This window comes from Tuber melanosporum, assembly GCF_000151645.1.
Source record: "Tuber melanosporum whole genome shotgun sequence assembly, scaffold_148, strain Mel28".
NCBI lineage: Eukaryota > Fungi > Ascomycota > Pezizomycetes > Pezizales > Tuberaceae > Tuber > Tuber melanosporum.
The window spans coordinates 83,991-147,466 of record NW_003298806.1 but is presented as its reverse complement, the minus strand read 5'-3'; the positions used below and the strand labels follow the sequence as shown (position 1 = coordinate 147,466).

At 44.3% G+C, this 63,476-nt stretch overlaps 4 protein-coding genes; 2 read left to right on the top strand and 2 right to left on the bottom strand.

Annotated features, from left to right (window-relative positions):
• The first annotated feature begins 3,614 nt into the window (after positions 1-3,614).
• GSTUM_00002842001 (uncharacterized protein) lies at positions 3,615-8,502 on the top strand. XM_002836464.2 has 3 exons: positions 3,615-5,172; positions 5,230-5,894; positions 6,206-8,502. Exons 1-3 carry the CDS (start codon positions 3,825-3,827, stop codon positions 8,039-8,041), a joined length of 3,849 nt encoding a protein of 1,282 aa, XP_002836510.1. The 5' UTR covers positions 3,615-3,824; the 3' UTR covers positions 8,042-8,502.
• Positions 8,503-13,359: 4,857 nt separating this feature from the next.
• Positions 13,360-16,296, bottom strand: GSTUM_00002841001 (uncharacterized protein). XM_002836463.2 has 5 exons: positions 16,252-16,296; positions 15,220-16,128; positions 14,714-15,158; positions 14,036-14,665; positions 13,360-13,982 (listed from the first exon to the last, which is right to left on the bottom strand). The coding sequence occupies exons 2-5, from the start codon at positions 15,537-15,539 to the stop codon at positions 13,914-13,916; spliced, it is 1,464 nt and encodes a 487-aa protein (XP_002836509.1). The 5' UTR covers positions 15,540-16,128; positions 16,252-16,296; the 3' UTR covers positions 13,360-13,913.
• Positions 16,297-16,565: 269 nt separating this feature from the next.
• Positions 16,566-21,151, top strand: GSTUM_00002840001 (uncharacterized protein). XM_002836462.2 has 9 exons: positions 16,566-17,166; positions 17,338-17,839; positions 17,910-18,948; positions 19,027-19,266; positions 19,335-19,354; positions 19,431-19,537; positions 19,608-20,105; positions 20,144-20,572; positions 20,627-21,151. The coding sequence occupies exons 3-9, from the start codon at positions 18,911-18,913 to the stop codon at positions 20,885-20,887; spliced, it is 1,593 nt and encodes a 530-aa protein (XP_002836508.1). The 5' UTR covers positions 16,566-17,166; positions 17,338-17,839; positions 17,910-18,910; the 3' UTR covers positions 20,888-21,151.
• A 4,134-nt stretch (positions 21,152-25,285) lies between these two features.
• On the bottom strand, positions 25,286-26,404 carry GSTUM_00002838001 (uncharacterized protein). XM_002836461.2 has 2 exons: positions 26,243-26,404; positions 25,286-26,155 (listed from the first exon to the last, which is right to left on the bottom strand). Exons 1-2 carry the CDS (start codon positions 26,315-26,317, stop codon positions 25,463-25,465), a joined length of 768 nt encoding a protein of 255 aa, XP_002836507.1. The 5' UTR covers positions 26,318-26,404; the 3' UTR covers positions 25,286-25,462.
• Positions 26,405-63,476: the final 37,072 nt, after the last annotated feature.

Sequence of the window (63,476 nt, the reverse complement as noted above, 5' to 3'; positions counted from 1 at the left end):
TTTACGGGTATTCATCCGCAAGCAACTCCGCGTCAAACACATATTCCCCCGACATCTCCTAGAGTCTACACTAGACGTTAGCTATCGACGCTGTTAAATAATGCCTCCGGATAACGCCGTATTCCGGGGAAATAAGGATTTCGTGGTTGGGTTGTTTTGAATTTGGGTCTTGTGGTGATTGAAGAGAAGGTGTGCTCTGCCCTGTGATGTGTCACTGATAGCTCGCCGTATTAGACATTTTTCTCTCCGCAGATCCTTGTCTTCACTTTCACCTCGAACTCGAGATCTCTGTCCTGGGCGAGGAGTTCAGCGCCAGCTAAACTCTACTTGGTCGGATTTTCTGCCCTTCAAGCTGGGAAGCAAGGATCTACTGAAAGTCTCAATCGAGAAGCGCAATCGTATTGGGCATCTTTGGAAAGGGCTGTTTTGGCCTTGAATTCCAATTTGTTTGATTCGCGGAAGACTAGTCATGGTGGTCAGTTTTGCGTAGGCAGTTAGTAAAAATAGTGCACTCAGCGGGGGTGCGACATGGTACTGTACATCGAAGGATACGAACCGCCGTCACCGGCTGTGCACGTTGGAAGGTTGATGGGATATCTGCACTGGCGGGTCCCAATTCGAGGCTCCACGGACGGCTTGGTTTGTGGCGCCGCGAGGTTCACTGGAGAGAATGCATGGTCAATGCCCACGAGAAAGTGTTGTTTTTGCTCCCACATCACTATGATCGATCAGATTTGGTAGAAGCTTGGTATTCCATATTCATGGAACGCTCTTGAGTCTGATAAACCTTCTCTACCAATTGCGAGACTCCGCGGATAGTGTCTTCCCGTAAAAGAATTCGGGGGGTCCGGTGGGTCAGCATACACCACCAACTATTTTTCCTCCGACTTCATGATGTGTTCCTCGTGCCTGGCGTTAGGTAAAGGGAATCAACAGGTGACAGGTACTAGTGCACCTATCTAAACGCGCTATTCTCTCCACTGCTCAGCTGAACACCAGGTGGCCTTCCACCACACGTACTTTCTACCAGGCACCATTCCACGCAGCACGGGACACAGCTGAATGACCCCCGAACCTGTGACGATAGCGGATTTACATCTTGAATGCCAAAGAAGTAGTCGCGCTCGGACTATTCCATTATCCAGCCCAGAAGACACATCTTCTACTGTAGCTAGCGAGTCCACAAGGCACTCGAGACTCCGATTAAAGCAAACACAGTACTATAGCATGTAGCACCCCGAGTATTACCAGTACCGTGGGCCTAATCACCCATCTTGTAGCCTACCATGACCTCGTAACGCTAGGTTTAGCTATTCAGGCTCATAAATGGTCACTCGAGAGAAATGCCAAATCTCAACGATAATGCTCGGCATTGAAGGATAAAGTGTCAAGAGATGTGTTGCCGTATCGCAGCCGATCTGCCGACCATCTGCCGCCCTTCCTAATCGATCAGGGTCCGACATATTTACGACGCAATCGCACCGCAAATTTCTGCAACATCGCCTCGGATGCGCTCGACTGCTAAAGGGTGGATTTTCCGGGCTTGCAAGCGAAAAGGCGCTACAATACACACACCAAAGCTCTTCCGCTGGAGGGGGGGTTGCATCAAGTGTCCTCCAAAGCCAGGGCTGAGCACCTCTGTGGAGCGTGCAGTGGGGGACGGTATCATAGGACAGCATCAGATAGCTCATAGGTTACAGGTTCATGGTGCGACGTTGCACAGGAGGAAATCCATATTTAGCCAACACAGCCCCAGAGCGAAAGGACCGTTCCGTGAGCTCCCCCACACGGGATCTGTGGCCACGGACATCCTGCTAGCAGGGGAGGTGGGCTATTATTGGAAGGGAAAGTTAAAGGTGAATCACGGTTTAGACTAACGGCGCCTGTACGAGTTATTGAATGATACGAGCGGGCAACGCGGTACCGCGTGCGCAAAGAGCATGAGATAGTCTAAGACAGGTCCGACGGGAGGAGTTTTGAGATGGGGCTTCCATCATGGATGGGCCATGTGCATATAGTAGCCGGTATCGGAGGAGAGACTGGATCTGGGTGGGTGTTGAAGGGCCTTGTCGTGGGATTATGGTTGCTCGTAGCTCTACCAATACCGGTACCCTATCCGTTGTATCAGTCAGGATGGACAATGAGTGGGTTTGAGTTTTGATAGGAGCAGCTGGTGGAGGTGTCTTTGCTTTTTTGGTCTTGTCGTAGGAGTACCGGTACCGGTACGGTGGTCTTACAAGCGCTCGAGCAGCACTGTAGCCAACAGCTCATCCCGCGATCATTTCACCTGACTGGCGGAGGTTCGAAGTTTCCCCGTCAGTCCACCTGTATGGTGCACAATCTTCCTGACCTACAGTACCGGTACCAGTACCGCACCCCGGAGTTCAGGTTGGCTGTTTGATTTTTTCTTGTGACTTTTTATTCTTTCCTTGGGGGCTTCTTTCGTCCTACCATCGTCCCGGCGAGCGGGAATCAGAACGGCTCTAGGGCTACGATAGTCTCCGTCATCACTTTTTCTCTTGAGAGCGAACACTGGAAGAAGTTTGGAAGACAAGAAAGGAGGAGACCTCTACAGTACTGCTCGTATCTACAGTTTTCACAGGCATCCATTTGGTTCATCTCCTGCTTCTTCGGTCACTGCATATTTATCCTCCTTTCTTTTCTCTTCTCCGTGTCGGGGCTCGGAGCGGTTGAGCGGGTAAAAAAAAAAAAAAGAGAGCGGGAAAGGGAAAGAAAGGAAAGAGTACGATAGGATTTTCTTTCTTTCTTTTCCTTTTTCCCCCCTCTTCTCCTCTTCCTGCCTAGCTTATTGCTTGCTTCTCATCCTTCACTTGTTCACTTCGAAACTGTTACCCATACCGGTACTTTACACTGCAGCGGCTCGCGACACGCGACGACTCAAGAAATTGGCCGTCGACCAATCACTACCTTTCGAAGTCGCTTCCAACGGTTTCTCTCTTGTTTTGTTTTCTTCTTCTCTTCCGCGAAGGGTGTTTTGTTCTCGTGTTGATTGAAGAGGGTGCGTTCGAACTGACTGAACGGGCGACTTGTGACTGCATTTCTATCGATGAGCAGAAAAGCTTACAGTACTGTACTTGTACCAGGAATCGGCAGCACCAATTCGCTGAACCCATCGATCGAGAATTTGAGACAACCAGCCAAGCGACACCAGCACAGCCCCGGTCACTGCGCTTCCTTCCTGCAGAGTACTGGCAAAGAAGGAATTAAACCCCATCGACAATCACGACCTTGTCCGACATCACGTCTATCTTATTTTTTTCTCTTCCCTTGGACCGGGCGTTACCACCGAAAATACTAGGCCTGCAATCCGTCGCTACTGCTTTTGCTGATTGTCCTGGTTGATCCAATTCTCGCTTGTTCCTCTGGGGGGTAACCCCGATCGCCAGGGCTGAAGTGAAGGAGGGAAGGAAGTGAAGGGACTATTTTTAGTGGGGGGAAAGGTGAGCTAGCTTGCAAAAGGCCCTACCGAACCCGTTCCTTTCCATGGCGCTATACTCGAGTGCCATTCACTCGATCGAAGGAGATCTCTCGGGAATAGGCTGACGACCTTTGTCCTTATCCTTTTTTACACTTCAGGTACAGAGCAGGGAAACGTTGTCACAATGCCGACAGAATCACTGTTGTCGTCGCCATCGCCATCGCCATCGCCGTCTGATGCCCCCGCTACAAGATCGATAGAAATTTCACTTTCCTCTCCATCCACTCTTGTTCTGCGTAAACGACGGCCAAAGCACACTTGCCCGCCTTATCCATTACCCTTATACTGCGCCTTTTCTCGTTCACCCTCCACCTCCCACTCGCTCATGTTACTGCTCCTGGTCGTCCTTGCCCTGTTTGCGGGCTCGGCACGTTCAGTGTTGATCAGTACATTTGATAATTGCTTAAGTGATGACGTAGTACGCTCACCGACCGATATACAATTCCACCCGTTGGTGGTTGCAGCTGCGTTTGGTACGAAAGATAAGGACCTTTTACAGATTACCGTTTGGGGCAACGTTACAGGGGATAACTCTTCGAATCCTAGGGGGAGGCATCGGAGGGATTTGCGTGGGAGTGATGGGCATTTCCAACCCAGGGCGGGGGATTGGCCTTGGCTGGAGGCACGCCAGGAGGTCGCGAATTCTCAAAACTTGAACGGAAGCGCCGTTACCGGTCAGCCGGGGACTTTGAATTGGGGACTGGCCAACTTTCAAAATCCTACGTTTGACAGCGATGTTCAGTATCGGAATTCGGGTCTGATTGTGCATTCGGATCAATCTTGGCCGAAGGCTACAACTCTCCAGCCCAAGATTCAGATAGCATCCTTTGACACGTCTGCTGGTGCAATCTTCTTATGTACAGTTACTGGGTTTCCCAATGCCCGAGCGCCGTGTCCCTTGAAAACAACCAAGAATATGTCCAAGAGTGACGCGCATAATTTGACTGTCTTGATGAAGGAGCTCCCCTCGTTTACATGGGAATACAATTTCACGTCTGGGTACAGCTTTGCTAGCATTGACACGACATTCACTATTATTTCGGGCAACAGCGACAAGACCCTATTTGGCTGCATTCATGTTGAAACTACTCCGATGCTGGGAAAGTCTAATGACGCAGCCCTGACATGGGTTCCCGCAGGAGTACTAGCTTTGGTTGCTCTTGGGACCATTCTTGCGGCTATGTTGAATCCCTGGGTTGGGACTACTGATATCTTCAGGTGGAGCAGCAACTATGGAATGGATGAGGATATGATACGATTGGTTACACCTGGGTTTGCCGATTGTCTCCAGTGGTTACAATTCTTCGTTCTTACTGGGAGTTTAACGCTCAGCTATCCTGGCTTTTACCAGCCCGTTGTTTCCAGAGTCGCTTGGAGTGCTTTGCTCTTCAATACTAGTTTCTTTTCTCATGACCCGATTAGTCAGCGGAGATGGGCTGGTGATGGCCTTTACGCCCTAGATGCCACCGCATATGGATTTGAGAGAGTAGCTCAAGCTGTTGGACTGCAGACGATTGATGATATATGGGTGTGCGTTATGGCATTCTTTGGTGTTGTGGCGATAGGGACAGTTGTCATGCCACAGCTATGGTTTGCTGGCAAGTGGATTGTAAGGAAGGCTATGGGACACGAGGAAGGCGATTTGACGAACAAGAACTTGCCGTTCACCTTTGGTACGCAATATGTGGTGGAAGTTGTGGGGAGTGGGATGCTAATTTCTCCTTGTTTAGGGATGCTGAACCGTATCACATATACTTATTTCCTCACCCCGATTTTGGCTGCTTCCATCTTTGTACTTACTACCCCTGGCCGTGGCAGCAATACTATCGTTGCCCTTGCTGCGGCCTTGGTACTTGTCATCATCGCGGTCGCTGTCTTGCTCACCATTCGCATCTGGAGCCACAAGCCTCGGTCTACGTTGTTTGATAATCTTCCTACTCTGCTCACGTTCGGGACATTCTACAATACTTATCGCGAAAAGAACCTCAAGTTCTTCATTGTTCAACTGTTTGTCAACATTAGCCGTGCAATTGCTTTTGGTGCACTTCAACCCAGCGGGATTGCCCAGATTACCATCCTGGCTATTTGTGAGATTGTACTAATTCTTACAGTATGCGGAATCAAACCCTATGCGCCAGCAACATCAATGAACGCTTGGCAAGCAATCTTTGCTGTCATTAGACTACTGACCATCTTGCTTATGATGGCGTTTGTGCCTAGTATGGACGCCCAAGACGCGGCAAAGAGTTGGATCGGATATGTCATTCTCGTGATACACGCCTTGGTGCTTATATTCGGCTTTTTTTTCATGGCCGTGCAAACATTGTTGGAGTTATTTATTCGGGGGTGTGGTGGTACTGATGAGGGAGAGGCGGCTAGAGGAGGACTTGCTAAAGTAAGTGCCATTAAATTTTGCACGCATTCTCCCAACGTGTCTGGTTGTGACAAATTGATTACAAATTTGGTAATGCCCGACCCAGCCCAGTCGTGTCCACAGCGGCCACGATTGGATTTGTAGGTATGATGGTTCTGAAAGGTGGGCGGTGGATTCATCTGATATTATTTACTGCGCAGAGGATATGAGTGACTTGGAAGATTGGACAGTTCCTAACCTCCATGTTTATAGCCATTGTCACAAACTACTTACACCTTTTGTGATTGCGTTTTGTTGGAGATATATATACTAAGAGTACTGTCTGCATCAAGGTATTCGGAATGCGTCAACTTTCTCGTCGTAAGCATAAGCAACATCGCGGTTCAGTCGACCCTAGCATCATCAATGTATCAACACACGATGAACATAAAATGTCGTCAACCCCCGATAATAGGCCAGCCGGAGTAGGCCCCCGCTCCCATTCTGGAAGCTCAGCTGTATTGCTTGGAGGACCGGGTGTGCCTACAGGAGCACCTGGAATGATGGACGTTGGCAATCAGACCAACCATCACCACTCTGGAAGCGGAAGCACTGGATTTACAACTACAACACCCGGAACTGCTAGTAACTTTTCCTATATGGGTGTTGCTGCGGGACCTCCACTAGCGGTGGACACTGGTGCCACCACCGTAGCTAGTCCGTATTATCGGCCGCCAAGAGCGACAGGGGGAACGTACGGACTGAGGAACTCGGGCGGGGGCAGTGGGAGTGATAATTATTCACCTGGGACAAGGAGTAAAGGGAGTTGGGGCAGTGGGATGTGGGGGACGACAGATGCGTCAGGCGGGATGCAAAGGAGTTCACAGGGGAGTTTACCAAACGGACCCGACGATTTGTGGAACCACGGACCAGGACCTTCCTCCGGGACTGGAACGCCACAGGGCGGCGCAGCGGACATTTCTAGAGGAGAGCTGCAACCATTGGCTCACAGACATACAGATAATTCACTCACGGCCGGGAGCGTCAGAAACACCGCACAAACAGATTACACGATACGAGAGATGGACTATTACTATGGAGTACGCGGACCAGCCCTCAATGACCAACCCGGTCGGCGATTAGGCACTGGCCCAGCAGATCCTACCGGGCCGGTCGCTGTGACAAAGGGTTGGCTCTGGAAACGTCTAGGCTGGGGATTTGGGGGAAAGAAAGAAACTGGTTTCATTGTCGACCGCAGTAGCCGTGCGCCAGAAGCACTTCTAGATGCCGAGCGAGCGGCCAAAGGTATAGGTATGGCTGTTACAAGTCAAACCCCACCGGTCCCCGACCAAAGCGACAGCAGTGACAGCGATGACGACACCGGCGACGAGGAGGAGGCCGGCAAGAGCTCTAAGCGGCATAGGCGAAGAAGAAAGACTCCATCACCAATGAGCCACTTGACCGGGCGTTCTAACGGCCGCCGGAAAAGCTTATCCTTGATCAGCCAAAACACGGACTCTGATTCAGAAGGCGAAGACGGGGGTGAAGCTGCAGGACCTAGCTCAAGAATGTTGGAGAAGAAACCGGCGGCGGCCTACGACGGGTCTAATAACATTGAGCTCCAACGCCAAGACAGCATCAAACCTGAGGTTCCGAGAAAGTCTTCTAAGAGAAAATCGGTAACTTATTTGACAGCCTTTAACTCGAATCCGCCGGTCAGTACCTCACCGCAACCACATCAGCCACCTCTACAGCAGCAGCCATTGCAACCAACTGGTTCCCCCGGAGGTCCGGTTCAGGCGCGCCTTCCCCACCATCCGTACGACCCTCCACCGCTGCGTCCGTCACTGCATCCTCGCCATCCGCAATACGATACAAGAAACTTGACCCCCACACATTACAACGGTAACCCTTCCGGTCGCCTCCCGTTCACTACTACCTCCTCTACACAAGAAGGCCAGGAGAGCACACACACGAGAAGTATAAGTACAAGTAGTAGTCTACTCCCACCTCCACCGGAGATTACAGCTGATGATAACGCGTTAAGTCGCCCGCCATCGGTGGGCACTGTACATCGGTACAGGATGGAGGATTCGTTGAGGAACTCGGACGTGGTTGAGGGGGGGCGGAGCGGGAGTTTGGTCTATGAGGGGGGTGGGGGGTGGAGAGGCGAGGGTGGGTGGAGGTGATTGATTATCCACTTCTCTTGGGTTTTTTTTTTTGTTCTTGCTTTTCCCGCCTTCTCGTGTTACGGGTTCGGCAGGGAATGGTAAGGATTGTATGAATATATTGTTTAGTACTCCTTTAACTATTCTTTTCTCTTCCTTACCTATTTACTTGCTACAAGTTTTTGGTCCTGTCCGTTGTTTCTCTACATTTTTGGATTTTCCCTTTTCCTCTTTACCATTCTAACAAACTTGCCACACACATTTCGGCGGCGGGGGTTTATTTTTTATTTTTATTTTCTCTTTCAAACTGATACTTTACCTAGCAAAAGTGGGAGTATGGGTGTCTTTACCTTAACGTGGCTTGTTTATTAGCTAGCTGTGGACGGGTTGATGGGTGGGTGTATTATCTGGACGTAGGTGCTGCGAGGGAGTAGAACAATTGGTGTATATAAGTGTAGGGAATACATGCGATCCGGTTCCAATATTTTTTGTTCATTATCACGAGTATCACATGCATCAGAGCATAGTCATAGATTCTCACCCGCTGCCGATACGGCAAACACGGAGGGAGCCATGGGCCGCTGGACACTACTGGTATTATCTTGAATTCTAGACAGTAAAAGACAGTGGTATATTGTAGGTCTTATGCAAACAAAGTCATCTCATCCTATTTTCATTTAATAGAGATGTACTGTACAATGATAGTTGAATAGTACTATTCTACTTCTGGAAATACCTCTTTCGGGTGGATATGGTACCTTTACATAGATCCACAATATTCTGCAATCTCTATACTAGCATACAGTAACATGTGTTCTGTTAATTCTAATTCTTATAAGTATGAGAAAATAGTACCACGGAGAATTTGAATTTATAGGAGAGATATAAATACCAATAATGTGCTTTGCATCTTATAATAAATAACATGCAAAAAGGTAAATAACATGAGACAATATACAATATATATCAGGATAGTATATAATGGAATTGAGAAGAAAAGTAGAAACTTGAAGAACATTGTGTATTTAATTTGTTTAACTAAATCTTATAGTTGAAGTAATCCCTTTATACTAGTAATACTGGTAGGAAAAGATTATATAATTGATTGAATCTTTGAATAAAGTGGTCTAATTAAACCAGTTGAGAATTTTTCATTAATACATCTCTAGTAATTGAAATTTATTTCTCATTTGAGATAGACTTAGTAACAAGTTCAATAGATACTACTTTTTATCTCTTATTAGAAACCAGCCAGAACTCATAAGTTATTACTTTTCATCTTCCTCATGTTTCAGAACTCTTTTCTATTCTTTCTCCTTGAGATCTATTCTCTATAACTTCACTGTTCTCAGGCTATTCTTTGTATATCCCATAATACTAATTATAATACTTAACTTATAACGCTTCTGCTATAGTATTACTTAGTACTAGTACAGTTGAGGTTATCTTTTTTTATTATACCAAATGGTAGAGAATATAGTATGTAGTATGTGTTTATGATAATTTCTAGAATTAATAAGTTTCTACTAGAAGCTTTACTGATTTATCATAATATTTCCCTATTAGTGAGTTTTTAGTAATTATAACTAAAAAGAGCTTTATCAAAACTGCCTAGACAAATCTCCATCTATAGTAAAGATTCAGTCTCAAGCATCTCCATATTTATTATGAGTTGACATCAACCTAACAGAAGGAGTCTACTGTGAAAACTGTATGATTTATTATAAAATACTTGATAGAAAGAAGTAAAGCCCAATAAAGATTAATTGAGCAATAATAGAACCTAATGATGAAATGCATATAGGTTGAGATTATATTGGTCAGGCATCCTAATAAACAGGCTAGTTTATCAAGTATTTATATGATAATTACTATGAAATTTAAGTCTACTTAGGTATAAGTTAATTGTTAGTCGGAGACAACTTGATAGACTTCAAGATTGTCTAGGCCAATCGAGATTCGTTTTTGTAGACGGAGATTGTCTAGGAAGGCTCGGACTTGGCTCGTTTTGTTTATGACTACTAGGAGCAAAGTAAAGTAGGTAAAGTAGGGTAGAATCATAAAAACAATATTATATTGTTAAGGTCTCTTCTCTGTTGCTTGATGATGTCTAAAGCTTGGGAGGCACTTTGATATTTATATTCCGTGTCTGAGTGTTCATGGACTACATCTATTTATCATACAACTATGTACTTCTTTAATCGTAATTCACAACGTCGAGTTTTCTTCCAAGGTGCGAACACCTGTGGACCCTGAAAACCATCACACCCTCTTCGGTAATTACGATATTTCTTCTTAGGAAACGACTGTCTCCAATAGTAATATCCCAATTAGCAGAGTCTTTGGACTTATGGCCTAGTTCTTAAGGCGAACTGAGTTGGCTCCAATTGTCTTCACCATTGATAAAATGATCAGTTTTATTCATGGCTATATCTGCAAAGGTGGTCGTCATTACAACTATCATAGGTCGTCTGACTCCGATCCTTTGTAACTCCAGACCCAACTGATAGATTTTCTCTGGATAACTTCCTATCAACTCGTAGGAAGCTATTCTACCAGATTGGTAATTAATCCCTCGGTCAGCAACCATTGGTTGCTCTCTGGGTAATAGGTTTCAGTAACCATTGTAGCATTGAAGATCATCCCATGATTACGACGTGTTCTGAAACCCAGTTGCAACACTCTGTGAAGTTTGTTGGCTTCTTTGGTAGTGTCTTTTGGAGTTCTAGACTCTTCTGGTGTATGTAAATGTATTGGTCTCTAGTAGAGATCCTTTACCATTTGATACCATCTCTTTGTGCGAAATCGTCCTGTTACTTACAGCCCATGCCAAAGGTGTCATGTCTTTGAAGCCAAGTAACTCTCTGAGTAGTTGACAGAATTACTCCATTCTACTTCCCAGGCCTAGCCGAAGGTCTCCTCTCATATAACCTGTGAACAGGATCCGGTCGGACAGATGGCGACGACGTATACGGTGTTATTCTAACACCTTCAATTCTGTGGTAATATAGTCACAGGACGCAACTGAGATTGATATATATGATAACGTGTGGGCCCCGTAAGGGAGCCGGAGGGGGGTGTTGGAGACCAGAAATTCCAATTTCGAGTGGGGTTACCCTACTTAGGGTGGTTCCTAGGTATCGGGTTCTGGTATTCCTAACATTAATTCACATTTACTTTAATTATTATCTACTTTTCATAATCGGAAACTTATTAATTCCAACTTTAAGCTTATTAATATTAAGTTTTACTACTGTTTTTTTTTTCGAATTCTGCTATTAAGACTTTAAGACTTTTATCTTTATTTCTATCTTTAAGTAATACTTTAGTACAACCAGATTCTCAGGATTTATTTTCTTATAGGAGTCTCTTATTCTGACAGAAATTATGAGACTACCGAGTTTAAGTAAATATACATGTTATATGTCCTCATATATCAGGCCTGAAATCCTTATCCTATATAAGCCGAATTACATACTACTCTATTCTATCTAATTACAACAGCTTTTAATATTTGTAATCTTAGTTAATCCTCAAATTTTCAGCTGTTAAATCTCCATGGTAGAATCTATTTGTATCTCGTAATATATTGGTGACCGTTTCTCTAGGTCTCGAGGAGGCACCTTCTTGTAAGAAATATCCTAACCATATTGGTCTACGACTTGGAATCATCTGAAATTACTCGCATCTGAATCACGGTGTTGGATTCGCACTTGCCTACTTCAAAGCACAGCCTTTCCTATCAACCCACCCAGTAAACAACTGCAATTCCGGTACCCCGTTATGCACCATATGATACTGGTTTAAAATATCTCACAGTGGGGCTTTTCTCCTCCCCGCCATCCCGCAATACCATGCCTACAAAAAAACAAAATCCCGATCACGGTTGGACAATTCCAACTGACTGTGCTCCTGCCCTTTAAACGTGCGGGGTACCTAGTTTCTCACACAGAGTATTCCGGCCTTGGGGGCCTGAGCCAGACGACGAAGGTAGGAAGAAACAAGAAACCAGCCAGGCACAACAGTATACTCAAGGCACCGACTGTTCCTCTTCTTGGTGGACGGTATTCAGGTGCATTTTTATCTCGTAGTCTGCTAGTTAGTTTCTTTCACAGTGTAATGGGGGGGCTACCTTTTGAAACCGGGAAAAGTTCTTTAACAGGCAGGGCACAAAGAGAGGGCAGCTTGATCGCTGGTTCCAAACTCTTTAAAGATCCTGCATCCCGGTGGCTTCTAAGACGGAATCCATGGTGTTTACTATTCCGTCTTCCAGCGAATCAACTGATACCATCCACTTCCCTAAAAAATATCCATAACCTTACCATTCTCTATACCAAAACATCCTAATTACTACTACTCGGCAGCACATCCTACCACCGGGCAGACCTAAACCGCAGACCGCGGCCAAGCCACCAGAATACCAAACCGTGAAAACAACCGAAATTGATGATACCGCTCGGGCGAGAAACTACTTCCCCGGTCCACAGTCCATATTTCAATCACTCCATGCGCGCCAGCACCACTACTCCCTTCCAATTGGGGTCCAAGAAGCCGGTAGAACAGCTCGATACAGACGTGGATGTATACTATCCTACCGACTCTCCTAAGAGCAAGGAGCGAGGAAGCTCGTACCGACCCCCCCCCCACACAAAGGAAAAAGTAGTAAAATCCTCCCAATGTCATTACCTCTTGTACAAATTCACCCTGTGGTTAGTCCGGCTGCGCAATCCCGTTGGAAGTCAGATACTCCAATTAGTAATGTTATGGAACACAATTACTACCGGTACCTGCATCTGTTCCAGTAGAACTGCATGTGAATCATTCCTGTCTACCATACTTTGTGGCTTCCAGGTCTTCCCTGTCCGCTGGCTTCCAGAAGAGCTCAATTCTGGATTTGTGCTTTTGGTGGGGGCGTTGGAGTTGGGTGGGCTGCACGGGTATGAATTGGAGGGGTTAGATGGGTGGTGCTCGAGCTGTGGATATCAGTGGCGGACAGAGGTAGTTGGGGGAGCGGAGTATTGCCGTTTGGTTAGGGGATGGATGTTAAGTTAGTGGGGAGAGAAGAGAGATGGGGAAGAGATATGATTGAGGGTAATGTCGGGAGGAACTCCATTGAACATACGTCCGTAAAAACATAGAATTATGTATGCTGGAAAACAGGTTTTTTTGTAGGTAAGCATCACCACTGAATGATAGAGGCAAGTCTTTGGCTGTGGCCCTCATCACACCACGACGCGGTCTCCAAAACCGATCTTTCACCTATCATTATTACCATCCCTCCACCTACCAATTTACAGGTCCGCTGAGTGCTCTTTAGAATTCCGTATTCAACTACCGAGCTAATACATACTCCATACTTCAATTTATAACAAATGCGGAAATTTCAACAATAAGTAGCCCATCCTGTCTTATCCAACCCTAGCCCACCCATCTCATTCTCATTTACATGCCAAACCCCACCTCTGGTTCCCCGGCCCAACCTCTAGCAAACACTACTCACACAAGCTAATGTACTGTACGTTACATCCAATAGGTGAACCGCCACACATATCTTAACACCCACATACACACCCCTCCCATCCCATCGGAGCAACAAGCAAAGCAAAGCAATAAAAGACCAAAACACGCTATGCAACCGCCCGCCCGTCCGCAAAATCACCCCACGAGCGAACAAACGTATAAGTAAAAAAGCACAAATCCCACCGAAACAGTTAGTGTAAGCACACAGAGGTGCAATAAGAGAGCCAAAAAAAAAAAAAAAGGAGATGGGAAATAATGTTAGCAATAATGTAATCACAACAATCCTACGCCTAGGTTTAGCTAGCCATCAGCGAGCGAGCCAGCAGTGAAGCAATTAATGAATGAACAACTGAAGCAAGAATGAAGAAATCTATTACTCATGAACAGCGTGCACAGGGCACTCGCCGTTTCCTTTCTTGTCAAACCACATTCGAATGCATTTCTATTATCTCTAGTTAGTTTATTCAGGTAAAGAGAGCGGGAAGACGAAGTCACCTTGTGATACCGACACAAACACTCCAACCTGGCAATCATGTCACCAACTTCGAACTCTTCAAAGCAGATTACACATTCTGCCTTCTCCCGATCAGCATAACCTTCGCTTTCGCCTCTCTTCTCGTCAGCTCCCCCCCCAGATGCCCAGGTGTCCTTTTCACTGGCTTTCCACACAACCATGCGTCCACCTCCGGTATATCTTCGTGCGCGCACTGTTCCAGGGGGATTAGGGGTGCCGGCAGGGGTTCCAGCAGATGGAGTACCAGCGGGAGATGCCGAGGACTCGGCAGCACGAATGCAGGATTGGATGTGTCCCTCTCTTGCATCCTCGTTTCCGTTTGGGTCTACGGGAGGAAGTGGATGCGTGCAGATCGGACAATAGTCTGTTTCCTTAAGGTGTGGGCGAGGTGGCACATTTTGGCTACTACTTCGGGAGCGTTGTGAAGGGTGGTAGGGCGCAGGGGAGTAATATGGTTGCTGGCCACGACGGGGCGGGGGGGAATTGGAGGAGGATGCGGAAGAGTAGTAGTGATGTGCTTGGGGAGGAGCTTGGTAGTTCATGTACGCTGGTCGAGAGCCAGGGGACATGGCGGAGTGGTGTATGTGTGGAAGGGACCGCCCACCTTGGAACTGTGGAAATGTCAGCATAGTTCACTACAGTTCCAAAGGGTCTTTTACACTCTGCCTTCGCCGTCGATTTACATCTCTGCTACCCGGGGGTGGAGTCGGAACGCCCATCCCTCCGCTATCCCCACCAAGAAAACCGCTCACCCACCCACCTCCCCCATTGTTCCCGGAGTTCGGCCCGGAAGCGCCTCTCCCCGGACTGTGATGCGAGTCCGATGGCCTCCTGCCAAGACACTGCTCACAGATCCGCACTTGCATCCCTTCATCTTCATCCCCGGAGTTCGAATTCCAAATGAACGACTGAGACGCTGGCTCAGCTGTGATCCTCCCTTGTCTTACCTGGTTGTCCTCGTAATCGGCATCCCCGGGACTACCCGGCAAACGTGAGGGCGGAGGCTCGTAGCATGAAGTCTGTGCAGCCGGGCGGACAACGAAAGCTTTCGGGATGGTGATTCGGTGAGGTGAACAGGGATTACACACTACTCGTCCACATTTCCTAAACAACAGCTGAGCCGACAGAACAACTACACCAAGAAGAGTTACACGAACACCCATACCTGCAATGGTGTCTTCGGTTGAAGAATGTGAACCCATTATGACATATGGGGCACCGATTCACGCTTTCGTCCGGTTGCCATTGGGGAAGGATTAACTCGCTCGTTTGCCGTCTTGATGTTCTCCGATGAGGAGATGGGGATGAGGAGCTTTGCGAGGATGTTGAGCCGTGGTTACTATTCCGCCGTGAGAGGTGTGGAGGCGGGGGCTGAATTAGGTTATTACTTGGACGCCGTGGACGGTGTACTGGGGCTAGGGGAGGTAAGGGCGGTAGAGGCGGGAGTGGAGGTTGAGTTTGTGATTGTGTTTGTGATGATTCCATACTCGAAGCTAAGGACCTCACCGTGGAGGTGGGGATCAAGAGGTTGGTCGGCGGCTCCCAGTTTCGAAAGGTGTTGACGGTAAGTGTGCTGCTTGTTGGGGGGGCACTCGTGTAGCGCAGGGACGTTGCAGGCGATGAGGGGATGAGGTGGGGGACCCGCTACCAAGAGGGCAGGGGGGGGGTGTGACAGTTTGTTTTAACTTTTTATCCTTTTGCAATCTTGAGGGGGGATTAACACAGAACTTCTTTGTCCGAAACACCACTCACATTCAATGGGTGGTTTCCAGTAGCGAGAAAATAAGCGTAATAAGCGATGAGCTGTGAAGGTTTCGGAACTCGAAAGTCACTTCCTCTTGCGCTGTACGGGTACTATGGTGTGTCTGGTCACGAATCGAATTACGAGCTTGAGAAAATAATTCCCGCCCCGTGCCGATGCATCTGAGAGAGGGGAAGCTAATCCTGACGAGTCCGTAGCGGGCGGAGGGCTCGGGTTTAAGGAATATTCCAACCGACAGATCCAGAAGGAGAAAGATGTAAAGGAGTGAGTTATGATCAAAAGGACAAGGCAGAGTGCGTTTGTATCTTATACCTGAGGCAAGATCAACAAGAGGAGTTCAGGATTAGGGGGAGGGAAGAGGAGGAAGGTGAGAGTCAGGGGTCAAGACAAGGGGGCAGGGGGGGGATACAGTATTTTTTTTTGGGCGTAACTTACCGAATTACTTAAGACTATGGCCTCTGAGGGAGAGAGTCATTCTTGACATACCATCAGCGTGAAGCAACCTACAGGTACCGGTGTCGGTACGAGTACTGCAGGTCATGGCCGCCATCATCAGGCGGAGAGTTATCGAATTGCCACTCCACCGGTTTTGGGACGCGGCAAAGACAATCCCATTGTTAGCCTAGATCTCTAGAGCTTTGACGATGTGCACTAATAGGAATTCTCCCTCAACCTCTCAAGCGAGCTAAACTTGTAATGGCTTTCCTACTAAGGATCTACTCGAGTACAGTAAATTTAAACCTCCCTCTGCACATCACACTGCACAAAATTCGAGTACTGCACTTACTCTCTCAAATCAATATGATAACGTTACTTGCACTTCACCATCCGCAAAGCCACATGGCCGAGCTTTAACATCGAGACCCAATGTGCGACGATCACCCGTTTCACACCCCAGCAACATTCCCTCAGACAACCGCCACCTACTCCCCATCAATGCTCAACGAATCCGCCTCCCCGCCCTGTTAGACTCCACCCATGGATCTAGGAAACTGTGCAGTACTGGTACTCGAGTATCACCACTGATGAAAAGTACCAGAATAACGGTGCGGTACCATAGCCCTTTTGCAGTCTACACATCCCACCTCGGAATCCCATCTCAATGCAATCATAGTTCGTTCAGATATTATCCTGGAGCCAGATTCTCGGTACACCGAGAAATATAGAAATATAGACCTGATATCGGATTGCCTTGAGTTACCACTTCCATTGCACACTTCTAACACCAACTGACCCTGCTCACCAAGTATGAGATCTGCGGGGTTTCAAGTGGGATTGTAGGTGGCATTGGTGTCGCAGCCGCCACTCTGTAAGGTCCGCAACATAAGGAGGACTCCACCGCTATATTTGGTTAGTGAGATCTCTATCTTTCTCTTATTCCCTTCCCTTGTTCTTCTTTCTGTCCTTGGTTTCACCCTTCTCTTCCTCCCCACTTGTCCCTTACCATTCCATCTCTTCTCCTTAGGTTCGTGAGAGTCCCTTTTGCTGGTGTGACTTGAGTTCATGCGTTGACTCGGCTAGACTATTTATTTCATAGTGCTCTATTGCTCTTTTACTCCCCCTCTGTACGAGTACACCGCTCCATCCTTGCCTCTACCATTCCCAGCATTCATAACGCTGGCCGTTGCCGAACAAACACTTAGCGATGCACGCAATTTACCATCCGTCACGTCGAAAATGCACGATACTGTACCATCTACTTGCTATTGGGATTTTCCTCTTTCCTCAGGCGACATGCCAGTTCATGTTTCCGCCCCTGCCGGCTCCTGCCGACATCTTTACCACCCAAACTCGCTGCGGGGCGTTTTATAACGAATGTATGGAGACATTCAGGACCTGTATAAGGATTGCGGGCCCGAATGATAAGTCGACTTGCGAGGATTGGAGGAGTAGGGTTTGCGAGGATATGATCAGGATGGGATGCGATCGGTTACCAAACGAGAGGCAAACGGGTGATGGGGGAACTGTGGGTGGTGGGACTGTAGGAATGGGAGTGACAAGCTCTAATCGAACCTCCAGTGTGGTTTGTTTCCAAACGTGTTACCTTAGAGTGAGGGAGAGGCAGGTTGGCTGATGCTGGTATTATATGATAGCCCACGGGTTCGAATGCCCGCACACTCAAGCCGACGTCCATAGACTCACCACTTTCTACACAGCCAATCTCATCCCAACCCACGCAAGTAAACGATCCCTCGTCACCAACTCTGACCCTCCCAATGCCAACCCAAGTCTTCCCCTTGCCAACAACCCCACCAATCATCCCACCGACACCGTTTTCCTCTATTGCAACATTATTAATAACTTCAACCATAACGACCACCCAAACCTTCACGGCAGGAACCTCAACCTGGACCGCAACAATGACACGGACAATGACAACTACCGAGCGCCGCGGGCTCAACTTTACGGCGATATCAAATGACTCGGCGAGGCCATGGTGTCGGACGGGGGTAGACGTCGGTCTCTTGTTCTTCTGGAGCATTGTTGGGTGGACGGGCTGTTTGATTTAATATAATTCGATGATTACGCTCGCTCACTCGCTCGTGCTGGTAACAGTTGGTTGCATAATCGGCTCAAGAGCTGGAGACTCTTTTTGATTAATTCTATGTAGCATAGAAGGGGGGGGGGTTAGTATATAGTTCTAGTCATTAATATTGTTGCTATCTTTAGGGCTTGGTGTATATCTGAGTCTCAAATTGTAGCCAGAAGTCGCCTGTTAGTTTTTATATTCCGCTTGCTCTCTTTGCACTCTTTGCACTCACACAGCACAATTTCCTGAGTATATATACGAGTGATCTATTAAACCAATGCCAAGTTCGTTCAGTGTGGCGGGGCCTCATGAAGCTCCCCACATGATTCTACCCACTACTGTATCGTTACTGGAACCCTAGCTCTTTCCGTCCTTATCTGATCATCAGCACTGGGATTATCTACAATCGATGTGAACCGCCAACTAATATCATACTTCGCGTCTAGCCGTTAATTTATCCCGTGCTAAATAGCACCTTCCCCTCCTCTTCTACCATTCTCTGATTATAACCATCCATCTACTTTAATCAATTTTCTATCACTTTTATCGTGCGAATTGGCCCAAATGACTTTAATAACATATCTTGCCCACTGCCGCACTTGGTGAGAACAACTTGCCTTCATAATACCACCACCCCTTATGCTATACAACTCACTAACCTCGTTAACACTAAACGATAGTCAAAACAAGCAAACGGCGCGCGATGCCGCAATCGCAAACCTCCTACCGGTTTACCACTCCCCGCTCGAGCAGTACGACTGCGAAATACTCAACACACCGGTTGAAGATGCTGCGAGGTTCGTGCGCAAGGGGGAATGGAAACCGGTCGACATCCTCAGGGCCTACGGGAAGCAAGTTATAAAAGCCCACAAACAGACAAATTGCTTAACAGAGGTTATGATCTCGGACGTGGAGAAGTGGTTAGGACATCCCCCATCGAGCAGTAGTGATGTGGGTAGTGATGTGGGTGGCGGGGTAAATCTGAAAGGACCGCTGTCTGGGATTCCGGTTAGCTTGAAGGACACGGTGAATTTTAAGGGGTATGATTCGTGTATTGGGTATTCCAAACTCGCAAATAACCCAGCACAGTACGATGCGCCAATTGTTCAATTATTGAAAGATGCGGGGGCTATGCCATTCGTAAAGACCAATGTCCCGGTTACGTTGATGAGTTTTGAGAGCGCTAATGATGTGAGCACCTACCTTTTTTTTCTTCTTTTCTTTCTCACTGAAGTGGTGCGCGGAAACTGATTAAGCGTAGGTATGGGGAGCTACAGAAAACCCACATGTCAAAGGGTACTCGCCTGGCGGGTCCTCCGGCGGGGAGGCAGCACTGATAGCGTTAGGCGGCAGCAGAATCGGCGTGGGCACGGATGTCGCAGGAAGCGTACGGGTGCCCGCGCATTACTCCGGGATCTGCGCTATTCGTTGCTCTGTCGGAAGGTTCCCAAGGTCTGGGAATGCGACATCAATGGCTGGACAGGAGGGCGTTATGGCGGTCTACTCTCCCATGGCAAAGACAGTGGAGGACTTGGGCTTCTTTTTGAAGACGGTTATCGATATGAGGCCCTGGACCTATGACCATCACGTCATCCCCCTTCCATGGCGAGACGTGCGGGATGAGATGGAGAACAAGACCGTTCGCTGGGGAATACTCCGGGACGACGGGATTGTCACTCCAAGCCCTGCTTGTAATCGTGCATTGGACAACGTTATCATGGCACTAAAGTCTCAAGCACACGAAGTTGTTGAACTGTGTGTCCCTCTCTTCGCACGGTGTTTGCTCTTGTTAACAAGACCAGCAACAATAACCCCTCGGTCCTCGAATCCCTTTGCGCCGCCTCCCGCCTCCTAAACTCCGACGGCGGCGCCACCCTCTCCAGCCACTTTCAATCCTTCTTCGAATCCAACGATCCGGGAATGCGCCTGATGCTAAGATACTTTTCACTCCCCCGCTGGTTCAAGTTCCTGCACTGGGCATTTGTCAAGTACCTAAAGCGGGACCAGGTCTGGGCCGCTTTGATCAAAGATTGGAACCCAACCTCATCCGCAGATCAGTGGAAGCTTGTATCGAGGAGAGAGGATATACGTGCTGAATGGCATAAATTCTGGAACGAGAGTGAATTGGACTTTATCATTAGTGTACCGAATGCACTCCCGGCTGTACCGCACGGTGGTATGAAGAATGGATTTGTTAATTGTTCTTATACTTTAATTTGGAACTTGGTACGCCTTCCCCCACCCCTTCCTCCGCGCCAGCAGAACTAATAAGGTGGGTAGATGGACTACGCCGCGGGCGTCCTCCCAGTAACCAAAGTCGACAAAGAGAAAGATGCTCTAACACCCCAGTTTAGAATCAACAACAATGCCGTCGCGAGGAGCGCCTATAAAGACTATGACGCAAACAAAATGCACGGACTTCCTGTGGGGGTACAGATCGTGGCGCGCAGGTTCGAGGAGGAGAAGGTGATTTGGGGACTGGAGAAGGTGAAGAGTGTTCTGGAGGATGTTGGCGATTACTATGTTGTTGTTGAGTGCTAGAATGGTGTGTTATGAAGTCCGTGGAGTGGGTTATCGCGTGCATGCCAGCGAGTTTTTTTTTTTTAATTTTAGCGTAGGATGTGTGAATGGACGGGGAGGCGTGGGGGATAGGATTGTGATGTGAAATGCGGGTTCGGGGGCTGGGGGCACGGTTCTAGTACTATATGTTGCGGAGTGGGCGAATGTGTACTGTACCGGCTCCCGGCTCCCGGCTGGCCCGGAGACCACTGAAACACAAATGCATACTACTAGCACTGTAACCCCGATCTACCGCGACGACCACCTGCCGTTGTATGCTGTCGTGCATATGCCCAACTGCTGTAAACCCGGCAACCCCCTCCTTCAGGCATATATACCCCAACTATTAAAAACTGCTCTACAGCACAGAACACCTAAAAGCCACATTCCATCCCTACCGCTCCCATCCCCCTACTAACACAGAACATCAATGATATAAACCCTACCGATACCACTTCCCAACCCGAACCAGCAGTGCATCCTAACATACCTGGACTCTTTCTTGTTGAGTGGCATGGTGTATGGGAACGGCCTAAGCTGTTGAGGATGTGTTAACGGAATCCGAGGTATGGAAGTTCTCGTGATGAGGGTAAACTGGACCCCACACAACACCGATTGTTTGTACTTAGCTACTATAGCAGCCTCGCGCCAGATAATTGAACTAAGTTCCATCCTTCTCTCATCTGTCACCCAACGTTCCTCTGCACGCCCGCTCCCCTCTCTCGACCCACCGCAGAGGTGAATAAGAAAAAAGGAAGCTATTACGGTGCCTCTCGGGCGCGGAAAAATATATAGCTCGAATTAACATCTCGGCGGGGTTAATGCGGCTCATTTGGCGGCCAGATCAAGCCGCTCAGCTCTGCTTTCATGTTCAGCACTAGTAATCTATATGGGACCGCTCCGGTTTGGGTTTCCACTGTTGTTCTGTATATGATTACTCATATAATGCGAAGTTGTGTTCCTAATCTGTTCTGGATTTCTGAGGCAGAGTGCGCTGCAAGGGCTTTGTATGCGTCGTGGCAATAATTTGGTTTGCATATTTCCCCACTACAGCGGGGGGGGGGGGCAAAAATACGTTCACATTTTTTAGGTGTTTGGGCTTACTAGAAATGTGAACGTATTTTTGTCTCCCGCTGGTACGAAAAAAAGTAAATACCGCACTTGGCTACTTCCCCCCCTCCCCTAGCCATGAGGTATGAAGGCTTCTCAAGTAGCAGGTCCCCGGCTCTGGTAGGGTTAGCCTGATTGTGATGCTGATGGGAGAAAAACCTCTTGGGATATGATTAATTGGTTTGTGGGGTTCTAGTATTGATGACATGGAATATATGTTTCTGGGATTTGGGGGGGTGTCCTGGACCGCACAACTAGATATCGGTTATTGTCCAGATATTGGTTATTGTTCACGCGGGGGCATCTGCGGTAGTAAACAGGTACGTGGGTAAGCTGGGTCCTTCCAGCTACACACCGGCGGAGTACTGTACTGAGCGTAGTAAAATGAAAGTTTGTATCAATACGAATCCGCCATTACGCCCAGGAACTCATTCGCTGTCTATCTCTCCACCATCAAGCCTTACAAATATCTACCAAAAGATCCATTCAAGTCCCAAGCTTGTAACCCTAATGCCTCACATCGCGGAATTCCTATTATGAACTTGCCATGTTGCCAAATACTCTTCCAGAAGAATCAAAAGCACTTGAGTCATCCTATATTGTTAAGTTGACTTAGCCAAAGAGGTAGCGGCCGATCATCTACCAGCAATTCTTGTTATCCATTTGTTGTCCAAAGGGTTGGGTTGGGGATGCTTCGCGAGCGATGCAGATTCAAGTGCTATCAAGTGTCCCGGTGGACCCGTGGTCTGCCCATTCCAGCACATTCCTGCATCCATCTGGTGTCCCTAAGCGGCTCGCCAGTTCCCCCAGCACTGCATGCGCCCGGCCAGATGACCCAAGCTTCACCAGGGGCCGCTCAACTGAACCGTGAGAAGGGCCGGCCTCCCTAGCCTCGGTGTTCGATAGGATTTTGGATACCATGTGGGCCACATCTTGTGGTTCTAGGCGAGGCGAACTTTTCTTCATGATGGTATCAGTAACTCAGGGTGAATGATTTTCGGTGATGTGTGGTTGACATGCTTCATACGCTAATATGGAAATCACTAATGACTGTGGGTCCATTTAGTTGTGCTGATCTTGCGGACTTCACTTCCTGCTCATGGGAGAGGAGAAAACTAAGAAATCTATATAAAAGGTCGAACCATGATGGACACATTCCGGTCCCTTGTTCAATTACTCTCGTGAAAAGAAAAGGGAAGAGTTCCCCTCCAAACACAGTCTTCAATATAGTTTATTATCTCGGTCGAGGGGGAAAGGATTCTTAGGAAACCATGGGCAGCGGTGGCTGCTCGAGGTCACATCATGTGGCTAAGTTGACTTCCAAAGGCAAAATAGAGGAAAATATCATGACCCCCGCAATACCCGTCCTTCCCCAGCCCCATCACCACAGCGCCACAAGCACCCCCCCCGGGGCGACCGAACCAGCGTAGTCTCCTATGTTTGTCAGTTCGCTTACAAGCCCACAGAAGCGCAGCTATTTGCCGGCTCATGCTATCGGGTCATCATGGGAAACTAGAGCACAGCTAGGTTACAACCGAATATATTCATACGAGATCACTCGTAGATTAAACCAAATATGATCCTACGTTTGTGAGCAATCACTAGTAGCGGATAGCGGGTGATAAGAATGGAAGGATAAACTGGGTATTTGTGAACATGATTGAATAGGCTCGCTTAGGGTTAGTATCCACCCGGATATTCTCTGCCCGAGCGCTCAGGGTCACGAAATTCCGACTCGGAATACAGATTGCATTGAACGAGAGTCAGGAGACCTACGAGAACCTTGGTGGGAAGCGAGCAAAGACACGAACATGTTGGAGGGTAACTAATAAATGGCAGAGTGAGTGGAGTATAATGGGACTTGGCCATCATGGAGACACTATAGGAAAGATAGGAAAGATATGGTCGTACTCTTTATTCTTGTCTTGTGCTTGTCATCCCAAACTAAACTAATGGTAAAGACAGCAGTGTGTATGATATAAAACATAATTCAATCATTTCGCTCCTTCCGTGCATCATCCACCACACATACCTGTTTCCGCCCATGCGTATCCCACTTCCCTCGTGTACCCCGATATTAACAAAAAGAAGGACTCCAATGGAGAACCTTCTGCGTAGATCACTATAACTCCGGAGGGAAAGATACCTTCCACAACACTCTTGTAACTTCTGCGAATGACCACAGCTCATTATATTCCTCTGTAAATTCCAAAGCAAAGAAGAGCTTCGGAGGACAAAAGTACCCTCATCTCAACGTTCCCTACTGAACCCTGTATTCGTGGAGTGAGAGCATCGTTCGTATCGAAGTTATTGGCCGGTGTGCTCCCAAAAAGATTCCTAATCTAAAAGCCCACTCCGGCAATTCTCCGGTGCTTTAATTTTTAAAGGTCTTCACTCGGGGTTTCGGTATTCGCTATTTCATCTGTTGCCGATTTGGGTTGGCTGCTGCATTATTTTCCTTCGTGGGCATACAATGTTGCTGTGCTGATGGAAGTATTGCCTTCTGGTTGAATCTCGTACGGATATAGTAGGCGGAGGGACTATGGAGGAGAAAGAATAACCATGAGCCCGTCAGAGAATCACTTGTTGTTGAATCGTAGGAGGGGAACGCTCCGAAAAACTACCGTAGTTTACAACTTTTACCCCACCACCGGGCTTGGAACGTGCCTGGAACCATACCATTTGTGCAAGGTTCAGTGAGTAGTGGCCATTGCTCTGTGTGAGGCCAGGGTGTCGAATTCCAATCGGGGAAACATCTCGCGCGAGGATCAACAATAGGCCAACCCCGCCTCTTCATTATGGTACAGGTATCAGCACAATCGCTACCTCATTTAGGTACCGTATTGTACGAGTGGAAAAATATCAATAAGCTCCCATCGGGAGAGTAAGAAAATAAAGTGTCACTAAAGACTACACTGGGGGGGAAAGAAAGCGGGGCATGGTGTGCATGAAAATGAATGTCTTTAGGAAGTAGGAGTCGGGTTGAATACACAGCTAAGGTGTTCGCTAGGATCTGATAAAGTTTAGATGGGCCTACCTCTGCACTTTCCGCGTTGTCCAAGAGGACTTAACATGACCAGAGTTTGTTGAGAGAAGCCTCCAAAGCCATGGTATTTCAATTTTTCAAGGGGAGTTGGGAAATAACAATCTGACTACGGTACCACTGAGACAGAGATATGTCGATACCTTCCTAAGATGAGGCACGGAAATGGCAAAAGAGGATTAGGTTTTGCAGATCACAGGATAACTTAACGGCTAAGCTACTTCTAACCCCAAATCTCACCCACTCCATGAATCCAAACCAAACCAATTATCCAACGGGCATCGAAACTGATTTCATTGATCGGGAAAAATTAAGAGAGATCCCGCGATAATCTAACGCCCGCACGAAAAAAAAAAAAAGAACAAGAAAGAGAGAATCCCCCAGTATACAATCGCGCCTCCAGCCTATTGAACCCGATCACCCACATACAACTCCCTAGGCCTCCCGCCCGTTGAGCACGGCGCAAATTTCCAAAACGCCCTACACGGAAGCGTGCAAACATTCCTCAGGAACCACAACACTGGGGCTGGCGCAGGCGGAAAGTTTTTGTGTATCCCCCCTTCATAGGTGACGTCCAGGGCAGTCATCATAAAGGCAAGCGCGGTGGTCTTGTTGATGGTTCCAAACTCATGCTTAGCCTCAAGCTCGGCGATCTCTATGATAGGAACCTTCTCAATGCCGTACGTGCGCAGCGCCGTTAACGTCGGGATCTCGTCCGCTAGATGCTGCGCGAGAAGGCGAGCAAAGGTGTCGAGTATCTCGATGAGCTTTTGCCCCGCGAAGGTCTCCGGCAGGGCGGCGTGGATGTACTCGTCGAATTTGGCGAGGCCGTCGTGGAACTGCTGGTGCTGTGATACATTTGGCTGCATTAGACCGGGCACGCCTGCGGCTTTCTCGATTGTGGGAAAGAGGATGGTTTCTTCGTTCTTGTGGTGCGAGTGCAGGAATTCGGACCAGGCTTTGCAGTATCCGATGAACGGTTGAACATCATCGACCGGGACGTGTGGCGCTTGGAGGTAGATCGAGTTCATGCCGCGGATGATAATGTTGTGGATGAGGGCCATTTCGGTGGCGGCTTGGGTGAAGGGGTCCTTCATCTGGGGGGTTTTGTTAGTCCTGGTGGCTGCCAGGAAGATATGCAATGGGAAGAAGTGAGGCGTAGTGGAGGGTGGTATAGTACTTACGTCTCCGTCGAGTGCTGGCGTTGATATGAGCGGGAATGGTCCATCCGCCCACTGCCTAGCTCCGATGATGGTCATATTGTTTGCTGGTATAAATTCCGTCAAATTTGAGAGAGTAGTAGTAATAGATACGATGTCCTTCTCCTTTTCCTCAGCTCCCTCTAGAGGCACTTTTGGGTGGATTTCGGACGTCCGAGGAATCCCACCCCCCTTATATAAAAAGCCCACCTGTAAAAAAAAAAACAGGGTCGGTCCGAGTCCCCTGCATGCATAAGACAAGCCTTGCAGCAAATTCTGTGCTCGTATCTGAACTGCACTCGTGGTAGACACGACCACTATTGCATGACAATTTATGATATTACCATGACACCGAGATCTGAACAACAAAGCTGGATTTTGGCAGTAAGCAATAGCAGTTGTGTTCACAAACGTTATTCAATCGCAAGCAGTGTCCAATAAACAAAGCATTTTTGACCCGGTCCCAACTTGTAAATCACGTCTTTCGTTGGAGATTTTTGATTTACTAAAGTGGGTTTGCTCAAGACTTATGGCTGGCAAAACGATACGGGTCTGCCCAGCGGCTAATCAAAGCTAAGGCAAGTGGAGTTAATAATTGCTATTACCTATCCAAGTATCTTCTTTTGGGTGCAAGCGCAGCTATTCGTTTACCAAAACAGAAAGAACGTACAAGTAATACCGGTATTTGGCTGCCTAATCTCAAATACCGTAGCTGTTCCAGAACTTTCTTGCGTGACCTCCTAATGAGCTCTGAGGCTTCTGAATCTTGTCTTAGAGGAGTTCGAAAGAAAAAAAATGGATTAAACCGCACGGGCCAAACTCCCTGACCAACTTTTGTTTGTCTGCTCTGAGTGTGACATCCTGGTTTGAGCCAGGACTACGAGTAATCGCTGTCTGGTTGGGTCCCTCCAAATATCTAAACCTAAGACATGAGGCGTGAATTCCCCCACACTGTCAACAATTTTCCAAGAACGCTTATGCGCAACCGGCAATCACCGGGACATTGCCAATCAATTGACCGGAGCGCAAAAACTTAAACTAAGATTTTGGGAGCTTTGTGCCCGGCGATTCGCACATTCCCAAGTCACTCGGAGAACCCCACGTCTGTGATGGCGCTTTTTAATCCGTATTAGCAACGTGGCAGTGGCAGCCATATGATAGTTCTTGTGGCTCCTCCCAGGGTACAGTACGGTACTGTACACCACTGTAACCATTACCCTGTATCGTTGATCGGATCCAGGATGGCCCCCGATTTCAACCTCTAGAAATGCTCGGATTGCCGGGACAGCCACATTCGCAGGAGTTGGGAGGGGACTTGTGAATGCCAAGGGAATATCCAGAAGAACCGATGTTGTGTTGAAAGGATTACCACTTCTCCCTCTCCGACCGGCATGAGCATTTTACTCAACCAGTCAGATAGGAAAGCACAATTGCTTTTCGCAATGATACAAGTACGAGTATGATTTACCGTCTCATTCTTCGGTAGTTAGGTTGTTCCCATGCTATTGGTAAGGTTTTCCTTTTCCCTGCCGTTTGTGCCGGTTCTTTCGTTTGAGGCGGTTCCCAGGACAAGGTTAAGGTTCTGGAAGCGAGGATCATAGGACAAGAACACTCCTGTCACCGGGATGGTGGTGGGTGGATTAGGCGGGGCATGTCGGATACTACCTCTTGCCTGTGCAGCACCATACGGTATTGCCCCTGAGAGTAGTAGGGCGCAATGTCTCCATCTGTGTCTGTAGTGCGCGCGATGTCCGGTGCGGGCGGGATATCTCTGCGATATGACCCTCTGAATGGAACCAGAATGGGCAGAAGAGTTCCCGAAAATTAAATTACAGAGAAACCTTGGCGTTGTTGTCGATTAAGTGAAGGTTCTCTCGATAGACCTCATGCTGGGGGAGCATTACTCGAGTAGAGTCAAAAGGCGAAGAAATGCAGTCTTGTTTCTTTTAGGCGTGAGAACTTGAGCCTAAAGTTTTCGATACCATAGAACTTTACTGATAACGCACACTAATGCAGCGTTGGACTGGGGTATCCCCGCACGATAAATTTGGGATGGGTGTCATCCTCCCTGTTCTCAATGCTACTTTCTTTAACGAGTATTGGATAGAATCCTTGACATCCAGACGAAGGTTCACCTGGTACAGGACTAGTACGAGTACTTGTACTCGTCCATACAATACCGACCAGGTTCTCCATATCTTACGGGAGCTGCCTAAATCCTACCTAGGGAAACCTGGGCATCGCTCACTGGGGAAATCTAAGGCGAGCCGGCGTCGCCTCAAGAAATCCGATTCAGAACCTCGGACCGAAAAAGCAACCGTGCGTCTTCTCCAGTGGATAAATATTTGAGTATCATATCCGTTCGCGATCTCGGAGCAATTCCCCCGCCCGGAGGTTAATATCAGAGGCCGTATCTGAAAGCCCTAGATACCGTTGTCCCCAATTGCGAATGTCGTTCTGCTCGTGATCCCTCGATTGCATCCCGTACTTGTAATCGTGGGTGCAATATTTTTGCGCCTAAATTCCGTTTATCTCACTTCATATCACAATACCTATCCGCCTCCCGCACCTGCTTATAGCGCACTGGCGTGGTTTAAGCCATTCGGACACGGGTCGCAGTGAGATTTAGGTTTCTCCCGATATATTGCTTTTCTCTCGCTGTCGATACCTAGCGCACCAAAATATTGTCGTCCAGTAATCGGCCTGTATCAAGCACTTCCAGTATCACTCTTTATCTACTAGTACCGTACCGGTATTGATAGCAGATGCAACGTCGCCTAGTCCGGCTTGGAATAACCCTCAAATGCGACCTCTGTACGAGTAATGCATATCATGTGTACTGTACAGTACCACACATATGACAAGACAAGGTAGAAGCAGCGGACGGTTCCAGGTTTTCTTTTGATCTGGCCTCCGACTGGGAATGTTATACTCGATCGTGATAGATAGTAGATGGTTGGGGCACTGTGTAATATTATACTCCAGAACTACCGATAGGACCCTCGGTAAGTTGAACCGGCTCAATCCTCGTGGGAAATTTCCAAAAGGTTGCGAAGGGGAGCCCAAGGCTCCTCCCGTGGGGGGTTTTTTTTTGGAGCGTACGGTATTTGGGTAATAGCGTTCACCGGGGGCCCTGAGTGTTTCACTCTGAAGAATCAGATATTCTCGATAACCGTGGATCCCCGAGTTCTGTGGCTTGCCAAGGACTACCGTAATTAAAACAAAGTTTTGGAAAGGGAAAAAACAAAGGCGATTCACAACCTTTTTTCTAGTAACCTATGGGGAGTCCGTACTCGAGTACAAGTAGTATGTTTGGGGCCGCCGGTCTAGTACCGTATGCAGAGTGGGCTGTGATGTGTTTATTCCTAAATTAGAGAGCAGAAAAATGAGGGATGGAATGGGCCTTGATTGCTTGGAAGGTTCCGGTAGGGGAAAAAAAGAGAGGAGGAAAAAGAAAGCATGAGTAAAGTTAAACGTGGGATACCGGCACTATCTGCGCCATGAAGGCGGGATGGTTTCCGCGCGTGGCAGCTACAGTTCGAGGTAACGCCCTAACGTATTTCGATTGGTATACATTGCGGGGCAGAGGGTTATCGTATTAGTGGACTGGTCGAGAATTTGCAAGGAAATGCGTGCTCAGACCCAGACCGGTAGACTGTGCAGTACCCCTCCTTTTTATTCCGTGTTGACAAAGGGCGAATGGCGTCCTGTGTTACCTGGATAGAGCAGGACACATTCAACAACTTGCAGTTCATGAGATGTCGAATCACCCCTGCAATTTCAAGATGGACTACACACCATCGAGCCCCGTGGAAAAAACAGGGCAGAGGGTAGCCTGAGGGTAGGCCCGCTGAATACATCCTTGAAAAAATAGATGGTATAGACCGGCAAGCTATCATGTCATTAACAGAGTCTTAAGCGTAGCAAATATTTGAATGAGACAGTCTCATTGGGTGGGAGGCATTTTGATTGTGCCTTTGAGGGGCAATGCGGTAGACTTGCCCTCGATTCCCAAGTACAGAACGAAGGGGCTTGTGAAAAAGGAGGTACAGAGCAGTATGACGCCTCCTGCTGATCATGACTTGCGATGCGATACAGTAGAAACTCAGATTAGTTGCCGGTGAAGGAAAAATGTGCAAGGACATTGCAGTTTCCTCTCCCATTGTGGTGCGGTGCATGTCCTTTCTGTGTAGGCTCAACTGGCGGTCGAGTTTGCGGTGTTTTCCTCTTGTGTAGCCGGGAAGGAGAATTCCAACGCCATGGCGCATTTTTCTCTTCTACTCGAGTATTAGAGTTCCAATCGTGCCCAGGGATGGAGATCCGCCAAACCTGGCACTTGCAGCGACAAGCACTTCACACCTCTCAATGGAAGCACGAATGAACCCAAGATTTTACCAAGTACTGTACTGTACCTAGCACACGTCAGGAGAAACACCAAATCTAATCCCTCGGAGACGCTCTTGCGATGTTCCAAAGGGCACAATATGCCTTTTTCCCTCCCATTTCTATCCCGCAAGTTGTCGAGACATTCCGGTCAATTTTAATACTGTATCTGGAATACTAGCCTATTTCGGTCGTTATGATAGGAAAAACCTTGCTGTTCGCAAGGGGTGATGTGCCCGGGATACTGGAGAATCTATCTTCGGGGACGCAAGGTTTAGAGCTCTAAATTATCCCATAAGCTGTTGGTCGGTTTTAAAATCTCAAACACTAACCTATTTGAGTAATCGGGAGTAAATCTACGCCTAATTTTTAGTCTGCATCACGGCCATGCTGAGCAATAGTTCTACTCATATGATACTTCATTCCGCGCATTTTGTGATCACTCCCGGGGCGAAGAGGGGATTATGTGTGAGAGTAGGCAACGTATTAGGATGGAGAAATTAGATTGAATATCCCAGAAGTTTTTAACGACAAAACTATCATTGCGGTGCTCGCGAGCGAGAAAGGGAGATTAAATACAGGCTGGGTGGTGTAGATCTCGGTTACCTCGTATTAGAGTAATCTATTTTAAGTAGTCCAAAACCCGAATCAGAGTCCAACTTTTCAAAGTCTATAGCCTCTACCGCCACAAGAGTAATTCCAAACACATAAAAAACCCAGACACTATTCACCCCTTTCTTGTCTCTATTGCGTTGGGTTTATTTGTTTTTTAGAATTAGTTACGTAGTCGTAGAAGTTATAGAATTTAAAAAGTTGGACGTTGATGCAGGTTCTAGACTGCTTGAACGACGTTGATAGACCAAACCGAAAGGAAGTATAGGACCGGGTTCCATGGCGGTTCTAGAGCTAATGAGATGTGCATAAATAAAATCGAGTTCTGCCTGACTTGCCACGCATTGGTGAATTCTGAGTATCGTGGTCATGAAGCAAATCCTTATTGCAGAGGTTGAACGATGGGGGTGTCTGTTTGGCTTCTCTTGGGTTCTCTTATACGGCGAACATTGTCCCGCCGTCCATCTGGTAATAACTACTTTGAAATACGAATGTATTTGAGACGGCTGGATTCGTCTCACCCCCCACCCGAAATTCCAAAACCTCGGTACCGCCCCTCCACCCGGCATCCCCACCACAAAGCCCGTTGTGCCGCCCGGTCTCCCCCGTTGCTAACCTAAACTTGCTAAATCGCTACCTCAGTCCGACACGTGCTTGCTCGTAAACACGGCCCAATCGAAAGGCTTGTTCCTAATCGAGATTTAGGGGGTTGTTCCCATACCACCCATAGAACATACACCACCCGTCTCCACTATCGTCATAGATTCTCACTCGAATTTAATTGTCGCAAGGTTTTGGAATCCATGAAGAGATATCGACAGGCAAGAGACGAGTTGGTATCGCTACATTGGCTATAGCGCTCTGAGTGCGTTGTTATATGCCCAAGTGGCCCCTATATAGGTTGTCCATATTCGGACCCTCGCAGACCTCTCTCCACTAGTCCGCTAGCTCCTAAGCCATATTCCGAAATCTCTGATACTAGCCCGATCATAGTATCATATCCCCATATTACAACACAAGAAACTTTCATCCTCTTCAACTTACCACAATGGATTATTCTTAGTTTAAAGCCCCAGCACCACGTCAAGGTGATAATCCCAGCTGGGGTACCTAGAAACACCATATCAAATTAGCAACCAAGGGGCCGGCAACCCATTCATAGTGGGTTACCGGCAATCATAAAAAAAAATGGAGAGGGGAGGGGGTAAACATAGATAAACAAAGCGGGGTAAAATAAAGCAAAATAGAGCAAAATAAAGCAAAATAAAACAAAATAAAGCAAAACAGAACAGAACAGAACAGAACAATTACTTTTCAATTCCAGGAAGACAACATATCCTGATCTTGCGGCCAGGAAGAGGCACAGATCGGAAAACAACAGGGGGAAGCGTATAAGGAGGGGAGAGTGGGAATGAACCGGGGTACCAAGCCGGGAGAATATCCACAGCTTTTGGCTTGACAGGAGGAGGGGGGGTGGCAGGGCGAGACAGATTCGCAATAACAACGGAAAGTGGGATAGTGTGCAATTGGGCAGGGGGAGGGATGGGGATTGGGGGAGGTGCAGGGGTAATAGGTCTATCTTCATACGCTGCGACGAGGTCTCCAAGAAGATAATCGAACACAGCGTCGAGAAGTACAGGAAGAGATCTCTCAGCGAGTCCGTCAGGGAGGAAAGTACAGGCTATTAACAAGGGGAAGGAAGTGAGGCAGAGAAGGGCAAGAGGGAAGGTATTTGCGTTTGAAAAAAAGAACTCACGAAGGGAATGGTACATGAAAGAAAAAACAAAGGCCTTGAAGGCAGAAGTGAAAGAGGAAGAAGGAGACATTGAAGAGTGATAATGGATATGTAGAAATATGAGTAAGGGGAACAGAAATTTATGTGTGCAAATGAGAACAGAAATTTCTGTAGGAGGAGGAAGGGAGAGGGGGAGAGCGGAGGCTATTATACAGCCATCTTCCTCTTGATGCCAAGATTCCCGCTTAGTTGCTGCAGAAAGGAAAGGTTTTAGGTTTTAAGTTGGTAATATTTGGTGCTTTGGATTTTTCTGTATTGTGAAGACCTAAGGTCTTTTACTCTAGTCATAATATAGATGCAAACTTGTTCAAATACTATACCCATATTATCAGATATTTATGACGTTATATAAAGAATTTCCAACGTCCTTAAGCTATTTGGAATACTATAATCACTAAATACTGATGCAGTATATAATAGAAGAATTTTATTGTAGTAGTATTTGTAGGTATTGGCATCACAAATTTAAATAAACTGTATGAATCTACAGTGAGGCAGCAACTTAGTAAGGCATGTCAAATCTTAGCATACTTGGTATCAATGAAAATCCATAGTATTTTATAGTGCATGCAGACTTAAAACATGCACCAAGTTAAGAAGAAAAAGGTATTATGTCACTGCGCAGGATTATTTCTTTTTTAAAAAATTTCTCAGCTGGTGCTAAGTCTTGCTATAATGGAAGAGCTTTATATTATGTAGTCTGTAAAAAGAACTTCACAATATCAAATCACTTTAACAATACTATACAGTGGATTAATCATCAATAAGATCAGTATTTATTTTAAACACAATAATATTATAATAAAACTATTAAAAGTTTATAGACATATTTCTGATTCTTGATTCCTTGAGCAAGTCACATACCAGTGACTCTTATACTTATACTGTACTGTATATGAATATTTTAAAGAATTCTACTGAATATACCTCTGATAAGTATCTAAAATCCTATCAGTTTTTGGTGAAAACTTCTAAATCAGTAGACTATAAACTGATTCAAGTGGTTTAGAAATAAGGTGTCTAAATACTGTAATACTATATCTACGATAGTTACATGTATATCTCTTTATATTGCTTGAGACATATTGAATAAAATTGTTTAATAATAGAACTTAGGATAAACTACTATTAAATAATTTATCCTCTCTATTTCTTCCTTATGTGTGTACTTTTGAGCACAAAAGTGTGGCTTTGAAGAAATGATAGCTTACATATAGTGGGTTCTACTATATTGGTTGTACTTTAGTAGCTTATTACTACCAGACTTTTAACATTAATATTGTAGTAATTTTCTCTACTAGTATAGTCCTTATTCTTCTAGTATTGTCATAACCCTTTGGTAATAATATATTTATCATCTATTTTTCTATCTCTTACCTGTAGAAGATTAGATTATATAATATAATTATTCTGTGTACTTCTAGACCTTAAAGTTATATGATTTGTTCACAATGCTTTTAAGGTAAAAGTAAAATGACTGATAGTATTATTGAAGAAAAACAGTCCTTGGCATCCTGGGAAAGTAAATTCAAAAATTAGAATTACAAGTTCTTATATTTACATAACAGCATTATCTCAAGTCTATTAGTTAATGTTTCTATTTTTAATACATATTATTACTATATTACATTATAGTATAAATTCTCTTCTGGTATTATTCAATTGTTTAGTATAAAAGATTCAAAAAGCTAATCTAGTACCTGTAGTCAGCCTCCAGAAGTAGCAAAGTCTGAAATTATTATATCGTTACTATGTGACTTTTTATATAGTAATAGCTCTTCTGCTTTTATCAAGAATACTGTTAACCTGTAGTGAAATTAAAAGTAGATTTATTAAGGGTTATAAGTACTATAGGCATTTGTCTAGAAGAAAGATACTATGGAATAATCATTACTAGCTGCTTATTATTATTAATTCTTGTTTGATAGTAAATAATTGGAGCTTTTCTAGTATTGAAATAAAAACCTATCAGCAATACATAATAATATCTTCTCTTACATGTTTATTCTTACATATATATTTTTTTAATTTCCTCATATTGATAACCAAGTTTTCTTAACTATTCAGTTACTGTTCTACTCTTATGCAATTTGTATACAGAATTAACGAATTTAATAACAGGCAATACAAGAATTTCCTGACACTTTTATATACTTAGAGATTCTAATATTAGAGAAATGCTAGATATAATTGATTGAAAATTGGATATGCATTTGATATTCCCAAGTACTTTGTTATTACAGTTTCAAGACTATGTGATGAAACTGTATCTTCAGTAATTGTAATGAATTTAAGAATAATAAGCTAAGTACTTTACTCATATAAGGGAAAAGGTCTGCTGACTTTATAGTACTGCTTTTAGCAACTAATTTGTCTTGAATAAATCTAGGAATATTTATTCTGAAAAATTTATCAAGTAACTTGTTATCTGTTCTTAGTGCCTGCTACAACTATGGAGGCTGAATATGTATTATAATATTATAGTTTGTTCTAAGTTGTATTTATTTATGCAAATCTTAAGAAGTGTAGAAATTGTAGTACTGTGTCACGAATGTAGCTTGGCGTGGAAAAGGTTTTCACGTGATACATGATTATGAGTCACAGGTATGTTATTGTTTTACACATATGACTCATTCAAGTGATATAATTTGTTATATGTGGGATTTGTGATGCTTTCGCACATGGCTCAAATATGAGTCATGAGACGTACGCCTGATGAGTATGCCTTGTGAGTGTGCCTTGAAGGTATGCCTTGCGCATATGATTTATGTTTCACACATGACCCTGTTATGAGGTCATGGGTTTCACGCATATGACTCAGTCGAGTCATATGACTTGTGTATTGTATTATGATTGGTTTATGGGTTTTGGCACATGACTTCGCTATGAGGTCATGGGTGTTGAGCATGTGACGACTTTGGTCACATGACTAGTTTGTTATGATTTGGTTTTGTACATGTGACCACTTTGGGTCACATGACTACGGGCAGGAAGAATACTATATAAGGAGGTCGATACGGCTGAGGAGGATAGGTTCTTCACGCTTTGTTCTAAGTACTTTTCCTACTTCTTGTACTCTATGTCGGAAGTGAGCATAACCAATACCCTACCTTATTTCGCTCACGATAAATACTTTATCTACTGTTACTTGTTCGTGTCTTTTGCTTAGGGCGGTCAGTTAGAAGTAGTTGTTCTTGCTTAGAAGATACTTCAGTGTAAGACATCTGTGGCCTGGTCCTGGTAATCACAGAGTATAGATTGGGCCAGGATGGCGTCTTCGACAGCCTCCTCTTCCACGGATTCTCCCCCCCCTTTGAGGATGTCGTCCCCTGTTCAGTTCGACTCCAACTCCTCCTCCTAGCTTGAGACAACCCGTGCGGCTTTGTCTCTTGCACCTGCTACTGAGGCTGATCGTGGCCTCCTCTCCACACTACACGGTCATATGTTGCACCAAAGGGAAACTTTAATTTCCTGCAGTTTCACCACTGTCACCGGTGTCAGAATGTGGTAAACCTGAAGTTTGATAATTTGGTTCAGAAAATGGTGGCTGACGCAACTGTTGCCACGATGAAAGAAGTGGAGGTTTTGGCGAGAGGTTTCCTAATAGGGAAAGGCTGTCCAACCATGTGTGGCTTGGACAAGAACACTACTACAAGACTCTTCAGTCAGTTCAACTCTGATCATAGCTCGGAATAGTCTCTAGCTCCGCCACCCTCCCCCACTGTTAGGAATACCGAGATCCGATACCTAGGAACCACCCTAGGTAGGGTAACCTCTCCCGAAATCGAAATCTCAGGTCTCCAACACCCCACTCCGGCCCCCTTACGGGGCCCGCGTGTCATCATACATATCGATCTAAGTTGCGTCCTGTGAGTATTATACCACAGAATCGAAGGTGTTAAAATAACACTGTATACGTCACCGCCGTCCATCCGACCGGATCCTGTTCGCAGGATATATAAGAGGGGACCTTCGGCTAGGTCTGGGAAGTATAACGGAGTGAATCCGTCAACTACCCAGAAAGTTACTAGGCTTCAAGAACAAGATATCTTTGGCATTGGCCGCAAGTAACGGGACGTTTTCGCGCAAAGAGATGATAATGAATAGTAAAGGATCTTAATGAAAGACCAATACATTCACATCCATCCTACGATAACCAGAAGAGTCTGGAACTCCTAAGAATACTACCATCGAACCCAATGGAGTTCGAGGAGTATTACAACTAGGTTCCGGTACATACTGCAACCGAGGGGGTGACTCCCAAACTGGTGACAGTAACCAGAATCCTGTTACCCACGGTAACCAAGGGTTACCAACCGAGGGATTATCTACTAACCCTATGGAAAGGCTTCCTGCAGGAAAGTAGGAAGTCCTCCGGAAAAGATCTATCGGTTGGGTATGGAGTTATGAAGAGTTGAAGTTAGATGACCTAGAAAGTCGGTAATAACAACTATCTTCGCAGATGCAACCCGCAGATGAAACTGATCATTTCATCGACAAGGGAGACGATTGGAGCCAACACAGTTCGACTTGAGAATTGGGCCATTTGTCTAAAAAAGACTCTCACCATCGGATAATTACTATTGGAAACAGTATGACTTCCAAATGGTCATATTATAATTATCAAAGAGGGTGTGATGATTTTCAGGGTCTCCAGGTGTTCGCACCTTGGAAGAAAACCTGACGTTGCGAGTTATATTGGAAAAAGGTACATGGTTGTATGTTAGTTAGATGTAGTCCGCGAACACTCAGACGCGGAATATAAATATCGAAGTGCCTCCCAAGCTTTAGACATCATCAAGCAACGGAGAAGAGACCTTAACAATATAATATTGTTTTTACAATTTTACTTTACTTTACTTTACTTTACTTCGCTCTTAGTAGTCATAAACGAAACGAGTGAAGTCCGAGCCTTCCTAGACAATCTCCGTCTATAAAAACGAATCTCGATCGGCCTAGACAACTCTGAAGTCTATCGGGTTGTCTCCGCCTAACACCCACTAAAGACTTCCTGGCCGTTGTGCCTGAATCCTCTATACTACCAACCAAGAGTGCAACTGCGGTGGAGGCAAGTTCATGGTCTACTACCCCTCCCCTTGCTAGGGCCATCCAAAGCAAAATGCCCAGCTTCCTCCGCCAGGCCCCTGTATGCAAGGCTGGCTTGTCAACTCCTTCCTTTTTGGCCAGGATATCATCTGGAGAAAGGGCTCTTTACGAGACCCCATAGTTCAGGTTAGATGACTCAGAAGATAAGGACTACAACCTCCCTACTGCTGGAACGTGATGCCATGTGCTGTCGGCGTCCCCTGCTACACGATCCGCTACTCCAGTTCTGGGGCCACAGTTTTTGAGGGCCATCAATGATGATGAAGGCCGGAAAAAACAGAGCATTCCTGCCCTTTCCGGCCTTTCGCTTGACGTACATCACGAGCGCCTGGCCATTCCTCCACCAGTGAGTCTCCCATCAACCATTGAGACTACAACACATTCCCAATCTCCGCTGGTAACCAAAGATATCCTGCCTACCTTGGAAGTGCTAGCATGGGACACTCCCATGGATTTGGAAGAAGAACACAACTCTGAAGTGACTGGACTGGGCGACAGTATCCACACCCTCTCTCTGGCAATGGCGTCCTTACCGCCGGCCTTTGATAGAGCATGGACATTGCAGTAAGGACAGCTATTGAGCTCCGGCAAGGTTTCACATGATGCCCCAACACCATTGGAGGTTCACCTTCTGGATACCCAATTAGAGAAATTCAATGCTGTTCTGGTTCAGGCGGACTCCATTATGGCAGGGGTATGTGAGATGCTGGAGGCAGGTAGGACTTCATTTCCTAGGCCCCGCTTGGGTAGTATGATTGGATCCATGTTGGAAGGGTTGGAGGATATCTGCTCTGGCAACACGAAGCTCCTTCACTCCTTGGAATCTGGATCGATTGAGGACGACACTGTACATGCTGTCCGGGCTTGGATGAACACTGGTGTCGTATTTGGTAATGAGGGACCAGAGGGCGGAGTGAATTACTGGAGTCGAGTATACCTGCTAGAACGGGCGGTGAAGGCGCTGAGGAAATATTGTTGCCAAGCAAGGGGAAGAGATAGAGACCCTACAAGGTAAGCTGTCCCCCTGCCACCGATCACCTTCAGTGATATCCGGCAACGCCCCGTTGTTGGGAACAACACAACCCCCTGTCCCTGTTATGGGAAAGGAGACTGTTATGGTGGCTCCTACTACTAAAGCCTCCTTTACGGGGGTAGTGAAATAGATGGCATATGTACTCAAGCCTCCCACCACTCAGAAAGAACAGGCACCCTCCACCTGCCCCATATCAGCAGCATCCTCCCACCAGTCTAGCAGTGGGGGCTCCTCCAGTGAAGGAGGAGTAACGCTACAGGTAGCTCGTGGGAGAGAAGGCAAATCGGTGCACTGGGAAAAGAGGATGGAGAGGAAGAAGGAAAGAGAAGGGAAAGGAAACGTAGTAGACGCCTGAGCAGTACTGCCAGAAGGAAAAGATAGGCTGCCAGAGAATCTGGTGATAAGAAGGAGATGGCGACCCCGGCCAAGACTTAGAGGAAGAACGCTGATAGACAGGAACCGACTCTGACGGCAGCGGCACCTGCTGCTTTGCCAATTTAATCAGGGCCTGCGGCCATGGCCACTGTCAAGGTAACCGCAGCCCTGATGCGCCAAGAGTACTGACAAGTCCTACAAGGACCGCCTGATCCGCTAAATGTGGTACCGACGCCACCACAATCGTCATCAAACCCGGATGCCCGTGGAAGGCACATTACTATGCCATTTGCCACCCGCAAGTAGGTAGCCCTACCAGAAGGTGTAGGCATCGAGGCTATTAGGAATCGGATCAACACGAGCTTCTCAAACCAAAGAAACATCTGAGGCAATGCTCCATACATCGGTACTGGGCACGTCCAGCCTGAGATTGGTTGTATCTTTCTGACCCAGGTAGGACATTCTGTTACTGAACTAGGCAACCGGCTCGATAAAGCTAGGGTTGACCTACTTAGAGAACTATCACCCCTGGAGTTCGAGTTTCAGAGGAACTTGGAGAAGGTGAAGATTTTCGTTTCTGGCATCCCGCTTGATGACACAAGAAGAGCTTCAGTTTGGAAAGTTGAGGGATGGACTGGGAGCTTGGCATTTGATGGCCTATGCACTGATTTGGAGCAATCCAACACTAGTGTAGTTACCGTTTCCTGACCAGACATTATGGAATCTATCCACGCTATGAGGCAGGCCAATACTGTAATGTGTGGCATCGGCTTTGTGGTCGAAAAGAACGAGGCTATCAGGGAAAAGCTGGCCAAGCGAAAAATGTGGTCGAGAAGAGGGGCCCGCAAAGTCTGGGTATTTGAAGAACATAGACCTCTAAAGGTTTGTGGTAAGTGCCTGGAGACCGGCCACTTTGAGTCTACATGTGGTCGCCCATCCTGCTGTCGCTTTTGTTTTGAAGTACACTTCTCCTGGGAATACATGTGGAGCAAGCTTGGATGCCCAGGGGGAGTAGGCCAGGCCTGTGGACACACTAGGAGACGATGTTAATTCTGTGACTGAATAGGCAATTTCACTGGATATGAACAGTACCCAGGAGTCAGGACATTGCCCCCAGCTCTGTTGTCCTCGGGTCCAAAACAAGGGACAGCCCCTCGGACAGAACCTGCCAGGAAACCAGAACACCAGGGAAGTCAGACAAGAAGTACTCGGAGACGACGCTGTAGTCGTGGAAGGTCTCCAACATCATGACCGGTTGAGATCAGCAGCGACGAGGAAGATGAAGGCCCCCATCAGAAGTCAGACAAGACCAAGGGTAAGGAACTGGAACGTTTCTCCCCCTCCCCCTCCGTGGCATGTGGGATTTTAAAAACCACAGCCACCATTAAGCTTTACTGGGAAGATACCTTTTGGACCACTTGGGACCAGGATAGTGGTGTCCCCTATGCCTGTGGCCCTTGTGGCCCGAGTGGATTAGTTGAGGACCCCTTTTAATACTTATTACAACAATGGCATTAAATATAGGGAGGAGTAGTCGGAATTGGGTGCTGGTATTTGATTTGTTTTCTTCTGTTGAATTGTTTTTTATTATTGAACCACCAGTTGATCCGGAGGGGCTACATGTACCTATAGATGGTGATGGATAGGATTTGTTTTCTTTTATGAAGAAGTTGGGTGTGGAGGTGTTTGTTCAATCCTACATTTGCGGGAAGTTTGAGATGATAAAGCATAGAGAGAATAGTACCAGTATTGGCTATTGGGAAAAAAGGGTGAAGAGGGTGCTCGCTGGGATTTACTTCCAACTGGGCTACACTAAGGACCACTTTATTGGCTGGTTGGACGAACTCGAGGAACCAGACATTGCATTTGGTAACTTCAATACCAGACACCAAGGTTGGCACCCCAATGCGGACCACAACAATACCATGGACAATAGCTGAAACAGTGGTTCACGGTCCTGACATGCGATATGAACACGGTCCTCCCGACTGTACCTACCTTTCGGGACGTTTCCAGAATTGACCTCTGCCTACACTGAGCACCATATGTCAGGCAATGACACCTGGATGCCGCTGGCTGTGAGCACAGTGCTCAAGCCCTTAAGTTGACAGTCGACCTTCCTGACAACATCAGGCGTTGGCGGCAAGCCTGGAACAAGGTAGTATAGGAGAAGGTTGGAAAACAGTTGGACGCCCTGCAAGAGATGGAAGATGGGAAGTTATGGGAAGAAGTAAGACGAGTAGTGGATGCACTACTACAGGCCTCCATTGGCAGAGGTCAGTGTGAGTAGTGGACACCCGAGTTGGACAGAATGAGGTTGGATGTGGCCCAGCTATGTCAATACTCCAAACGCAAGGTAGTGCAGATGGAGGACTACAAAATAGCCTGTTGTGTGTACCGAGCATGCCTGCTAAGGGCTAGATTTGAGCATATCAGGGAAAGGATAGCTGAGAGCCAAGACCCAGACATATTTAGATTGGCATGGAAGCTGAAAGCTAAGCGAACAATTCCCTCCATGGAATGACCAAATGGGTCCTATGCTACTACACATTCGGATATTAGTGACTTGATTGCACAGCAGTTGTCCCCTATCAACCCCACTCCTTGGGAGGGCTCCGAGATTGATATGGACAGTGCTCAAGAAATGGAAATTGCCCTTTCTAGGTCCCCTATCAAGAGAGGCCCCGGCAAGGACGAAATTGGCTATCCTTTCCTACAGTTTTGAAAATGAAAAGATATGACAACATTGAGGTACCTGGTAGATAATGGGTTACGGTACAATATTCCAGACTGGCATAAGGCTGAGGTGGTACTCATACCCAAGCTAGACAAACCCCAGGATGATATCGTGAAGTCATGGAGGATGATATATCTCCTGCCGACAATGGCAAAGGTAGCGGAATGCATAGTCCTGTTAAGGCTGGCCACCTGCTTGGATCTGGGAAAAGCACAATTCGGGTCTCGACGGAAGTGGGATGCTCATGATGCCATGGCAGTGGTTTTTGAGTTCTTGCGGCATAATGAGGGCTACAAAAGATTGATCTTGTCAATGGATGTGGAAGGAGGATTTTATAATATTGATATCGATCTCCTGTCTAACTTTCTGGTGGCGAGGGGGTAACCTGGATACCTTTGCCAATGGATTCATCGATGGGCTTCCTGTCAGTCAGTACGGTTTCATTTCAACAGATGTATCTCTTGCTCCTACCATGTCAGTAAGGGAGTGTCTCACGGCTCACCCCTTTCTTTGTTCCTTTTCGGTGGGTATGTGACAGATGTGTTTAGGCCACACATGCGATACTCCCACGGTGTACATCAGCTGCTGGTCTCATATGTCATTGACGGGGTTATTATGGTAGCGGTGGAGTCCTGCAAAGCCGCCCAATACCATGGGGGAGAAATATTTGCAGACTGTGACCACATAGCCAGAGTGAGGTAAATGGGGTTCAGTGCCCTCAGGACTCAGTGGATTGGGTTTGGAGATAAGGTATGAGAAGGAATGGATTTGTTAGGAGAAATGATATTACCTTCGGAGGACTTACAGGTTCTCGAGTATAGGTTTAATGTATTTCTTAATTTTTCCTCTCATGTAAAGTATTGGTTGGAAAGGGGGGTGGGTGTTAGGAGAAGGATTTCGGCATTGAGGAGGAGGTTTGGGAGTGTTGGTAGGTTGGGGGTATGGGAGACTTACCGCTTGGTGCAGGCAGCCTACCTCCTAACCGTTTACTATGGGCCTGAATTTGTAACCGATCATGTGTCATATGTGAAGCAGATTCAGGTCCACGTTAATGACTGCCTCCGGTCAGTGTTTTGAATGCCTATGAGATTGGCAAACAACATATTGTTAGCGGAGTTTGGAACACTGCCTGTTGCTATTCAGGGAAGGTACCTACAGCGGAGGTGCTACAGCCGGTTTATTAATTACCGGTATGGTGACCGGCATCCATGGTAAGGGGAAATACGGTTACAGTCGAAGGAGGAAGGCATGGTGACACATCAACAGAATTTGGATAAGGAGCTCACCTGCCGCCCAACGGTTTCGATTGGGAAAGGCAAGGCGATGATGGAGCACACCACCCCGTGTTGTACATGGACCTCTGTACATCTTCGGATATAGTGATATACACAGATGAGTCCAAGTGCTCTGAAGGGGCTAGTGTAGCCTGGGCGGTATTTGAGAGAGGGGCCTTGACCCTTGTTGATGGGTGCTCAGTTCCTCCATCCTGGAGTATTGTGGAATATGAGTTGTTTGCTGTTGTGTGTGCTCTACAGCATGTACAGGATATAGCCAAGAGATGCCCAGTTCATGTATTCTTGGACAACGTACCGGCCCTGATCATGGTTAATAACATGTTCTCGGATGGTGACTCGGCTGAGCTGTGGGAGGTAATGGTACCCCTGTTGAATGTATTCTCACATGTTAGTTTCTGTTGGGTCCCCAGTCACATGGGCATTAATGGTAATGAGATGGTCGACTTGAAGGCTAAGGTATGTATTGGGCGACCCTTGCGCCCCTTGCTCTGGGAAGTGGCTAGCTTTGAGATTAGTCATGTGGCCCTGGCTCGGGAGCTCTGTAAGGAGGAATGGTGGACTTGGCATACTAGGGAAGGACATGAGTATTATGCTTGGGAACTGAAGGTACCTTGACACCTCCGAGGCCTAACACGGACGGATTCCTATGTTTTGATAAGGATCCATAGTGGAACAGGCATGGTCGGCCATGATGGATGTGATGGAAAGGAAGACCAACACCACTGGACTGAGTGCCCCCGCTATGCTAGAGGATGCCCTGCTGATGAAGATCTGTATAAGGATTCGGCAATCCTGTGATGGAAGAGCTAGTGGATAGATTATCGGTAGCTGGGCCTGGGAATCTCTCACCATGTTGGATTGGTAGATGGGGAATTGGTTGTGGCAGGTAACCCCTTTGACTGCATACTGATGGTGGAAAGGAATGGGGGGTCAGTACTTATCGGAGACCTTACGACCTGCACCTGGTGTGAGAAGAGACACGATGGCAGCGGCTGCATCTCGCCAGGTGAGGTGATACTGCCGAAGAGGTGGTTCATTTTACCTGACCAGTGACAGTGTGATTGTCCCTGTTGTGGTACCACCATTGCCACTACAGCTACAAAGAAATGTGCCACCTTCGTGGAATACTTTGAGAAACGTCCCCGGTATCTACAGATTTGTCACAATTGGTTTTGGTGTTCCCAGCATTTACAGTGGCATGAGCTGAACCTGGTGACATGGATGTTGGTGGTCTTAAGGTGGGCTAAAGTGAACGGGCTGCTGAAGGAACTCGGGTGCCCATTTTGTCGGGTGGTGTTGGCAGAAGGATATTTGGACCTAGGGTTGCATTACAAGAGGACGGGGGAATGTTGGGATAGACTGTATATTTCTTTTGTTGAGTATGTGGGTCAAATTATGTTGGGGATGGATAGGGGTAAGGGGATGAGGCGGTGGCTGGGTGACGAGGTGGGAAGACGCATGAATCTGCAGCGGCACTAGATGCTGCGAGCGCCCGTGAGCTCACCTAGGTAGTGAATTTTGGATTTATGTTTGGGAGAAGCGGTTGTGAGGTGGAGTAGTCCGTGGTAGTGTATTGTAGACAGTTTATTTTTATGGAGTGTGGGGGAGACTGGTCGTATGCCAGTGTTGGTGGTATTAGTATAAATAAAATTAGATTACGAATATAAAACACCTTTATGATCTTTATCTTTATTGCAACGTTATTATTATACCAAGGAGAACTCTTCACGAAGAAGAGTTAGAGAAAGCTTACGATAGGCATTCCTGATAGAAGACAGAGGTCTTGTACTATTGGTAATGTAGGCAGAGGTCTAGTGCTATCGTAAGACGAAGGAAAGAAACAGAAGACGAGAAGTATCGTTCCCCGTTGCCAAGAACTAATTATCCAAGGAGGGATCGTTACATACTGGTAGATATTAATGATAAACAGATTCTTTGTAGGACCTAATCTGAACTCTAATAGCTTTTATAAATTCTTAATTTATAAATGAATAGACTCAATCAATCTGTAATAAATCTTCTCCTAATTGTAAATATAATTCCAGAAGACTAAATTATATTGCAATATATTATTTACCAACAAAAATAACTGACAGGCTAAGGTGTATAGTAATCATTTTCAATTATGCATAGCTATTTTAAACTGCACTAAAAGAAATCGTATCAACTCAACTAAAACCCAATTATATTCTGGTTTAAGTAATTCATAATTTTCAAATTCTGAAGACTCCACAGTCTAATTTAAAATTAGAATAAAATAACCTTTTCTCTTAAAAAGTAAGAGAAGGAGAACCAGAAACTGACAATTATATATGTGATTGAAAATTCTTCAGGATTTGAAAGTCAGAATATTTGGTGGAAAAGTGAAAAATATATTACTTCAGCCATATTTTGTAATCCTTAAAGCCCTAAATTTACATTCCAAGTTTCACAATTATCATGTACATTTCATACAAATCCTACCACCTAGTATAAATTACACAACAAACCTTTATATTAATTATTCTATTATCATATAATGTGATATTATTTTATAATAATAGTCTTAGGCCCAGCTTGGCTTGCAATAAAAATCCGAAATTTTCTACTTTAATGTGATTTTTTCTGTGATCAAGATATATTTAAATTCAGCCATGCTTGGCTTGCCATACATATTGTGATTTTTTGAAATTGTATCTCTATTTATTTAAATTACGAATTTAATTTGTACAAAGAATATAGGGTAATAGATCTAAGAGTTTCTATAATAATAAGATACAATTAGAATACTATAATATATACAAATTACTTTCCTATATGCTATTCTGAGTTTTCCAATCTTTATCTTTCAAATACTTGTGAGTAATGTAAAATACTATCAAGATGAACGATTTGCCTGAGTCAGATGATATAGCTGAATGAGCTTTGCCGGTATTAATACCAAAGCTCCTTGTATCAGTTGTACTTGCTGCAAGAGTGACCTATGGCTCTTGATACAATACTCAGAATTGTCACACTTCTACCTTGACTGGACATTTATACGTCACTGAACTGCTTTCACTAGAAACCAATCCTCACTATTTGTATGAAGCATTCAGAAAGTCAAGAAGTACATTCCTCAAGTTATGTACCTGGCTTGAATCAGAGAAGTATTCTCAGAATTTAAAGTGTACTACAGTTTGACAACAGGTTGTTTTGTTTGTTTAGACTATTAGTTATAATACATTAAGTTGTGATGTTCAAGAGAGGTTCCAACGTAGTCCTGATACTGTTAGCTAGTAAGTAGCTAGTATAACTCTTATTTAGTGGTGTAGAAATTTGGACTACGAAGGAAACAATATTAGATATTTCAACAAGGTACTAGATAGACTTGTAGGTCTATATAAGATAATTGTAGAACTTTCATCCAATGAATGTTTATGGGAGATTGATTGAGAGAAATCTGAAAATTTTCCCTTATTTTAAAGATATCTTGAGTGCAATGGATGGCACTCAAATTCCTACTCATGTTTACTCAGCTCTTGCAGTTCGTTATAGAAACAGGAAGGGGATATTAACCCAGAATGTTATAGATGCTTGTTGCTTTGATATGCTGTTTTGCTATCTTCTAGCATGGTGGGAAGGTTTCACACATAATGGAAAAGTATTATGCGATGTATTTGGGAAAGGGTTTACTTTTCCTGAGGGGAAATTCTATCTTGGTAATACCGGATATCTTCTACTAGATAGATGTTAAATCTCTTACAGAGGCATTAAATATCATCTTTGAGAACAATATCAATCTTGTAATAGGTATGACCATATTTCTTTAGTTTGAAGTTGATTTTCAAATTGGTTATTGAGTAGTTTCTCTTGAAATATGTACTTATTAGTATGGTTATAAAACTATATCTTGTATATAGTAACTAGGTTAATAGGTTAGAAAATAAAAAGGGGCTCTTCAATCACTGATACTCTTAGCTGAGAAATGCAGTTCAATGAATTTGTGGAATTGTTAAGTTTCGATTTCTGACTTCGATTTCGAAAACCCCATCTGAATATCTGATGATTAGTTAAGTTAAACTTGTTCTAGCTGTGACAACTCTGCATCACTTTAACATTATGCATAAATGAAATAATAATGATGCCAATCTACAATCTGGTTTTCTAAGAATCTGGACTAATGGTAGAGATGATGATAATGGTAGTATTAATTGAAATGACTGATAGTATTAATAGCCTAGAAGAAGGAGAAAGGTGAGAAGACTTAGCTCTAGAGGTTGTATAAGTAAACTAGCTTGAAGACCAAACTGCAATGGGGATCAAGTGCAATGAAATTGCAAATACAAAGTGAGTAGACTATGAACTATATCTTAACCGTAATTTAAGGCATTAAGTATAGCTTAATTTGTACTTAAAATTAAATTAAATACAGTTAATAGGAATATCTTGTATTAATAGTCAATCTACTGACAGTTAATAGGTATTCATATAATCAAACAATGTTTCGGCTGGTAAATAGTATCTACAAATAGGGGTATTGTTTGTAGTTGGATCATCAAACAATGCTCAATTAAAAATGACTTGAATTCTACAGTACAAGTCTAACTAGAACCTACTCAGTAAGGTGGTCCTGAATTCAGCAATCTCAAATACTTGTAAAAGAAGTAATGGTCAACAATCAAACTGCATTTTCCTGCATCTGTAGCACAGCAACTAGCCTTGCAAGTTGACTATCTGTTAGGCAGAGACAATCTGGTAAATTCCAGAATTGTCTAAGCCAACTAAGATTCATTTTTATAGACGGAGATTGTCTAGGAAGGCTCAAATTCACTCATTTCATTTATAATTACTAAGAGCTAAGTAAATTTGGTAAAGTAAGATAGAATTGTAAAAGCAATATTATATTACTTAGGTCTCTTCTTCATTGCTTGATGATATCTAAAAGCTTGTAAGGTATTTCGATATTTATATTCCATGTCTGAGTGTTCGCGGACTACATCTATTTATAATACAACTATGTACCTCATTGCTTATAACTTGCAATGTCTGGTATTCTTGAAAGGTGTGAACACCTGGAGACTCTGAAAATCACCACACCCTCTTTGGTAATTATGATATAAATAACTTGAAACCATACTGTTCCCAATAGTAGTTATCCAATCTTTAGAGTCTTTAGACTTATGACCTAGTTCTCAAATTGAACAGAGTTGACCTCAATTGTCTCCGTCATAGATGAAATGATCAGTTTCATCTACGGGTTGCATCTGCGAAGGTAGTTGTAATTACAACCTTTTTTCAAGTCATCTGACTTTAACCTCCATATCTCATTACCCAACTGATAGAAATGTGCAAGGAGACTTCCTACTAATTCGCAGAAAACTATCCCACCCTATTGACAAATACTCCCTTGGTCAGCAACACTTGGTTGTTCTAGGTAATGGGATTTCAATCAATGTTGTAGTATTGGAAATAATTCTCATAGCTACAACGTGTTCTGAAACCTAGTTGCAACACTCCGTGAAGTCCAATAGCTTCTATGATAGTATTCCTGGGAGTTCTAGACTCTTCCAGATATTATAGGGTGGATGTGAATGTATTTGTCTCTTGCTGAGATCTTTTACCATTCAATCCCATCTCCTTGTCCGAAAACGTCCTGTCACATACGGCTCATACCACAGGTATTACATCTTTGAAGCCTAGTACCCTTCTGAGTAATTGACAGACTTACTCCATTCTACTTCTCGGACCTAGCAGAAGGTCCCCTCTCATATAATCTGCGAACAAGATACGGTCAGACAGACAGTGTTAACGTATATGATATTATCCTTACATCTTCAATTCTATAATATTATGTTCACAGGATACAACTGAGATTAATATGTCTGATGATGTGTGGGCCCCATAAGGGGGCTGGACGGGGATGTTGGAGACTAGAGATTCTGATTTTAGGTAAGGGTACCCTACTTAGGGTGTTTTCTGGGTATCAGATTTCAGTATCCCTAACACTATCAGTCAGCTTATCTATTTCAGCATAGAGTTCCAATACCTTGCCAATTGCAGCATGCTCTACATACTGTTTCTTCTCAACATGTTGCTGAACAGCTTCCTCATAAAGGTTTTCCATGACATTGACAAGTGCGGTCTAAGTGGTCTTTCCAGGACCAATGCGTTTTTGTTGCTGTAGAGAATTATTGGCTTTGCTATCCTCTGAAGCATTAAAGGCTGTGTTCGCACTCCTGAGACATGATCTCTGTTGGTTGGTATTAATGGTAATTGTAGTTTAGTTGTGGGTCTTAGGATCAGTGAATTTTGAAAATTACACTGCCGCAGAAGTGCCAACAGGAGAACTATCCAAATATTTATCGAGTAAATAGGTAGCAGGTGACTCATAGGAAAAGGAATTTGCAAGAATTAATAGCACATCAACTGCAACAGTGTTTTAAAAATATCCTGCTTAGTAGTAGAACCAATAAAACTACTACGTGCAAATTTCTCCATAGCCCCAACTCCTGTGTAAAGCTTTTTGAGTAGGTTGTTATGCAGGAGGCTTTTATGCTGATAGCATGGTGCCTCTTTATGAACATGAAAATGCCAGAAGGTAGTTACCCGGGCTTTTCTTTCAAATACTTTTATAGTAATAATGAACTTACTTTCAGATAATCACCCCAGATCTCACTTGAGGCTGTTGGAATATCTTTTACAGAATTTCAGCCAAAGTAAGAATTCAGACATAGGGCTCCGACAATTTCAAACTCCTTTTTCAACTATTATATTCATTTTACTTGTTAGTAATATATTAAAAGTAGGATAACTTCATTAATCTAAAAAAACTTACACTTTAAGCTTTACTCTTAGCTTGAAGAACCAGGAAGGGCTTGTCTTCTGGCCTTTTCCCATATGCTGCATTTAAGGCAGCAACAACCCTGGCCCAAACAGGCTTCTCGAAACTATTGTCCTGTCTGTTACCTCTTTGAACTCTTTCCAATAATAACTGAATAAGAAAGGTTTCAGATGATAGTACCCACACCTTTTATTGTGATTTATTTAAATCGGTACAAGCATAGTAGGGCCTTAGTGTTATAGTATATGTACAAAATTAAAGTTCTATACTCTAAGCCCTATATTTTATTTACAATGTTGTATTGTAAGGAGAAGGTCTTGGCATTAAACTAAGCACAACCACATGTAACAATTTTTTCCCAACCTGGTTAATAGCCGGTTACCCTCCTATTCAGTTCCCTTATAGTTGGGAAAACCAAGCATTACATAAAAGTAAGTGTTACGCTGTGGTTATTTTTTTTTAGTGCTGCAATGAACACTTGAGCTCCTCCCCATCAATTTTCAGTGATTATACCCAGCCAACCTTCATCCAATGCAAGGTCAATATTTCTCACCAGCCAGACCAAATCATTCATCCTCCTCATCCAGCCAATTATCCTCTGAATTTATGGCCCAGCTAAATCTATCTTTAGCCCCGGCCATTTCCGCTGCTTTATCCAGTCAGAATGCCCCTGAGGCAGAGCAATTCTGGCCTTCTAGCTCTTCCTGTCCTTCCTCACCATCGGGCCAGTCCTTCTCAACTGTGTCAAGTCCTATTCCAGCAAATGAGCCTTATACTCCAATTCCCCCTGATGGCCTATACGAAACCAGGAGTCCTGATTTGATTGACAAGCTTGAAATAAAGCAACGTTTGGATCGTGCAATGTAGTGGCTATAGGAGGAACCTACCTAAAAGGCTAGTAGAGCAGCAATTATCTTTAAAGTCAACGCTGTATCTATTTGAATGCGCCAATATCGCAAGCGCTATCAAGAACGAAACTCTCATAGTTTTTACAACCAGCATGGAGGAAACAACATTATTCAAACTGAAGTCCAGGAGTTGGCTGTTTTTCGAATCTGCTTAGAGCAGCTAGAGGCTGGGTTAGGGGCAACTACCTCAATTATTTATGCAGCAATCTGCCACCTACACAAGCAAGAAAACCGCAATCCTCTCTCTCTTGTTTGCTTTCAAAAATGGCTAAAGAAGAATCCCAATCTTCATACTATTAAAACCAAGCCCATAGCACATTTGTGAGTTACTACCCATAGCGAGAAAGATCTTAAGGTCTTTTTTGTTCAGTATCAGAATACTCTATCCAAGTATGGAATTCGGAAATCCAAGTATATTTACAACATGGATGAGTCTGGTGTCAGAGTAGGCTGCCCTACAGCCGAGATAGTTATTGTTCTCACTGATGTTAAAGAGTTATATACAGCAAGCCCAGAGAATCGGAAGTCCATTACTATTATTGAAACAATATGTGTAGATGGTACACCCCCACTACCCACAGTTGTTATTTGTCCTGGGGAGAAAATCATGGAAGATTGGATTCAAGACAATCTTACTGCTGCTGAGGTGATTGCTGTCTCCCAAACAGGCTATATAAATGAGAATATTGCACTTGTTTGGCTTGATTACTTCATTAATCATGTTGCCGCTGGTCCGAATGCACATTGGCGTATGCTTCTCCTTGATGGTCATATTACACACCACAACGATAATTTTATTCTCAAACGCTTTGAGAATCACAATGTACCTTTGGTATTTCCTTCACACCTTACTCATGTCCTTCAACCACTTGATGTTGGTGTCTTTCACCCATGGAAACACTACTACAATAAAGCAATTCACAATGCATTACACTATCTTGATATCGAGTACACTATTTCCTCCTTTTTCAGAGACTTAAGCTCTATTCATCAGCAGACCTTCCAACCTCATACAATAAGAAATTCTTTTAAGAATTCTGGCATATTTCCCCCCTCTTTCAAAGCTGCTTTGAAAAAGATGCACCATTATAATGCCAAGAGGGACCCTAAAGGTCATCAATCTTCTCTTCCTAGTACCCATGGGCATGGCCCTCATTGCAATATTAATACAAATGTATCCACCGCTCCTACTAACGAGGAGGATACCTTTGAGCTTCCTATACTTCCCAGTACCTATTTTGAGTGCCAAAAGGGAATTGGAGAGTGGATTGACAAGGCTGAAATATTTAGTCTGAAATCCAATGCCAAATTCCAACAATGGGCAAAGGGAACTCAAATCTGCTTAGTTGAGGCCCAGCTTAAATAAGACTCCTACTGTGGAGTTCAATCACGCATCCATGAGGAGGAACGGCGTCGCAAAACCAAATCCCGCTAAGTTATCCAAAAAGGAGGTGTTATTACAGTTGCGGCAACCAAGATTAGAAAAAAGGAAAAATATCAGAAGCAGAAGGCTGCAGCTATCAAGAAGGCTCGAAAGAATATTCAAGCAGCTGTCAATAAGTCAAAAGCATCTCTGTACCGCCGTGGTGTAGATGCTTATAAGGCTGAATGGAAAAGGAAGAAAAACATCTTTGAGCTACAAGCTCAAGGCAGACATATTGCACCAGAGATGTTGGTTCCGATTCCTGATCCGGAAAAGAATCCCGCCCCTGAAGACCTGGAAGCCCTTCAGCCACCTCCTGATTTACTGCAAGCCTTATTGCTACTTGAGCTGGCTGTTCTCAATACTACTACTACTGGAAATCAACAACCCCTTGCAACTGAGAATGAATCTGGAGAATCAGATTCTGAATCTTCTACATCTTGCGACTCAATTACAAGGAATGCTGATTTTATTACCTTCAATTCAAACATGTAATTTAGAAAATAATACTCATAGTTGGGTTAATTGATGCTATTCTGCCAGTCTCTTAGTTGACATATCATATTATGTTATGTAATCCTGAAAAAAAAAAAAAAAAAAAAGCTGAGCGTAACACTTGCTTTTATGTAATGCTTGGTTTTCCCGACTATGAGGGAACCGAATAGAAGAGTAACCGGCTATTATGCTTTTGAATTGTTTAAATCATACCTGATTCTTTTTTCTTTAAATAATATACCTCTTACTTTTCAGAGTCATCCAAACAAGCCTATTCTAATCTATTGCCTTTTTGAGTATACCAAGAGCAAAATACCTGGATTACGTGAGCCTCAGATAGAATATTAGCAGATTTCTCACAATCTCAATTTTCCCTTTACAACTATTAAAGATACAAACTTAAAGAAAGACTTTGAGGGTAAGGAGAAGAAAGGTAGAGTCAGATATCCTAAGACTACAAAGTTACAGGATAATAGTAGTAAATTATGTAATTAAATTAGACAAGGCACTAGAATAGGAAAAGAAGGTTTGATGAGTAGCCATTCACATAGTACAAATATGATAAACAGATTTCTAAGTAAGCTTGCTGGTTATTTCAACCTTCAAATGATAAGCAAGTTATATGAATATGAGCAGAAAATGTTCTTAGTATTGATAAAAAAGGCAAAAACAAGAAGCCAATAATGTGTAAAACTAAGTGGTTACTTAAGTCTACCTGTAAGTAAAAGAGAAACTGAAAAGGCTACTTGATATGAGAAAGTTTAAAGAAAAAGGTTTTCCGTTTAAGTGATTCAGAGACTGAAAATACAGATCTCAGAACTTATAAATAGTCAGTGCGAGGAGTGGCCTAGTAACAATTCTCTTCAGATTCATCAACCTCACATTTAATATTATCCATAAGCTGAAAACCCTTCAGTTCTGAGAAGTTAGGTGGTTGTAGGTCAATCAAGTCTGGAGTTAGGATTACAATTGAATTCATGATTGAAGCAGTTCTACTAATCCTAAAAGCTAATCGAACAGTACTATACTAGGGAATTCAAGTACTAAGTGTAACAATCCTACTCTTACCTACTTAGTTCTTCAACAGGTAATGACTTTACCTCTTCAATTTTGGTGATAAATCAATAGCTTAGAGAGTTTCTATTATTGCTATCACTTCTGATAGCAAGAATTATATTGTACTCATGTTACCTCTTAAAAGTGTGACCTCTTTCTCATATAGCGTTGTGTAAAGTGTATATAAAGTATTGATTCAATTTATAGTATAGGAAAGAACTTAAGTGGTTGTATGAGAAGTTTATACTAGAGGTCCTTTTTTTTTTTTTATAATCATTTAGTTACTTGTTTAAGGTACAAGAACATCGCATCCAGTGCTAACTATGGTGTTAAGACAGCTCCTCCACCCCGGACCAAGAGAAAACCATTACCTCCAAGACTGTGTAGTATGGGCTCAACTACACACACTCTGAAGGCGATAAACTCAGGTGCTAGTCCATAGACATCATGACTTGAACGTGAAAGGATCTTGCCTAGAAGTCCACCATATGTCCAAGAAGATTCCTCAACCGAAATACCACCCTTCTACTAACCATATGTAGCCAACAGAAAGAAAGCCCAACAAGCTAGTCAGGAATGCATAAGGAAAAACTATATCCCTTAAACTACTAGACCTATAAGGGCCATAAAAGAAAGTAACTACCATTCACTGATCAGCCAAGTTGCCTTTTATAAAGAACTATGTGTGAAGTAGGCGGCCACAAAGAGCCCTAAGGCTAGGTGCTCCCAACCAGCTGAGACACCCATATAGTGCAATACCACAAACTGCCACAAAGAACAGAAGCCTAAGTACCAGCCCCAAGGAGTGGATATTTGGTAGAGATGATGCCACTTAGCAGTAGGATGCCAGCCAAAGATTGACCACAGCCAAGCAGCAGTCTGAATTCCTACAACACTGTACAGTGGAGGGAGGAGATAGTAGGGCACCTACCAAGGAGGACAGGGAGTTGGGTATGAGCTGGTACAAAGGAAGTGGAAGACGGAGGAAGGGTTAAAGGCCTTATTGTAAACCTGACCTTAGATACCAAACTATTACCATTTTACCGCTTCTCTCATATAGTTCCTTATTCTGGGAGAGATCATGTCACTGGTAGAAAGGATCCTACAGGTTGTAGGGAGGCAGAAGGATGAGTAGAGGAAGGGAACTGTAGGTTGAACTCGGTGATTAGGAGAGTATGGTCAAATCTCACTATGAGACAGACCCCGAAGTTACTAGCAGAGGTGTTCTCTAATAGAGATCGAGTAAGTGGAGGGAAGTCTGTCAATCACCCCCAGCGTCGTCTGGAAATAAACAGAAGAGGCTGACTGCACAAAAGCCAAAAGAGGTCCCATTAGTGAGAGAGGACTACTGGGTAAGCCAAGATAACTCCTTTTTTCAGCAGACAAGAAACCAGCAAGGCAAAGACAGGAGAGGATGAAAAGGTTAACCATGTTCCTAGGTAGGAACCATAGATAGAGCTGAGGGGAGTGGAGGGGGCTCAAGATAGTTGATATGGTGTTGTCACTCTATGTGGGAGGGAAATAGGAGTGGCAAAGTATGCTGTACTTGAGGTCCTTTTTTTTATTTTTATTTTTTATAATCATTTAGTTACTTGTTTAAGGTACAAGAACATCACAAGCAGCGTTAGCTATGGCATTAAGAAAACCCCTCCACCCCGGACCAAGAGAAAACCCGTACTCCCAAAATCCTCTGGTATGGGCCTAACCGCACACACTCCAAGGGCGATCAACTCAGGTACCCAGCCCTCAGGCCTCATAACTTGAACGCGAAAGAGTCTCGCCTAGAAGCCAGCTAAAAGCCCAAGAAGATTCCTCGCCCGAAAGAAAACCCCACCCACTAACTACACGTAGCCAACAGGAAGGAAACCAAACAAGCTAAGCAGTAAAGCATAAGGAAAAACTCCATCCCGTAAACTACTAAACCCATAAGGGCCACAATGGAAAATAACAACTGCTTACCATACCACTAGATCTGCTGTTTTTAAAGAACTGCCCCCGAAGTGGTCGACCGGCGAAGAGCCCTAAGGCTGAGCGCTACCAACCAGCTAAGCCACAGAAGTAGTGCAATACCATGGCCCGCTAATCGAGAACAAAGGCCACGGTACCAGGCGCAAGGAGTGGATGTTTGGCAGAGGGTGTGCCGCCCAGCAGTAGGGTGCTAGCCAAAGATCGACCATGGGCAGGCAGCAGGCCGAAACCTCAGAACACCATGTGGCAGAGGGAGGAGGTAGTAGGGTACCACCCAAGGAGGGAGGGTAGTAGGGTGTGAGCTGACGGGACTGAAGTGGAAAGTAGAGGCGGGGCCAAAGGCCCCAGTGCAAACCTGACTATAGACCGAACTGCTGTATTACTGCTTCTCTTATGTAGTCTCTTGTTCTCCCAGTGATAACGTCACTTAGTAGAAAGGATCCCACTGGCAGTTAGGAGTTGGAAGGGTGAGGTGAGGAAGGCAACCAAAACTTGAACTGTACGACTAGGAGGGTACGGTCAAATCTCACTGCAAGACAGATCCAGAAGTTACTAGCCCAGGCATTCCCCAATGGGGATCGTGCAAGCGGGGAGAAGGACGTCCACCACTGCCAGTACCATCTGGAATCGAAGAGAGGAAGCCGACTATGCCAAAGCTAAGCGAGCTCCTATTAGCAAGACAGGACTACTGGGCAAGCCCAGATATCTCCTCTATCAAGCAGACAAGAAACAAGCGAGGCCAAAGTGGGAGAGGATAAAAGAGTTAACCGTGCTCCTATACAGGAACCATCGAGGGGGCAGAGGGGAGTGGGGGGGGCCCACAATAGCCAACGTGGTATTGTCAAACTATGTGGGAGGAAAATAGGAGCGATGGAGCCTGCTGTACCAGAGGTATCTAAACCTTACTACTTATACAGATATCTCACTCAATCCTGACTCTGTGTGACTTATACCTTCACGTCACCATATCCTATGACTCAAAATCGTGAGTCATCTGAGATCCTCGGCTGACTTGTATCAATCAACTGTGTAACATATCTAAACTAATCATAATTCTTATAACAAGTCATGTGTACTAAGTGTATCACATACATGAGACTCGTGACTTATAAGTATGAGTCACATGCAAAAATTATAACAATATATGACTCACAACTGTGAGTCATCACATAATAATAAATACCAAGGACTCATACGCATAAGTTATGTGAAACTCTTTGTTCCTCCTTATAAATTTGTCTTGTTACAATCCAGTTTATGACACCAAGTCTTGGAATTGTATATAAATAGACTAGTTAAACTGTTAGAAAAGGAGGCTAGTCCAGGCCACCTGTGAGCTCCAATAATACTACAGACTTTAGAGTAATATCTTGTACTGATTACAACTATTCATAATAGCAGAAAAAATGAGGAGAGTATTGCTAGAGGTAAGAGGAGTAGTTGAGCAGAGGAAAGGATAGTACAGGGGAGTACTGATAGCAAGTGTTGGAGAAAAACCTCTGTGAAAAATACAGTAAACAAAGAGAAGAAAGAAATGCTGTCCAGCATACATGGCTGCAGCACTAAGCTTCCAGGTTTTTAAAGGTATGCTATCCCTTATATTAAGACCGATAGAGTACCATTCCAATTTGATAAACCTATACCAATGCTATTGTCAAAAGACTATGGAGGTAGAAATAGATGTAGATAATAGTCGACTCAGTAGAGGTACTATTAGTTAGGTACCTTAGTTGAATATACTATACTATATTAGAGGTGCTAGTAAGGGGAGGTGGTTACCCTATTGGATAGGGTAACCCAAGTAGTTAATTTTGAAGTTATGCTAAATTGTTCAAAAGGAAGTCCAGATGAAGTTACCCTCCTTTTGGAGTAGTATTACTCTACCTTTAGTTACACGTTATTCTGCTAAACAGTCAGGTTTTCCTCCCTTGAGAGTAATATATTATATAGGACATCAGAAAAAGTTAATCGCTTGTTCGTCAAGTGAAACTGCATATAGTATTTAAATTTCAGGTTGTAGAGAATCTTCTCATATTAGCAGTTAGGTTCCAAACAAGCTGTAACCTGGGAGTAGGATAGCTAATACCCCTCCTCAGCCTTGTTATAAAATTCTAGCATCATAGGCTAAAGCCTAAAGAGTTCCTGTAAGCCTAGTAAATGTTGATGAATGGAGATACTCCTGTAACAATGTATACATTCAAGCGATTTGGTTAACTAGTAACGGTACACAGGATATATAAAAAAGAAGAGGAAAATCTGAAAATTGGTCTTCATGTCGTTACATGTAAAATGGACCATTGCTGACAGAGTAATACTACTTTGAAGTTAGAAGATATATCAGAGATTACCAGAAGCCCGTAGGTGAGATAAGGGAAGTCTGTTATCTCAAAAGTATAAAAGTACTAGGAAATTATAAAGGACTCTTGAATGCTAGTATGAGGTCACAATAAGACCTGCTTCTAGAAGAGCTGACTGAGTAGTACCTATAGGTAGTCAACAACTGAAGGAGTTTATTGAGGGAGCAATATGGCTATCATTTGGAATAATATAGAATAGAGTAGATTTAATAAGGGTTCCCTCTAGGAAGATAGATCTTGAGGTTATGACTTCACCTAAATGAATTCTTCTGAGAATAAATAAAATAAAATTTCAACATCTTAGCAGTAGAGTTTGAAGAAACAAAATGGTAAAACTTAATATTATTAAGCCACAGCTCTTATGCAATCAAGTACTGATCTTGTAAGATAGTTGATTACTAGAGTAGAGGAGAACTGGCATATACTTAAGTAGACTTCATATACTACCTGTTGTCCCCTATCTCTACTCATTGAAGGCCTCCACTACACCTCCCATGATTGAAATTTATTTTCTATTTATAAAGACCTCAATATCACAAAACTTTCTACCACTTGTAGCCTCTAGTTCCTCCCCTAGTGGGGGTACTAGGCCATCACCTTTTATCTTCCACCATAGTAGAACTCTTCTCTTACCTTCTGTCTTGAGGTTTGCTCTCTTGAGATCCTCCTCCCTTCCTCCCAATATCTCTTATTGTTGGTTTTGGTTTCTACCCCACTTTTGCTTCAGCCTCACTTATCATTAGCATTATCAGGTTTCCTAATTTTGCTTACAACAGAGGGGTGGAAATATGGTTCATGGTCTGCGATTACCATGGATTCATTTAGCATCTCTCTACTTAGGTGTGAAATGTTCAAGACTTCTGTCATGTAAGAAACAATCTCAGGTAGAGGTTACTCTAGTTTTCTCAACAGGCTACAGCAGATTTTGCCATCCCTCTTCTTTATTTTCTCTAAAGGTGGTGATATACTATCGACTAAGTAATACTGTCTCTCCCGCAACAAGGAACTATATGAGAGATGTGAGAATATACCTGAGGGCATTGGGGAGTTAAGGGGGCCACCTAGTTAAGATACAAACATGTTTCTGATGGTTGTTTAGGCACCTATGTCTATTACTCCTCTCTTTCCACCACAGCTTAATTGACTGACACCTTACTGCCTCTCAATCTACACCTAGCTAGCACCATACTGTCTCTCTTTCTAGCTAGGATCATATAATCACACTTATCCTACTGGAGTAAAGTGGACCATATCTTGTTGTCTCACTAATCTCCTCCTTAGGATCTAGCCCTTACCTCTCTCTACCTGGTTGGTATTACACTACCTCAAGTTGGTCGGAATCATCCTCTTCCTCCTGTCACTTGAGTAGGAGTACTACCTGATTTTCTGTATACCTACTCATGTGGGTATTACTTTGTAGGTAAGATCATGGTAATCAGCAGTACTCTGTACCTTTTTGTAGGGAATATTTGGGTTTTATTTTTGCCTTTAGTCTGAGATTTCCGGCAAGACATTTCCTTGTGACTTCCTACCTCTCTTGGAGTGGGTTTTTATTAGAACCTATTAGGTGGAAACAACTTGAAAAGACTCAGAGTTGTCTAGGCCAACCAAGATTCGTTTCTGTAGACGGAGATAGTCTAGGTGCTTAAAAGTGTAACAGGTAATCTTTCTGGGAAGATGGATTGCAAAGTTACAACTGCATGGAGATGAATTCTTCTGGGAAAGTGAGAAGATATAATAAATTTCAAAGTCTCAATAGTAGAGTTTGAAGAAACAAAACACTAAAACTTAATATGATTAAGCCACAGCTTTACTCAATTAAGTCTTGATCTCAAGAGGTGGTTGATTGCTAGAGTAGAGGAGAACTTGAATTTACTTAGGTAGATATCATATACGGTCAGTTGCTCTCCATCTCTAGTATACATTTATGAGGCAACTCCCTTAGGCTATCTAGCCAACCTCTATAGATCGGACCAAAGATTCTCAGTAGCAAACTAAACTACTCTGTAGTTTGCTAACATCTACCTAACAGAAGTGTTTAAACCGCTGCATCTATAATGCAATTGTAGTAGTAAAAACTATACTAATCATAGACATGTCAGTAGCAAGCTGACCTCCCTGAGTGGATGCAATACTAACTATGAAACTCTCTACCCATATACACTTAGTCTTCTATAAGCATCTGCAGACTCTGAACATCTACTTAGTTCTACTCTATTCAACATCATTTTAGATAATAGCTAAGTAGCTCTTCCGATTCATCCCTTCTGAGGTTGACTACCAATTGGCACTACTTGTAGTCAACCCTCCTACTATAGACCTTATTGTAACCACAGCCTAGTGTCTCAGAGTCCTTAATAATTTTCAAATACTATTATAATTTCCAGGCAATGGATTTCAGTTACTTCGACTATAGGTCTCCATAATCTAACATACCACAGCCACTCATTATAAGTATTCATAATCTGAGACTGTTGAATTACAGGTAGCGCCATACTATTATGGAATACTGTAGTGGGGTTGTAACTGGTAATAGTGCATGTGAATGATCAACCGTAGTGAATGATCAACCATAGTGAATGATCAACTATAGTTAACAATACTCCATAATAAATTATACAATAGAAATAGAAATAATACTAGATAGTACTTTGTATATCCTCCTCTTGGCTCCAAAACTGCAGCTATCCTATCTGGCATTGATTTCCACAATTTTTCAAATAACTCCTCAGGAATTGTCTCACAATCAAGTAGTAATACATGTGCAAGCCTCCTCTTGAGATCATTTTTTTCTCCTGGAGTATGTCCAATTATTGAATATTAAAGGTGTAATCACTTTTTAAGTACAGTCCATTCATATTCAATAGGATTCAAATCTGGGAAGTATGGGGTATGCTCCTCAACCTGAATACAATTTCTCTCAAGCCAATTCATGATACCATATGCCTTATGAACAGGAGCATTATTCTGCTGAAAAAAAATATCTTCATGTTATATTTCTAAGAAAACCATTTGATGAATAACAGGAAAAAGATATCTTCTTGAAAGTCTATTATATCTGGTCTTATTGATATTTTGAGTAATAGGAATTAAATGACCTTTACTTATACCCTAAAAGACTTCCAAACCATGAATGAAATTCCCTTATCCTTTACGTTTAGATGAATACTGTTAGGAATACTGAATCCGATATCCAGGAGTCACTCTAAGTAGGGTAACCTTACCTGGAATCGGAATCTCTGGTGTCCAACACCCCGCTCTGGCCCCCTTATCGGGCCTGCATGTCATCATACATATCAATCTCAGTTGCGTCCTGTGACTATAATACTACGAAATTGAAGGTATTTGTCTAATACTATATACACCACCGCCGTTTGTGTGACCGGATCCTGTTTACAGGATATATGAGAGGGGATTTTCGGCTAGGTCTCAGAAGTCGAACTGAGTGAAACCATCAATTACCCAGAAAGTCACTAGGCTTCAAAGATGTGATATATTTGGTATGTGCCTTAGGTAACGGGACATTTTCGCACAAAGAGATGGTATTGAATGGTAATGCATCTCAGCAAGAGACCAATACATTCACACCTACCCTATAATGTTTAGAAGAGTCTAAAACTCCGAGAAACACTAATCTAGAAGTTATTAGACTTCACGAAGTGTTGCAACCAGCTTTTGAAACACGTTGTAATTACGAAGACAACTTTCAATACTACAACAGTGATTGAAATCCTGATACCTAGAGCAACAAAGAGTTGCCGACCAAGGGAGTATTTGTCAATCTGGTGGAATAGCTTTCTGAGAATTAGTAGAAAGTATTTCGGAAGACAGCCATGGGTTGAGTAAGGAGTTATGGAGGTTCCAAGTCAGGTAACCAAAAAAGGATTGTGATTACGACTACCTTCACCGATACAACCCACAGCTGAAACTGATCATTTTATCAATAATGAAGACATTTAGAGCCAACTGAGTTCAACTTGAGAACTAGGCTACAAGTCCAAAGACTCTAAAGATGGAATAACTACTATTGGGAACAGTATGATTCCAACTTAGTTATATCTTAATTAGCAAAAAGGGTATGGTGGATATTAGGATCTCTAGGTGTTCACTGCTCTCAAGAATACCAAATATTGCAAGTTATAATCAGAGAGGTGCATGGTTGTATCATAAATAGATGTAGTCCGCGAACACTCAGACACAGAATATAAATATCGAAGTACCTTCCAAGCTTTAAGACATTATCAAGCAATTGAGAAGTGACTGTAACAATATAATGTTGTTTACGATTCTATTTTACTTTACTGAATTTATGTCACTCTTAGTAGTCATAATCGAAAAGGGTGAACTCGAGTCTTCCTAGACAATCTCCATCTACTGAAACAAATTTCAATTGGCCTAGACAAATCAGAAGTCCATCAGATTATGTCTACCTAACAAATACACTCAGTCAGCCACTTCTCTCCAGGCTCTCTGAAAATCTATTGGTATCTTGGATCCTTGGATTTCTCCACACTGCATTCATCACTTCAAATAACTCTTTTAAAATCATTAGCAGTCTAATCCTTATGAGGAGTTACCCATTTCTATCTCTTAGCAACATGCTCAAGTTTGAGTCTGGGTATTGATTTAGCTAGCCATTTCTTGATATTGGCTTTTCTGAGTACTCTATCAACTATTACAAGTTAGTTAACTGAAATTATATCCTATCACTCAGCCAGAGAGTAGTCATAGTAGTCTGGGTACTCAATGTAGGACAAAACTGTGGGTTTTATATATGTTATCTATAGAAAGTAATATGCTGGGTGCAAATTTATCCCAGAAATCAGCTCTAGGTATTTTCAATTTGACTTGGCTGTTTGAATGATGGTACGACA

Excerpts from the sequence above, each read along its gene's own strand:
- GSTUM_00002842001 (XM_002836464.2), top strand. The coding sequence starts at position 3,825 with ATGTTACTGCTCCTGGTCGTCCTTGCCCTGTTTGCGGGCTCGGCACGT. Across the intron at positions 5,173-5,229 it reads GAACTTGCCGTTCACCTTTG|GGATGCTGAACCGTATCACA; the intron begins GTACGCAATATG and ends CTCCTTGTTTAG. Across the intron at positions 5,895-6,205 it reads CTAGAGGAGGACTTGCTAAA|GTATTCGGAATGCGTCAACT; the intron begins GTAAGTGCCATT and ends GTCTGCATCAAG.
- GSTUM_00002841001 (XM_002836463.2), bottom strand. The coding sequence starts at position 15,539 with ATGGAATCATCACAAACACAATCACAAACTCAACCTCCACTCCCGCCT. Across the intron at positions 15,159-15,219 it reads AACCGAAGACACCATTGCAG|GAAATGTGGACGAGTAGTGT; the intron begins GTATGGGTGTTC and ends GCTGTTGTTTAG. Across the intron at positions 14,666-14,713 it reads ATCGACGGCGAAGGCAGAGT|TTCCAAGGTGGGCGGTCCCT; the intron begins GTAAAAGACCCT and ends ACATTTCCACAG.
- GSTUM_00002840001 (XM_002836462.2), top strand. The coding sequence starts at position 18,911 with ATGACTTTAATAACATATCTTGCCCACTGCCGCACTTG. Across the intron at positions 18,949-19,026 it reads CTTGCCCACTGCCGCACTTG|TCAAAACAAGCAAACGGCGC; the intron begins GTGAGAACAACT and ends ACTAAACGATAG. Across the intron at positions 19,538-19,607 it reads GTTTTGAGAGCGCTAATGAT|GTATGGGGAGCTACAGAAAA; the intron begins GTGAGCACCTAC and ends GATTAAGCGTAG.
- GSTUM_00002838001 (XM_002836461.2), bottom strand. The coding sequence starts at position 26,317 with ATGACCATCATCGGAGCTAGGCAGTGGGCGGATGGACCATTCCCGCTC. Across the intron at positions 26,156-26,242 it reads CGCCAGCACTCGACGGAGAC|ATGAAGGACCCCTTCACCCA; the intron begins GTAAGTACTATA and ends AAAACCCCCCAG.